General features: G+C 47.3%; 5 protein-coding genes and 1 pseudogene across 8 annotated transcripts; 3 read left to right on the top strand and 3 right to left on the bottom strand.

The window, feature by feature from the left end:
• Window positions 1-10,391: 10,391 nt before the first annotated feature.
• On the top strand, window positions 10,392-18,788 carry LOC127292492 (probable methionine--tRNA ligase; annotated as a pseudogene).
• Window positions 17,452-23,463, bottom strand: LOC127292491 (pentatricopeptide repeat-containing protein At2g22410, mitochondrial). 4 transcript variants are annotated; one of them, XM_051321906.1, is made up of 4 exons: window positions 21,109-23,463; window positions 20,283-20,404; window positions 18,110-18,585; window positions 17,452-18,012 (listed from the first exon to the last, which is right to left on the bottom strand). In XM_051321906.1, exon 1 carries the CDS (start codon window positions 23,431-23,433, stop codon window positions 21,463-21,465), a length of 1,971 nt encoding a protein of 656 aa, XP_051177866.1. In that variant the 5' UTR covers window positions 23,434-23,463; the 3' UTR covers window positions 17,452-18,012; window positions 18,110-18,585; window positions 20,283-20,404; window positions 21,109-21,462. The 4 variants fall into 4 exon arrangements, with proteins under 4 accessions (XP_051177866.1, XP_051177865.1, XP_051177864.1 ...); XM_051321905.1 differs by lacking the exon at window positions 20,283-20,404 and adding an exon at window positions 18,845-19,005; XM_051321904.1 differs by lacking the exon at window positions 20,283-20,404 and having other exon boundaries at window positions 17,452-17,669; window positions 17,928-18,012.
• A 12,209-nt stretch (window positions 23,464-35,672) lies between these two features.
• Window positions 35,673-39,132, bottom strand: LOC127292490 (subtilisin-like protease SBT3.9). The gene is made up of 10 exons (XM_051321901.2): window positions 39,015-39,132; window positions 38,816-38,907; window positions 38,631-38,728; window positions 38,376-38,540; window positions 37,662-38,275; window positions 37,330-37,397; window positions 36,965-37,231; window positions 36,761-36,878; window positions 36,454-36,625; window positions 35,673-36,364 (listed from the first exon to the last, which is right to left on the bottom strand). Exons 1-10 carry the CDS (start codon window positions 39,090-39,092, stop codon window positions 35,826-35,828), a joined length of 2,211 nt encoding a protein of 736 aa, XP_051177861.2. The 5' UTR covers window positions 39,093-39,132; the 3' UTR covers window positions 35,673-35,825.
• A 361-nt stretch (window positions 39,133-39,493) lies between these two features.
• On the top strand, window positions 39,494-40,135 carry LOC139838938 (uncharacterized). Its single transcript, XM_071828954.1, has one exon. The coding sequence runs from the start codon at window positions 39,494-39,496 to the stop codon at window positions 40,133-40,135; it is 642 nt and encodes a 213-aa protein (XP_071685055.1).
• A 557-nt stretch (window positions 40,136-40,692) lies between these two features.
• Window positions 40,693-48,520, bottom strand: LOC127292489 (uncharacterized). Its single transcript, XM_051321900.2, has 4 exons — window positions 48,337-48,520; window positions 48,117-48,218; window positions 41,182-41,339; window positions 40,693-41,012 (listed from the first exon to the last, which is right to left on the bottom strand). Exons 1-4 carry the CDS (start codon window positions 48,509-48,511, stop codon window positions 40,905-40,907), a joined length of 543 nt encoding a protein of 180 aa, XP_051177860.1. The 5' UTR covers window positions 48,512-48,520; the 3' UTR covers window positions 40,693-40,904.
• On the top strand, window positions 41,619-44,248 carry LOC127292488 (uncharacterized). Its single transcript, XM_051321899.2, has one exon. The coding sequence runs from the start codon at window positions 42,071-42,073 to the stop codon at window positions 44,246-44,248; it is 2,178 nt and encodes a 725-aa protein (XP_051177859.1). The 5' UTR covers window positions 41,619-42,070.
• Window positions 48,521-71,236: the final 22,716 nt, after the last annotated feature.

Here is a 71,236-nt window from a genome sequence, read left to right as displayed (position 1 = left end):
TATGGATGTCTAAGTTGAGAATAATCAATAGCGAGAAATCCAATGCGAGCTTTCTCCTTAGACCTTTGTACAAAGCGGCATAGAGGTACCCCATTGTGACACTTGGTTAAAACATGTGCATTGCGATGATCCGGTAGTCCAAGCTAATTAGGACAAGGTGCGGGCACTATTAGTACACTATGCATGAGGCTTGCAACTTATAAGATATAATTTACATGATACATATGCTTTATTACTACCGTTGACAAAATTGTTTCATGTTTTCAAAATCAAAGCTCTAGCACAAATATAGCAATCGATGCTTTTCCTCTATGGAGGACCATTCTTTTACTTTCAATGTTGAGTCAGTTCACCTATTTCTCTCCACCTCAAGAAGCAAACACTTGTGTGAACTGTGCATTGATTCCTACATATTTGCTTATTGCACTTATTATATTACTCCATGTTGACAATATCCATGAGATATACATGTTACAAGTTGAAAGCAACCGCTGAAACTTAATCTTCCTTTGTGTTGCTTCAATGCTTTTACTATGAATTATTGCTTTATGAGTTAACTCTTATGCAAGACTTATTGATGCTTGTCTTGAAGTGCTATTCATGAAAAGTCTTTGCTTTATGATTCACTTGTTTACTCATGTCATATACATTGTTTTGATCGCTGCATTCACTACATATGCTTTACAAATAGTATGATCAAGGTTATGATGGCATGTCACTCCAGAAATTATCTGTGTTATCGTTTTACCTGCTCGGGACGAGCAGAACTAAGCTTGGGGATGCTGATACGTCTCAGACGTATCGATAATTTCTTATGTTCCATGCCACATTATTGATGTTATCTACATGTTTTATGCACACTTTATGTCATATTCGTGCATTTTCTGGAACTAACCTATTAACAAGATGCCGAAGTGCCGATTCTTTGTTTTCTGCTGTTTTGGTTTCAGAAATCCTAGTAACGAAATATTCTCGGAATTGGACGAAATCAACGCCCGGGGTCCTATTTTGCCACGAAGCTTCCGAAGTCCGAAGAGGAGACGAAGAGGGGCCACGGGGGGCCCACACCCTGGGGCGGCGCGGCCCCCCGGGCCGCGCGGCCCTGTGGTGTGGGGCCCTCGTGCCGCCTCTGACCTGCCCTTCCGCCTACTTAAAGCCTCCGTCGCGAAACCCCCGGTCACGAGAGTCACGATACGGAAAACCTTCCAGAGACGCCGCCGCCGCCGATCCCATCTCGGGGGATCCAGGAGATCGCCTCCGGCACCCTGCCGGAGAGGGGAATCATCTCCCGGAGGACTCTACGCCGCCATGGTCGCCTCCGGAGTGATGTGTGAGTAGTCTACCCCTGGACTATGGGTCCATAGCAGTAGCTAGATGGTTGTCTTCTCCCCATTGTGCTATCATTGTCGGATCTTGTGAGCTGCCTAACATGATCAAGATCATCTATCTGTAATTCTATATGTTGCGTTTGTTGGGATCCGATGAATAGAGAATACTTGTTATGTTGATTATCAAAGTTATATCTATGTGTTGTTTATGATCTTGCATGCTCTCCATTACTAGTAGATGCTCTGGCCAAGTAGATGCTTGTAACTCCAAGAGGGAGTACTTATGCTCGATAGTGGGTTCATGCCTGCATTGACACACAGGACGATGTGAGAAAGTTCTAAGGTTGTGTTGTCTTGTTGCCACTAGGGATAAAACATTGATGCTATGTCTAAGGATGTAGTTGTTGATTACATTACGCACCATACTTAATGCAATTGTCTGTTGCTTTGCAACTTAATACTGGAGGGGGTTCGGATGATAACCTGAAGGTGGACTTTTTAGGCATAGATGCAGTTGGACGGCGGTCTATGTACTTTGTCGTAATGCCCAATTAAATCTCACTATACTCATCATGATATGTATGTGCATGGTCATGCCCTCTTTATTTGTCAATTGCCCAACTGTAATTTGTTCACCCAACATGCTGTTTATCTTATGGGAGAGACACCTCTAGTGAACTGTGGACCCCGATCCAATTCTCTATACTGAAATACAATCTACTGCAATATCGTTCTACTGTTTTCTGCAAACAATCATCTTCCACACAATACGGTTAATCCTTTGTTACAGCAAGCCGGTGAGATTGACAACCTCACTGTTTTGTTGGGGCAAAGTACTTTGGTTGTGTTGTGCAGGTTCCACGTTGGCGCCGGAATCCCTGGTGTTGCGCCGCACTACATCCCGCCGCCATCAACCTTCAACGTGCTTCTTGGCTCCTCCTGGTTCGATAAACCTTGGTTTCTTTCTGAGGGAAAACTTGCAGCTGTGCGCATCATACCTTCCTCTTGGGGTTCCCAACGAACGTGTGAGTTACACGCCATCAGGGGGCGCGCCCCCTAGTGTGTCGTCGCCTCGTCGACCCCCCGACTCCGCCTCTTCGCCTATATAAAGGTCCCTGACCTAAAAACCTCGACACGTTCGACGAAACCAGAGAAAACCTTCCAGAGCCGCCGCCATCGCGAAGCCAAGATCTGGGGGACAGGAGTCTCTGTTCCGGCACGCCGCCGGGACGGGGAAGTGCCCCCGGAAGGCTTCTCCATCGACACCACCACCATCTTCATCGACGCTGCTGTCTCCCATGAGGAGGGAGTAGTTCTCCATCGAGGCTCGGGGCTGTACCGGTAGCTATGTGGTTCATCTCTCTCCTATGTGCTTCAATACAATAATCTCATGAGCTGCCTTACATGATTGAGATTCATATGATGATGCTTGTAATCTAGATGTCATTATGCTAGTCAAGTGGGTTTTACTTATGTGATCTCCGGAGACTCCTTGTCCCACGTGTGTAAAGGTGACAGTGTGTGCACCGTGTGGGTCTCTTAGGCTATATTTCACAGAATACTTATTCACTGTTATGAATGGCATAGTGAAGTGCTTATTTATATCTCTTTATGATTGCAATGTGTTTTGTATCACAATATATCTGCGTGCTACTCTAGTGATGTTATTAAAGTAGTTTATTACTCCTGCACGGTGTAATGGTGACAGTGTGTGCATCGTGTAGTACTTGGCGTAGGCTATGATTGTGATCTCTTGTAGATTACGAAGTTAACTATTGCTATGATAGTATTGATGTGATCTATTCCTCCTTTCGTAGTGTGAAGGTGACAGTGTGCATGCTATGTTAGTACTTGGTTTGGTTATGTTGATATGTCATGCACTCTAAGGTTATTTAAATATGAACATCGAATATTGTGGAGCTTGTTAACTCCGGCATTGAGGGTTCGTGTAATCCTACACAGTTAGTGGTGTTCATCATCCAACAAGAGGGTGTAGAGTCTAGCATCTATTTATTTATTCTGTTATGTGATCAATGTTGAGAGTGTCCACTAGTGAAAGTATGATCCCTAGGCCTTGTTCCTAAATACTGCTATCGCTGCTTGTTTCTTTGTTTCTTGCATCTTTACTTCCTGCAATATTACTACCATCAACTGCACGCCAGCAAGCACTTTTCTAGCGCCGTTACTACTGCTCATATTCATTCATACCACTTGTATTTCACTATCTCTTCGCCGAACTAGTGCACCTATTAGGTGTGTTGGGGACACAAGAGACTTCTTGCTTTGTGGTTGCAGGGTTGCATGAGAGGGATATCTTTGATCTCTTCCTCCCTGAGTTCGATAAACCTTGGGTGATCCACTTAAGGGAAACTTGCTGCTGTTCTACAAACCTCTGCTCTTGGAGGCCCAACACTGTCTACAAGAATAGAAGCACCCGTAGACATCAGCCGCCGCCGCCAATCCCATCTCGGGGGATTCTGGAGATCGCCTCCGGCACCCTGCCGGAGAGGGGAATCATCTCCCGGAGGACTCTTCACCGCCATGGTCGCCTCCGGAGTGATGAGTGAGTAGTTCACCCCTGGACTATGGGTCCATAGCAGTAGCTAGATGGTCGTCTTCTCCTTATGTGCTTCATTGTCGGATCTTGTGAGCTGCCTAACATGATCAAGATCATCTATCTGTAATGCTATATGTTGTGTTTGTCGGGATCCGATGAATAGAGAATACTATGTTATGTTGATTATCAATCTATTACCTATGTGTTGTTTATGATCTTGCATGCTCTCCGTTATTAGTAGAGGCTCTGGCCAAGTTTTTACTCTTAACTCCAAGAGGGAGTATTTATGCTCGATAGTGGGTTCATGCCTCTATTAAATGCAGGACGGTGTGAGAAAGTTCTAAGGTTGTGGATGTGCTGTTGCCACTAGGGATAAAACATTGATGCTATGTCCGAGGATGTAGTTATTGATTACATTACGCACCATACTTAATGCAATTGTCTGTTGCTTGCAACTTAATACCGGAAGGGGTTCGGATGATAACCTGAAAGTGGACTTTTTAGGCATAGATGCATGCTGGATAGCGGTCTATGTACTTTATCGTAATGCCCAATTAAATCTCACAATACTCATCGTATCATGTATGTGCATTGTCATGCCCTCTCTATTTGTCAATTGCCCGACTGTAATTTGTTCACCCAACATGCTATTTATCTTATGGGAGAGACACCTCTAGTGAACTGTGGACCCCGGTCCATTCTTTTACATTAAATACAATCTACTGCAATACTTGTTCTACTGTTTTCTGCAAACAATCATCATCCACACTATACATCTAATCCTTTGTTACAGCAAGCCGGTGAGATTGACAACCTCACTGTTTCGTTGGGGCAAAGTACTTTGGTTGTGTTGTGCAGGTTCCACGTTGGCGCCGGAATCTCTGGTGTTGCGCCGCACTACATCTCGCCGCCATCAACCTTCAACGTGCTTCTTGGCTCCTCCTGGTTCGATAAACCTTGGTTTCTTTCTGAGGGAAAACTTGCTACTGTGTGCAACATACCTTCCTCTTGGGGTTCCCAACGAACGTGTGTGTTACACGCCATCATTGTGCAGCCCAAGTATGCTCAAGCCCGGTACAAGGACATGGCCGGTTCCAAGAACAAGGAATTTCAATTTCATCATTGCTTTTCCATTCTTCAACATCTTCCTAAGTGGAAGTTGAGGGACAACGAACCAAAGTGCAAGAAGGAGGCACTGCTCACCATGGATGATGAAGCGGAGGAAATGAGTGCGAGAAACGCCGGCAAGCCCGAGGGCAACAAGAAAGCCAAGGAGAGGGTCAAGGTAGAAGGCGAAGCAGCTGGCTTCCGGGAGAAGTTGGATCAACTCATGAAGTCCACGGAGGCATTGATGATGAAGACATTGGAGACCAAGCTCCTCATCACCGAGAAGAAGAAGGAGGTGAAGCTTGCCAAGGTGGAAGCAAGGCGGGAAGATGCCAAGTTGAAGGCCGAGCTTGACATGCGGATGATCGCACTCAAAGAAACCAAGGCCATGAAGAAGCTCTTGGCTGAGGAGAGGGATATCATGATGATGCGCACCGACGACATGGACGAGGATCAGCTGGCGTGGTGGAAGGAGACCAAGGCGGACATCATGGCGAGGAAGAAGGCTGCGCGTGAAGCTCGTGTTGCAAGTGCTCGAGGTGAGTCTCTACGGGGTGGGGATTGATACGTCCCAAACGTATCTATAATTTCTTATGTTCCATGCTACTTTTATGATGATACTCACATGTTTTATACACATTATATGTCATATTTATGCATTTTCCGGCACTAACCTATTGACGAGATGCCGAAGAGCCAGTTGCTGTTTTCTGCTGTTTTTGGTTTCAGAAATCCTAGTAAGGAAATATTCTCGGAATTGGACGAAATCAACGCACAGGGGCCTATTTTTCCACGAAGCTTCCGGAAGTCCGAAGAGGAAACGAAGTGGGGCCACGAGGTGGCGCCACACTAGGGCGGCGCGGCCCAAGCCTTGGCCGCGCCGGCCTGTTGTGTGGGGCCCTCGTGTGGCCCCCTGACCTGCCCTTCCGCCTACTTAAAGTCTTCGTCGCGAAACCCCCAGTACCGAGAGCCACGATACGGAAAACCTTCCAGAGGCGCCGCCGCCGCCAATCCCATCTCGGGGGATTCAGGAGATCGCCTCCGGCACCCTGCCGGAGAGGGGAATCATCTCCCGAAGGTCTCTTCATCGCCATGATCGCCTCCGGATCGATGTGTGAGTAGTTCACCCCTGGACCATGGGTCCATAGCAGTAGCTAGATGGTCGTCTTCTCCTCATTGTGCTATCATGTTAGATCTTGTGAGCTGCCTATCATGATCAAGATCATCTATTTGTAATCCTACATGTTGTGTTTGTTGGGATCCGATGAATATTGAATACTATGTCAAGTTGATTATCAATCTATCATATATGTTATTTATGTTCTTGCATGCTCTCCGTTGCTAGTAGAGGCTCTGGCCAAGTTGATACTTGTGACTCCAAGAGGGAGTATTTATGCTCGATAGTGGGTTCATGCCTCCATTAAATGCAGGACAAGTGAGAAAGTTCTAAGGTTGTGGATGTGCTGTTGCCACTAGGGATAAAACATCGATGCTTTGTCTAAGGATATTTGTGTTGATTACATTACGCACCATACTTAATGCAATTGTCTGTTGTTTACAACTTAATACTGGAGGGGGTTCGGATGATAACCTGAAGGTGGACTTTTTAGGCATAGATGCATGCTGGATAGCGGTCTATGTACTTTGTCGTAATGCCCTGATTAAATCTCATAGTACTCATCATGATATATGTATGTGCATTGTTATGCCTTCTTTATTTGTCAATTGCCTAACAGTAATTTGTTCACCCAACATCTGCTATCTTATGGGAGAGACACCACTAGTGAACTGTGGACCCCGGTCCTATTCTTTACATCTGAAATACAATCTACTGCAATTGTTCTTTACTGTTCTTCGCAAACAAACATCATCATCCACACTATACATCTAATCCTTTGTTTACAGCAAGCCGGTGAGATTGACAACCTCGCTGTTACGTTGGGGCAAAGTTCTGTGATTGTGTTGTGCAGGTTCCACGTTGGCGCCGGAATCCCTGGTGTTGCGCCGCACTACACTCCTCCGCCATCAACCTTCAACGTGCTTCTTGACTCCTACTGGTTCGATTAAACCTTAGTTTCTTACTGAGGGAAACTTGCTACTGTGCGCATCACACCTTCCTCTTGGGGTTCCCAACGGACGTGTCAACTACACGCATCAGGGATATGGGTCTGCTAGCTCGGACGAGTTTTCGACCCCTCAAAACAGGGTTTTAGACAACAATTTGCACAACAATTTCAGATCAAACATAGCACATCCAAAATATGTGATGCATAATTCATAGTTTTTAACATCACAACGCGATCATGGCCAATGTTCAAGCCATAGAAGTTCCCAAATGTGATCAACCATCAACGCTAGCTCGGACGAGTTTTCGGCCGACGAAAAGTGAATATAGGACCCTCAACTCGCGTTTTAAGGGGCGAAAAAATACGGGGCGTGTTAGACAATGCTCTTACGAGCGGGAGATATACCCTTCTCTGCCACTTCTTCACATGTAAATCAATCAGTTTATATGAGATTTTTTTAAAATATAACAACTGAACGCCTTGTTGTTTTTCTCTGCCTCCAACATAATATGCCAACCTGATCTCTTCCTCCTGTCCAATGAATAAGAAGAATTTGTTGAAGATTTGGCCTGGAGGCATTCATTTAGGCCATTTGTTCCCAATATGACCAAACACCAGCAACCGACAATGATGTTAAATATCATTCGGATGAATTACACCCAACAAGAGGATTGAAAAACATACTCTCTCCATTCCTTTATATAAGGCGTATAGTTTCTTGATCCATGAGATCTAATCCAACTAGGTGTGTGTATGCGCGCGTGCCGGCGTGCGTGTGCAAGTGCGTGTGTGTGTGAGTGTGTATATGTGTATGTCTTCTCTTCTGCGCCCTAGGTGCGTGCCTCTAACATGACCTAGCTCCAATCATTTTTAGTCTTAATTATTTTAATACTTCAATCCCAAACAAGTTTTTGGTATGAAACTTATCGGTCCTCGTCTAATGGCCGGGTTGCCATTGCAACATCGGACCGGTGTGAGCTTCACGGTCCACGTAATCCCCAATTAAAGTCCTGATTTTGTTAATATATTTGCCATTTTAGAGTTTCTTACAAGGTCCGGATTCTGCCGGCTCGGCACTAACCGACGATGGGTTGTTCCTAGCTCCTGCTCATGAATGTTTCAAAAGTGCAACACACAACGTACATTAGATGTAAAATTATACTACTGCCTTCAATCCATAATTACTGCCGGGTCAACACACGACATACATGAGATGCAGAATTATACTACTCCCTCCAATTCATAATAAGTGTCACAATCTTTTTAAATTCCAATATTTAAACTAACACTTGTTATGGATCTGAGGGAGTAGTATCTTGCCAATAGTTTCACATTTGCTAATAGTAAAAAACCCAAAGTTGTATGGAAAAAGAATCGATTGTATTCTACATTCGTCATCCGTCTAGACCACCAGCCTCAACCACACATTTTTTTAGATCAACCGGACCCAACGAATTAAAAGTAAGAAAGGTCTCACTACACCAAGGAAAAAAAAAACAAAGTTTAAAAAGGCCCAATTTGCACGCTAGCATGACCCGCCGTCGTCGGCGAACCCTATATGGCGACCAGGTTGGCCGTTATCGCGCCAAGCACCCTGCGCGGGGCTGGTCGGCCCAGTTTACGTTTCCTCTTATTCTTTATTCTTTATTCTTTTTTGTTTTCTTCTTCTTGATTTTTCTCAGATTCGAAAATATCAAGATTTAAAAATTGTTTAAATTTGAAAATGTTCAAATTCAAAAAAAAACACACTTGGAAAATGTTCAAAGTTAATAAGTATTCAATTTTGAAAATATAAATTAAAAAACACTCCTAAAATTTTCTCAAAACTTTAAAATTTTCAATTTTGAAAAACGTTCAGATTTTGAGGATGTTCATATTAAATATGTAGTAGTAGTTTTTTAAAAATTAATGTTCAAAATTTGAAACTGCTCGGTTTTGAAAAACATTCAAATTTTGAAATTTGTCAAATTTAAATAATGTTGATATTGTGAAAAAATCTTCGAAAATGGTTTTTCTGAAAAAAAAAATATTAATTTTTGAAAAAGAAAAATATTAACAAAAAAGAAATAGAAAAAGGAAGAAAAAGGTAAAAGGAATATACCTGACCTCATGGGTCGCGGCCTAGTCGACCCGACCTGGTGATGCATCTAAAGTGCATACATGAACTTTATAGTTTATTGCTACATATTCCTTAATATTTGCATCTCATATAAGGTTATATCAATGTTTTATATTATTTTTGGGAATTTTCTAATGATCATTTTTCATTTTGGTTATAACTCTGCAGAACAAGAATCTCTTGTTTTGTGTATTTTTACTTTTAGGGACATATACAGAGTCAAATGGTCCTAGGCTTTTTCGAGGATCAATATTTTATGAATACTGATGATATGAAGCTTTGAAATCAAATGGAGCCTGGAAAGCAGAAAGCCTATGGGTGGCACGACCCACACCCCAGGTCGTGCCACCAAGGCATTCCGCCTCCTCGAGCATCTTCAGCCGTCCATCAAGAGCCCCAGATGATGGTTTTAACCTAAAAATCCCTATATAAAGTACCTTCGCCGTGTATCGAAAAGAGGGAAGAGCATATAGAGTCTGCACCAGCGAAGATTGGTGGGGGGAACCTCTGCCGGAGCCTCCATCGGAGAGATCTCCTACCCCTCGAAGATCTACATCAATACCACCATGATGAGAAGGGAATAATCAACCTCTGGACTATGGGTTTGTGGCAGTAGCTTGGTTTATCTCTCTTGTTCTAGCACCATATAAGCTGCCCAACATGATTATAATCATCTATGTAACCTCTTTTTGGTGGATCTCTTTTCTATGAGTTGATATTGAGAATGGAATCCTCTTTTACGTGAGATATACAAGTAGATTCATATTATGTACCCCTTCTTAAGCACTTATTTTGATCCAATTTGTACGAGAAAAGATTTATGGGAAACGTGTGTATTAGATGGGGTAACAAAAGGGTAGTGATTGAATAGTTACATAAAATTCCAGATCTACTTAGTTTTTACCTTTCTTTTTACACATGAGTGCTCCACTAGTTTCTTTTTTTTCACATAGAAAACTAAACCGCCCGAAACTATCCGTCAGAAAACCGCCCAAACTAGATGGGAATTGGCCCCCCTTGATCCCGCGGCCGCCCCTAGGGCCGGCCCTGCAAGTGTGGGCCCGATAAAAGCGCAAGAGGGGGGTTGATGTGCTAAAAAAAAAGTAGAAAGAAATGTAAAGCTTCCTTGCCTGCCAAGAAGCCGTCGCCGTCGGACCGGAGGAAGAGAACGCGTCAGCTCGCGTCCACCAGACAATATATATGCGCAGCCGCGACCAATCCGGCTCACCGATGCAAGCTTAGAAAGAAACACGCACACAGAGACACCACCTCTGTCTGTGTTCGATCGGCCGGCGTGGTGATGTCGACGGCGCCGGGGAAGAAGGGTGCGGCGGCGGTGCTGCCGGTGGAGGGGCGGCGGAACGTGCTGGTGACGAGCGCGCTGCCGTACGTCAACAACGTGCCGCACCTCGGCAACATCATCGGCTGCGTGCTCAGCGCCGACGTCTTCGCGCGCTACTGCCGCCTGCGGGGCCACAACGTGCTCTACGTCTGCGGCACCGACGAGTACGGCACCGCCACCGAGACCAAGGCCCTCGAGGAGGGATGCTCCCCAAGGGAGATTTGCGACAAGTGAGCTAGCGCCCCAATCCACTCCACTCCACTCGGTTATTATTCTTTTTATTTTAAAACGAATATATTGTGACTTTCCTTTTAGGGAAATATCTATATTGTGACTTGATTAGCCTGTACTTAATTTTAGTACTAGTACTTGGGCGAAAGTTGTTCAAATTGGAGTCTGGAGTACACCCGCACATAACCAAAATGTTGTTAGAAATATCCTCACGGATATCATCTGGAGTACACCCGCACCACACTGAACAAACAGAAAACTCACTAAGTTTAGCTAGTTTATGAGCTGGAACATTCTCTGTGTTGCACATCTTCTGAAAAATCCACCCCCGTGCTGTTGTAGGTATCATGCAATCCACAAGGAGGTGTATGAGTGGTTCGGCATCAGCTTCGATCACTTTGGCCGCACGTCTTCCCCTCAGCAGACAGAAATCTGCCAAGAGATTTTCCAAAAACTGTTTGACAACAATTGGCTCTCCGAGAACACAATGCAGCAGGTCGGTTTAAACCGGTGCAAGCGCCAGTTTCTCTTTCTTTCTATTGTTACAAGTTCACCTCCTGTATTTGTTTTTTTTCTGCACATAAGACATGGTGCAATTATCTGTTCCTCACCAAAAAGAAAAACACTATGTTTACTTGTTGCAGCTCTACTGCGAATCATGCCAAAGATTCTTGGCAGATAGGTTCGTGGTGGGTTCTTGCCCCGTAGAGGGATGCGACAACGAATCTGCAAGGGGTGATCAGTGCGACAAATGTGGGAGATTGCTCAACTCAACCGACTTGATTGATCCCAAGTGCAAGGCATGCAAGAGCTTCTCTAGTTCTCTTCAGCTGTTCTTTCGTACCACGTACCGATATTTCATCTCTTTTGTGTGATCGATTTGGACCATTTTTCAGGTTTGTGATGGTACACCGTGTGTCCGTGATACGAATCACTTGTTCTTGGAACTTCCCTTGTTGAGGGAGAAGCTAGAGAAGTACATCGATGAGACCTCTGGGGCTGGATCATGGAGCCAGAACGCGATTCGTATCACAGATGCTTGGTTGAAGGAAGGGTTGAAACCTCGCTGCATAACCAGGGATTTGAAATGGGGCGTCCCTGTCCCACATGACAAGTACAAGGATAAGGTTTGCAACTTGATAACCAAGTGATTCACTGGGAAAACCTGTAGTGTTCAAGATTTTGAGTTAATGTTGGTTCTCTGGTGAATGTGCCTAGGTGTTCTATGTCTGGTTTGATGCACCGATAGGGTATATTTCCATCACGGCATGCTACACACCTGAGTGGGAGAAGTGGTGGAAGAACCCAGAGAATGTCGAGTTATACCAGTTCATGGGCAAAGATAACGTCCCATTCCATACGGTGAGATTATTTTGCCAACTCGGAGTAGTGGTGTCAATATTCCGCCTGCAATGAGGGTTGAACATATTCTGTGTGCAAGTGCATACAGATTCACACCTGCGATTCTTGCCTTATATTTTCAAATAAATTGTGCTGCATGTAAAAAATTTGCAGGTCATGTTTCCCTCTGCGCTACTTGGAACTGGTGAAAATTGGACTCTGATGAAAACTATTAGTGTGACTGAGTATCTCAACTATGAAACAGGTACCGCTCGAGTTTTGTGTTTTCCCGTTTCAGGCCATTATTTCCTTTTCCAGACCTGGAGTGCCTGACTTGTTAGGATATGCATGGATGTTAGGGTTCAAATCTGAACTGAATCCTAAGGATTTGGATTTGAATGCCTTTCATTTTCCTATTAGCCATGTGGGACATCCTTTATATCAACCTTGTATTAATGAACAGGAAAGTTCTCCAAAACTAGGGGAATTGGAGTCTTCGGCAATGATGCAAAATCCACAAATATTCCTGCTGATGTGTGGCGATACTACTTGCTTAGTGACATGGGCATACCCTTCGGGTACCCATTATTAGTATACCTGGCTCGGCCCAATATGGAGAAGACCAAATATGGAGAAGGCCCAACAAGGCAACCCGAAGAAGTAGTCGACTAGGACTCTTGTAAAACCCTAGGCTGGTTGCATATATAAAGCTAGCTAGGGCACCCGAAATAGGAGGGACGACAAATAGACAGAATATAGACAACATAGCTCCGCTTACGGCGGCACCCTGTAAACATACAATGATCATATACTGGATTGCTAGCAGCACGTAGGGATCCTCCACCGAGGGGACCCGAAGCTGGGTACGTCGTGTGCCTAATCTCGTCCCCGGAATCTCCATCGTCGCTCTCTCCCGAAACCCAAGTCTACAATACGTAGGCATTGCCGAGGTGATCCCTCGTCAATTGGCGCCGTCTGTGGGGAAAAGCGACGACTGGATTTCGTCATCCGGGCGGGATCCTTCATCATCAACAATCGGCTAGATTACATCTGCACGACAATGCGTCCAACTTCATCGGCAGTGGCGGCTATTCAATCGTCGGCAGCGGCCCGTTCAAAAATTTCGCGATGGATCCAATCGATCGACTACATCGTCCGATGTATCGTTTGTTCGGCCTGGTTAGTTTCGTCAAGAATTAAACAGCCCGTGCGGCGCGGCCACGGAATCTTGCAAGATCAGATCTACAAAGCAAAAAGACCAAACATCAGAGTGCCATGATTCGCTGGCGGCGTGGCAGACCTACTCGCGATTTATTGGTGCCTAGGAAATCCACCCGATGCATCGAGCCGTTAGTAGCAGCGTGGCTTGCAAGAGAAAAAGAAAGCAACTTGAAGACTCCTAACAGCACAAGATTCACGATTCAGGGCTGGATGTGCTAGGGAAGCATTAATTTATGATGGCCACAATCATGCACCTACGTATAGCTGCGTCAATCTATGTGTGCGCTAGGAGAAGACAAGGGCTAGATCAACTCTCAGCAGGAGCAAAAACAAAGTTCTGCATAAGATCCCAAGCCAATTCAAAAAGAAAAAAGACGAAAGGTCGATCAAGCTGCTAGCTAGAGCTAGCTTCTATGTACATCACAATGTATACTACACGAAGCACTGGGCTGTGCGGATAGCTCAGACTTTGCCGCTGCCGCCAACGATTTCAATTATGTACACCTTCATCGCCAACAAGTCCGGAGGACCTTACGTCGTCACCAACATGAAGAAGCCGCCTCGACAATTAGCGTCGTCATCGACTTGAAGGAGCCAACATCACCATCAAAAACGAACATTAACATATCGACACCATCCGCGTCGATGCAGTACCGGACTTTTCTGTTCGCCGACAATCAGGTGCTACATTTTCAGTTAATTACTATTCGCAAAATTTATTTGGTCAATATTTTTTCGGCTCGTACTATTTGCGTGCAGTTTCTTGCGTCGTGATATTACTGCAGATCGGAAATAATCTTCGACTACTTTACTTTGTCGACCCCGCTCGCCATCACGCGCCCAACATTGCGCACTCGACATCATGCACCTGCCATGCTCGGGGGCTCGCCCGTCACGAACCCGACATTACGGACTCAACACACTCGGGCGCCGCGCGACTACATCGACAATGTCCACCGCATGACCTCTTTTCACGTCGGCTTTGCCACAGCCGATAAAAAAGCTAAGTGTCCCTTTTTTCAAGATTTACTTTCGCCACACCAGAATACCCGGGGGTTGTGCCATTACAATATGACAGCAAGTACACCCGATACTCGGGGCTGCATCATTACATCATTACAGCAATGGATATATCTTCCCGGCTCAGTGGATTTATTCTCTTCGGTTCTGTGGATTTATTTTCTACGGATTACTGGATTGGTTTTCTTTGGCTCATTATTGGTTCTCTTATAAAATATTACCTGATGCGTTTCTGCGATAATGGATTCATCTTCTATGGTTATTACTGGAACTATTTTCTTCGGATCAATGGATTCATCCTCTATGATAGCGGATTCATCTTCTATGATTATTACTGGATTCTTCGGGCCAATGGATTCATCCTCTATGATATCGACGGATTTATCTTCAATATATGCTCTATATTTAATGGCGTAATCTTCAATATGGATTCATCTCAAATATTTCATCTGGGATTCATCTTCGTATATTATTGTCTATGGCTTCATCCTAAATGGCTTCACCAAATATGACGCCGCGACTCCATCAACTTATTTCGACGTCACGCCTAAACGCTCGGGGGCTCGACAACGATTTCGCCTCGGGTCACGACCGCGACACAACAATCATGACATCACCTCAGCAACGCTCGGGGGCTCGGCTATTTCTTCATCAACAATTTCGCGGCATCCAGTTTTGCTATTTGGTGGTTTCTACTTTGGCTAAATTTCTTATCTACACTCGAAGACTTCATCATGCATTGACTTCGTCATGTCCAAAAAGCTAAGTGTTCTTTTATTTTGCACAAAGTTGATTATCATTTACTTTCGTCGCACCCGACACTCGGGGGCTGCGCGGCATATATTCACTTTACATATAATTGAATCTGAGCATCTGACACCGCATGCGCAAAAAAAAGAGTCAAGGGAAAGATAGAAAAAGTTTGTTTATTTTTGCAGGAGAAAGCAAAATTCAAAGTATATAAGAGAGAACCCGACGAAATTGTCTACAGGGAGAACTCGACGAAATTGTCTTCAAGAAAAAACAGGACCCGAAGAATTGTCTTCCAGGAGGTCCCAAAGAATTATCCTCAATGAGGTCCCGATGAATTGTCCTTAATGAAGTCCCGAAGAATTGTCCTCAAATAGGACCCGAAGAAATTTTCCTGAAGGAGGAACCCGAAGAATTGTCCTCAAATAGGACCCGAAGAAATTTTCCTGAAGGAGGAACCCGAAGAATTGTCCTCAAGGAGGACCCGACGAAAATTTTTTCTAAGGGAGGAACTCGACGAAATTATCATCAAGGAGAAACCAAAAAAAAAAAAAAAAAAAAAAGAGAGAGAAGTAGAAAAAAAAGGGAGGAAAAAAAAAAGAGGATGGACAAATCTTCGGGTCCATTGACTCATCATTTATTCTGAGCAAGAGCATCGGCGATGTGCCTGACGACAATATAGAAGAACCAATATATTCGGCTGTCTCATCAAGCCCGAGAGAAAAATATAGAAGAACCCGCAAAATGGGTCATTGCATCAGCCGAACAAGGCACTCGACAATATATTCTCAGAACGCCAAAGTTGCGATCAATTTCTGAATGCCGCAAATTTGCGAAGGTAAGACCCCAGATCCGTTCTGCTGGGCGTGGCATCGCCGAAGACTGCGCTCACTACTTTTATCCGTATCAACAGATACGAAGAAAAATCCTAACGGACGCGTTAGGTACCCGATAAATTTCTTTGGGACTCGACAGAATGGTAAGACCTTAAGCGGCACTGTCGAAGTTCGCACGATATCCCGAGATCATGTCCAGGGACGTGATCTTGAAGTAGGTTTTTGCGGATTGCCACTAGAGCAGTTAACTAGTACCTGATCCGTCAGATGAACTAGCCCCAATTACCATTATCCCTGTACAATATAGATATGGATGTCAAATAAAAATAGCAACGGCCTGGAGTCGATAAAAAGAGGGGCTGCGCCAAGTTGTTTATCGAGTAGTACAACTTGAGTCTATGCCTAGGTGCAAGCACCTGCTCATAGGCTCGGGGGCTACTCTTATCGAGAGTATTGTTCACCCTCCCGATAAGAAAGAGGAAAAATTGTGGAGTCAATTACAAGCAAGTTGAGCCTACACCCAAGTGCAAACACTTGGCTGTAGCCTCGGGGGCTACTCCCATCGGGAGCGCTGGTCGCGCACCCGATAGAAAAATAACTTCGACAGCATCTATGACAATCAAGGTTTGTAGACTCAACTCGATTCTACGATTCGAGTGGAGCCTACTCCCATCGGGAGCACATGGATTTCATCAAATCCTACAGAAATATAGTTAAGTTCTTCATCGAGTAGTACAACTTGAGTCTATGCCCAAGTGCAAGCACTTGCCCATAGACTCGGGGGCTACTCCCATCGGGAGCGCTGCCGCGCACCCGATAATTCGAAGATCGTCGACATCATCTACGCTACACATGATCTATGACATGGACCTCGCCTTGTACTTCGGAGATGGTTATGCTTGGAGTTTCTACGCAAGTCTTCGACTTCCCTAAAAACTCGGGGGCTACTGACATGGGCATACCCTTCGGGTACCCATTATTAGTATACCTGGCTCGGCCCAATATGGAGAAGACCAAATATGGAGAAGGCCCAACAAGGCAACCCGAAGAAGTAGTCGACTAGGACTCTTGTAAAACCCTAGGCTGGTTGCATATATAAAGCTAGCTAGGGCACCCGAAATAGGAGGGACGACAAATAGACAGAATATAGACAACATAGCTCCGCTTACGGCGGCACCCTGTAAACATACAATGATCATATACTGGATTGCTAGCAGCACGTAGGGATCCTCCACCGAGGGGACCCGAAGCTGGGTACGTCGTGTGCCTAATCTCGTCCCCGGAATCTCCATCGTCGCTCTCTCCCGAAACCCAAGTCTACAATACGTAGGCATTGCCGAGGTGATCCCTCGTCACTTAGTAACCGTCCTGAGGTTGGTTTTCAGATAAATCGAATTGTCCAAATTATTAAATCTCTATGCCTGTAAGATTGTTGGTTTTGATTTATTTCTTAAACTTTCAGGCATCAGATGCATTGTTCACATGGCTAGGTTTGCAGACTAAGTATAATAATGAGCTGATAAACAATTTGGGTAACTTCATCAATAGAGTCCTAAGCTTTATTGCAAAACCAGAGGGTTAGTTGACGAGGACTCTCCTTACTACCTTCAGCACGATATCTTTATTACTTTCAGAATTCTTTTGTGACGTGCATGTGCATCAGATAGTCCATTTTTTGTCAATGGTCATTGTGATAAAGATGTCAACTGTTCCTGCAGGGACTGGATATGGTTCCATAGTACCTGAAGCACCTAATGCGGATAAGCATTCATTGAGTCAGTCATTAGCAGAAACCATTGGTAAATTGGTTGAGCAGTATATTGATGCAATGGACAAGGTACTGCATTGATTTGAAATATATCAACTCTTAATTGTACTAGTAAATATATCTGAATATGAACTGCTATAGATCTGAAGCATTTATGTGGTATCAACGCTGCCATTAACAGGTAAAACTAAAACAAGGGCTGAAGATTGCAATGGCCATCTCCAGTGAGGGAAATGCGTACCTACAAGTAAGCTCTGGTTCCTTCTTTTAGTGATTTTATTCTTATTCTGCATCATTTTCCTTACACGGGAATTGTCTCTGGTTTTCTGCATGGATACACAGGAAAGTCAGTTTTGGAAGCTTTACAAACAAGATCCAGCTAGTTGCGCGATTGTGATGAAAACTTCCATTGGACTTGTCTACCTTCTTGCTTGTTTGCTAGAGCCTTTCATGCCGTCCTTCTCAAAAGATGTTTGTTATCAACCTTTGAATTACTTGCATTCAAGCATGTTTCATTGTATCTAAAAAATGGATTGTTCTCTGACTCAGGTCTTGCGACAGCTGAATCTCTGTCCGGAAGAGCATATTTCATTCTCTGATGAACGAGGGGATAGTAACAAGGCAAAAACGCCTTGGGATCTCATACCATCAAACCACAGGATAGGGAAACCTGTGCCTTTGTTCAAAGCATTGGTATGCACTTGCGCGCATTTTATGTTCTTCCTTTGTTTACACTTCCATCCCTTGTATGTCCGCTGCCTTCATTTCCTTGACGTTCTACATCATATGCAGGATGACGATGCAGTTGATAGCTTCAGGGAAACATTTTCAGGCAGTCAAGCCGAAAGGAGGTCAAGGGCTACTTAAGGAAATCAATGAAGTCGCTGTCCAACTGGAACCTGCAAAAGTTTCTGGCTGACATTATATACACTTCCTATGTTGATCACAATAGTTAAGCAAATGCCATCTAGTTACAGTAAGATGAGTACGAAGGACAAATGGCAATGTAGAAGACAAATGTTTTACCGATTAGTAATGATGCATTCAGGAATGTACATAATATGACCTTGGAGATGCCTAATAAAATTTAATGCTGAATTAATCAAGATGTGCTGATCACTTGACTAGCTACATTTCAGTCTTAAGGATGATGCTTACAGACAAAAATAAAGGAAACTCTTGCTGTCGCCAACCAAATGAAAAAAATCGTCCATTTACCACGCCACCAAGCTCAAAGAACTTGTGGTGAACACGCTTGGGCCAACTGGAATGGTACTGGCATAACCATAGGCGATGGGCCTGGTGCTTCACATCTTGACCTGAGAAATTATTGATTTGCAGATTTCAATCTGGTGTAGGTTGTTTTTGCATGTACCATAAGTGTATTATTAAGCAGGGGCCATCGAAGGTGAAAAAATCGCATGAGAAATGAGAGAAAGATGGTCACTGTGATGTTTAAGTAGCTCTAGCACTTGGAGCTAATATCAGATATTTTATTCAAGACTGAAAAACTGTGGAGCGCCCAGGATTGAGCTTCAGTGACTTTGTCAGCCCACAAAGTCACTGACTTTGTGTCACTTACAAGTGGGGTCAAGTGGAACCCTTCATTATGTGGATCTTTGGCCCATCCCTTTGCAGTTGTCTATGACTTGTTACATTGGGCAAGGATTTATTGCAGATGAAGCAACAATTTTGTTGCATGAGTTCTTTGCATTTTAACATATACTGAAACCATTTTGCATAACTACAAAGAAAAATATTGTATCACAAATTATTTATTTTGTTCTAGAAATGATTGAACGCCTCAGACCCACCCCACTTGAGTGGGATAGGGTGATGGTGGTGGTGGCCGACCAGGCAGCTCTGCCTGCCGCCTAATGTGTATAGTATTGCTCAAATCTAAATACACTTTCATGTGCAACGGCTGAAAATAAACAGTAAATGGTGCCCTTAATGATTTAAATATTACTTGCAAAATAGAGAAATTCAAAGAACCGTTATGAAACCCAGTACTTCTATTGGTGCATATTCTATCGCACATTTTCAGATAATTATACATTCATTTGAAGCTATCATGTGAAGTTAGGGCCAGTTATAAAAAAAAGTGAAGTCCTGTAAGAGATAGTGGAAACCTGGAACTCACGGATAACACAGTTATGGCATGTACTTAACAGCTAACACCACATACATGTCTTATGCCAGACTTGCTATTTAACAGATTAAAAAAAGAGCACCTTCTTGCCTGGCAAAACCGATCAGTGGTACTTATGAATTACTAATGTTTAATGTTAACTTTTCATGAATTCGGCTTACTTGTGAATATATGAGAATGTAAGAAGATGTTACCCCAAAAAGGATGTGCAGTCTATAATAGCTCGGATGACAAGTAATGACAACACTGCAATTTACTGGGGTAACTACACAGTTTTCTGAAGGGCTTACAAATACCAGAAACTTATTTGGGATGACAGCTCCCTCTAAGTCAGGTAGACTACCGGGGAAAAGTAAGAGTGTTGATTCTATCATTACGCACAAGAACTAATGTTGAAGACTAGAGCTGAAGAGGAACTAAGAAAATAGTGGCCAATACATTCACCTTGATGGAAGTATTGGATGGCCCAATTGATAACTTGACACCCTCAGTGGAATTGGAGATAAGATGTCTATTGTGTGTTTCTGCTACTTATCAACTAGTGAAGTCTCTGCAGATTCGAACGTCTGATAGTACATGGAAGAAAAAATCAGATGCAAAAACTTTAGCCGCTTCACTAGATCAGGATCATAATATTGGCATATGGCATCAGAGACAAAGAAACGTGATGCCAATTGGCATTACATGATTTTGCTGATTCTTTCAACATATGATCGAATAATTCCAATGGAATCCTATATTATAGACATATCTTTGTAGTATTACGAGATTGTTTTGTGTAACCACAAAGTAAGCTTTCCTAGAGGCTCTTGGGAGATTAAAATTCTGCTTAACGGCAGGAGGTTCAGAACAATTGATGCTATTTTTCAGACTCAAATTTGCAGGGAAAATTCCATGACATATTATTTTCTGTTTTACCCCTTTTGATGAATTTATAAACTGTAATCAGATATTCAAATATCAGTTAGCCCCCTTATGATATGTTCTTGTTTATACTCTTGACATGTACATAAATGATTTTCTTTTGTCAATACCACTAATTTCACCAAAGAAGTTGTATATAGCTGCAAATGACTAAACTCTTGCATGTTTACTAGATAGTCATCTTTGAAAGTTCCACTTTTAGGGAGTCCATTTGGTAAAGTATTTGACATTGTCATTTATAAAAAAAATCACAAACTGAAATTGTGAGCCTATCATATGAAAATTTTAATCAGTATGAGATACAACTCTGTGAGTAGGAAAAAACAAGATTGTAAGGTTAACTTACACAGTTGAAGAATGAAGACTTTACAGACGGGTCTTCTTGCTCGTCTCTTTAGCAGCCTTCTAGAATATACAGGACTGGTACGGAAATAAGAACGAAGGTAACTTGAGCACCAATTCAAAAACTGACAAGTTTTCTTCTTTTTTTCTGCTTGTAAGGCACAGTACTTCTGATTTCAGATACTCCCATGACCATCTGGAATGCAGTGTTGTTATTTTCATCGACTTAAGGGACCAAAATGTTGTGGTAATGGCCTGATGTTTGACAACATCAGCAAATCTTTCTTAGGGCATTGCCCGGCATAACACCACATGATTGAGCTACACAAAATAATCAAACACATCACATCTGCAGGGCTCAGCCAGTTGCATAAATGTCAATCATGGTTGCAGTATGCCTTATTTGTAGTGTGATTTCATGCAAGCAGTCATAGATAGCATTAGTATCTGTATGTGACTTGTCCTTCACCATAAATTCATGAACCACACCATTTAGCTCGATGCAACTACAGCCAGGAACTTTTTCCACTCCCAAGTGCCGCATCATCGCCCTCACTTTATCAGCCTTCTTCCTCATGTTTGCCTCTGCGTACATGTTAGCCAGTAGCACATATATTCCACTGTCGCTCGGGTCAAGCTCAACCAATTTCATAGCTGCCCTTTCACCCAGACTAATATTGCCGTGCATCCTGCAAGCAAAGAAGATAGCACCCCAAACTACTGCGTCAGGCTCCATCGGCATGGTATTTACTAGATGTTCTGCTTCGTCCAAATAACCTGCTCTACCTAGCAAGTCTATCATACATGAATAATGTTTCATTTTCCTCTCGAGGTGATACTTTGAGACTAGCAGGGAAAAGAAATGCCGGCCTTCTTTAACCAGACCAGCATGACAACATGCAGACAGAACCCCTATAAATGTGATCTCATCAGGCTGCAACCCAAGCTCTATCATTCTACGGAAGTACTCTATGGCCTCATGAGCATGCCCGTGATTTGCGAGACCACATATCATTGCTGTCCATGTGAGCGCGTTTTTCTGCGGTATTTCTTTGAAGACGTGGACCGCCTTCTCGATGTTCCCGCACTTGGCATACATGTCAACTAGACTTGTGCCTAGTGCAACACTAAGCGAGAGCCGGTTCCGGTCGATGAAATGGTGAACCCACATACCCGTCTCCAATGCTCCAAGCTGCGAGCAAGCTGACAAGAGATTGACCATAGTGATCTCATCAGGATCCACCTTTGCTGCCTGCATCTCATGAAACAATCTGAGAGCGTCCTTGCCCTGCTTACACTGCACATAGCCGGCCATGAGGGCATTCCACGGGAAAGCGTCCCTTTCAGGCATCTCATCAAACACCCTCCGCGCATCTTCCATCATCCCAAACTTTGCGTAGCCAACAATCATTGTCGTCCACGAAACAACTGTTTTGCTGCCGATCCTCTCGAACACAGACTTGGCGCGCTCAAGGTCGCCGCACTTAACATACATATCCATTAGCACGTTCATCATCCTCACGGTGCGTCTGACCCCGTAACTGTCCACGTATCCATGGAGCCTTCTCCCGAGCTCCAGGTCCCGCAGCTGCCCGCACCCTGACACAACCCCGATCATCGTTACCTCATCAGGGCTCACTTCCCCGTCCTCTGCCACCATCCTCCAGAACAGCTCCAGAGCCTCCGCAGGTACGCCCCTCCGCACATAGCCACCGATTAGCGTGTTCCATGACACCAGATCCCTCACGTGACTCTGGTCGAACAGCCTGCGTGCTTCCGCCATGGAGGCGCAGACCGCCAGGAAGTGCATGGCTGCGTTCAGGACGAAGACGTCGGCGTGGAAGCCGAGCTTGAAGACATGCCCGAGGACGGCGGTGCCGCAGCTCCTGTCCTGCAGGCGCGCGCATGCCTTGAGCAGGAAGGGGAAAGTGAGGTGGTCCGGACGGGCGGCGGAGAGGAGGAGGGAGCGGTAGAGCGGGAGGCAGCGCGCGATGAGGCCGCGGTGCGTGCAGAGGGAAAGGGCGCGGAGTGCGGCGTTGTAGGGGGAGGCGGAGTCCGGCGGGGAGGGTAGGGAGGCGAGCAGGGCGAGAGCGTGGAGGAGGTGGCGCGGGTCGTCGGAGTGGGCGAACGCCGCGACGAGGCGGGCGGCGAAGGGGAATGGAGATGGGGAGGAGAGGAGACCGGCGGTGAGGAGGTGCGCGTGTAGCTGCAGGAGGCGGCACGGCGGCGGAGGGGGCCGGGAGGAGAGGATGGCCAGGAGGCGGGAAGCCGGAGGCATGCTTTGCGCCACAAGTGGAGCAACAGCAAATGGGTAGTCTACAAGAAACATACGGGGTGATCTTTTGCGACTACGACAAGATCTTCCTGCCTGGCGGAGCTATGATTAATGATTTTCATATTGGGTATTCGGAGCTAAAAAAAAAATTCACATTATCGTTGTTACCTTCAGTATCTTTGCAACTTTATCCCACATACATTTCAAATAATTAAATTTGTCCTGCATTTCTTCATTTTTCAGACCTACAAGTAATCTTATAAAAGAATATTAAGCAGGATCATAATTGTTGAGCCGGGAACAACCTTAGGGCTGCGGCTGGTCCTGGTCCCTCCGAGCGACGGCCCGCAAAGCTCCTGGTACACACGTCCCGATGCTGGTGCAAGGGCGTGCCACCTGATCTATACCTGATCAGGAAGTTGATGGATTTGCTTCGCTAAGTTTCCTGCATGGCATACACGTAAACATTAAATACGAGCCTCGATCGGCTCTCAGGTTGTCCCGTGAATCGGCTCAAGGAGCCGATCCACCCATGAGTCGTATAGGGTTTACGATTGCATGGTGGTCCTGCTCGATCAATATGTAGCTAAAACGACCTACGACGATTTAGGGTTTTCACCACATAATCGGAACATCCTACTCGTGATTGAGCCTGGCAGCTACGCACGGTGATAATAAACCGACCCTAGACAAGGCCTAAAAACCAACGTTACGTTGATCCCCGGAACATCTTGTCTAGGGTTAGCAAACTACACCCTACGTACCACTGGATCATTCAACCCGTTTGTAAGGCCTAACTATGTAGATATTAAACTAATCCTTGAAGAATCAAGGAGCAACCATAATGGATCGAATCTACTAAACAAAGATCAAGCAAGGTGCCGCCCTTACACCTAAGAAAGGCGTAAGGACGGCTAGACGTCTAAGGGTTGCATGGACGGAAGCATGTAGCACGGTAGAACAATGCTAACCCTAACACATCTATGATAACTACGTTGCTCGCCATCAAAAAGGCTTCAGTACGAGCAACGCATGAACAACGAATAAACGTATACCGCCTAGATCGCAAGATGCGATCTAGGCAGCATGATGCTTACCCGGAAGAAACCCTCGAAACAAGGGGTCGGCGATGCGCCAAGATTAGTTTGTGATGAACGTGATTGTTGTTTTTCTTGATAACCCTAGATACATATTTATAGTCCGTAGACTTTCTAACGTGGGAATAATCCCAACCGTGCATGAGCCAAACTCTAACTAACCGACACGTATCCTACTATATTTACAGATACAAGGGCAAACTAGCCCAAACTTCGTGTATAAGGCCGGTTCACGTACTCTTCCATGTATATTTCTTCAAGCCCAATCTTGATCGCGGCCCACCTCTGACTCGGTCAAATTCTGGTGATAACACATGCCCCCCTGGTTTTGGAATTGATAATTCCAAAATCACTCTGCTTTTTCTTCGTCGGGTCATGTCGTGGCAGAGCAAAACCGTCGCAGTATCCTTCATCATGATGCCCTGCCTTCTCAACTTCTCCGCGTGATTTGACCGTTGTTTTCTTTTCTTTTCGGGCACCACCTCCTCGGAAACTGCTGTGGCATTGAATCTCCACTATATCCCCTTTATTTAACCGCTCTGAACAGTTCGCCACTTCATCCCCTTCCTCTGTTCTAGCCATCGGCACCCAAAAAACCCCAATCCAGAGCAATGTCTTCCTCCTCTTCCTCCTCCGCCTCATCAGATCTCTCCTCCCAATCCTACTCCTCCTCTTCCTCCTCCAGCTCGTCGGTTTTCTTCGATTCTTCCTCATCTCGTGAGCCGACGCCGGAGTGGGACCCGGTGGCTGCTCAGATGAGGGCGCACAACAGGCGCGCCCCAGAAGAGTGGGACCAGGAGGACCACGCCTCCTCCGTTTGGTCCGAGGACGACAAGTCCTTGACCAGCGGAGACGAAGAGCTCCAGTTCCTCGCCGATGGGGAACTGGAACCGGGGGGCGAGGATGACTCGTTCTCCTGGGACGGGTACACCTTCTCCGAGGAAGAGGAGGAGGAAGACGACGACACCGACTCCCTCGAGGATCACCCGCCGGCGAAGCGGTTCCGCGCCGGGTCAGACGACGACGACGACGACGACGTCGACGATGAGGATGATGAGGCCCCCCTGGGGGCCGCTGGAGCAGTGACGAGGAGCCCGCCGGCAGCAGCGCCGACGAGAGCTCCGACGACGACGAGGGCAGCAACGGCCCGTAGACTAGGACCTAGTAGCATAGGCCTAGCAGTAGTAGTAAATCGGCCAATAGGCCTTTCTTTTGTTCTTCCTTCCTTGAGCAATCGGCTCTTTCTTTGTAAGAAATCCTTTATTAATGAAGAAATATTCCCCAAATAATTTTGCTTCTTTGTCGATTATGCCGATTGTCAAACGAAGTCGATGCACAAAGAACCGATGGCAGGGCATCGGCTTATGCCATAAACATGCTTTAAGGCCATAACAGTTGCTTATTCACACGGTCAACAGATCCAATTGTTGTCCACACCGTCTCCCGATCTCAAACGCGCAGATTCAGCAAATCCAATCGAGAAAATCATCTCAAATGTCATGGGCTCTGGCTTGAACTTGACCTGTTAACCTGCTCAATTGAGCTTGTTCTGTCTAGAGTCGATGGTAATGCATCAGCTTTTTCATTATTCTAAAGTCGATGTCCATGCATCGGTTGTACTGATATCTATATTTCCCAAGTCGATGCCTGCGCATCGGCTATGATTTGCATATAAATTTTTTTTTATTGGCCGATTTCATGAATCGGCCCCCACATTTCCTTTACTGGTCATCCCACATGCTTGGGAAATATTTTTTTTTACTGGCCGATTTTATGAATCGGCCCCCATATTTCCTTTACTGGTCATCCCACATGCTTGGGAAATATTTCTTGAGATGTTGACCATTGACAGCTACTGGGAACTTAGCGCCGTCCAGCTGCTCCAGCATGTATGCATTACCCTTCAAAACCTGGACGACTTTGTATGGACCGTGCCAATTAGGAGACCATTTGCCATATGCTTTATCCTTGGTTCCTAATGGCAACACTGCTTCCCATACTAGATCACCAACTTGGAACTCCTTTGGTCTCACCTTCTTATTGTATGCACGAGCTACTCTGGCTTTATTCTCTTTAATCTTTTCCAACGACCAAAGTCTAAGTTCCGTTGCATCCTCAATAGTGTCACTCATCAGAGCTGCATATTCTTCAGCTGTTAGATCATTCTGAAACGTGACACGTCTTGATCCAGCCGTAATTTCCCGAGGCAATACGGCTTCCTGCCCATAGACGAGCTGGTAAGGCGAAGTCTTTATGGCTCCATGGCATGACATGCGGTAGGCCCACAAAGCTTCTGACAGTGTCTCATGCCAAACCCTAGGGTTCTCGTCAATCTTCCTCTTGATCAGCTTGATCAGGCTCTGATTAGACGCTTCAGCTTGCCCGTTGGCTTGAGCATAGTATGGAGATGATCGGATCAGCTTAATCCCCATGTCATCGCAGAATTTTCTGAATTCTTTAGAAATAAAGACCGAACCTCCATCGGTCGTGATTGTTTGGGGAATCCCGAACCTATGAATGACGTGTTCTTTGACAAATTTGATAACATCTTCCGATTTTACCTTCTTCATAGGGACGACCTCCACCCATTTGGTGAAGTAATCTGTAATGGCCAGGATCCACTCGTGGCCTTTGCTTGACGCGGGATGGATTTTACCGATCATATCCATGCCCCAACCTCGGAATGGCCAAGGCTTGATGATGAGATTCATTGCCGATGCAGGTACCATCTGAATTTTCCCGAACATCTGACACGCTTGGCATCCCTTGTAATACTTGAAGCAATCTTCAAGCATAGTGGGCCAATAAAACCCTGATCTTCTAATCAGCCACTTCATCTTATGAGCCGATTGGTGAGTTCCACAGGCGCCTTCGTGCACCTCATGTAAGAGCCGATTAGACTCAGTTGGTCCCAGGCACTTGAGTAGTAACCCTTCCAACGTCCTGTAGAACATGTCATCTCCTATAAGGACATATTTCATGGCCTTGTATCTTATCCGTTTAGGTGCCCCCCGAGCCGAATCCTTCAAGTAATTGAAGATATCGGCTCTCCAGTCATCCTGTTCCAGGAACTGCACCTGAACTTCTGACCCATCTGGTATGTCCTTGTACCCTGACGCCATTTGCGCGAGATCATTGGCGTCGGTATTCTGAGATCTTGGGACCCAATTGAAATTGATGTACCGAAAAAGTGTCATCAGCTCACGACATTCCATCCAATATGGGAAGAGCGACTCACTCTCGCACTTGTATTCGTCCGTGAGCTGGGAAATCACCAACTTCGAGTCTCCAAAAAGCTCCACCGCTTCTGCCCCGGCTTCCAGCAGCAACTCCAGTCCCTTGCGTACTGCCTCATACTCAGCGACATTGTTTGTGCAAGGGGTAGATAATCTGATGGAGAAGGAGTATGTCGCCCCCCGAGGCGACACGAGCAGAATGCCGATGCCACAACCATCGTCACAAGCCGATCCATCAAAGAACATAGCCCATGCACGTATAGATAGTGCCGCTATATTAGTATTGATCCGTCCAGCTATGAGATCGGCCAACGCTTGTCCCTTGACTGCTTTCGCGGGCTGATACCGGAGATCAAACTCCGATAACGCAAACATCCACTTACCAAGTCGGCCTTTCAAAACAGGAGCCGACAGCATGTGCTTGACAACGTCTGACTTGCATATGACGATGATTTCTGCCGTCAAAAGGATGTGATGGAGCTTGGTGCAGGTGAAGAACAGGCAGAGGCATAACTTCTCGACCTCAGGATACCTTGTCTCTGCATCCAACATCCTCCTGCTGAGGTAGAACACAACCTTTTCAACGCCCTCGTAGAGTTGCACCACCACTGAAGCAATGGACGTGTCAGCTACTGATAGGTAGATGTAGAACGGCTTTGTCTGCTGAGGCGGAACTAGCACAGGCGGTGTTGTTAGATACCGCTTAATCTCATCAAACGCCTGCTGCTGTTCTGCCCCCCAGTGAAACTCGTCATCAGATTTAATCTTGACCAACGCCATGAACGGCTCAATTCGTCCTGAGAGATTAGAGATGAATCGCCGGACGAAATTGATCTTGCCGATCAGACGTTGGAGCTCCTTCTTCGTGGTAGGCGGCTGCATGGTACGTACTGCCTCCTGACTTTTCAGGCCGATCTCAATCCCTCGTTCATGTACAAGAAAACCTAGGAACTGACCGGCCGTCACACCAAAAGCACACTTCTTTGGATTCATTCTGAGTCCGAACTTCCGAGTTCGGTCTAGGATGCGTCGCAAATCATCCAAGTGTCCTTCCATGGAGACAGACTTGACCACCACGTCGTCGATGTAGATTTCCACCAACTTACCGATCAGATCATGAAAAATATAATTCATGGCTCGTTGGTACGTTGCACCGGCATTCTTCAAACCAAAAGTCATGACCACATATTCGAACAAGCCTACTGATCCCGGTACTCGGAATGCAGTCTTGTGTATATCTTCTGGGGCCATGAAAATCTGGTTGTAACCGGCATTGCCATCCATGAAACTCAACACCTTGTGGCCAGCAGCTGCGTTGATCAATGTTTCTGCCACAGGCATTGGATATTCATCCTTTGGAGTGGCTCTGTTGAGATCTCGGAAATCTATAGCCACACGCCATCGGCCGTCCTTTTTCTCCACAGGTACAATACTGGAGATACATTCAGCATACCTGCATGGCCTGATGAACCCGGCGGCTAACATTTTCTCGATTTCTTTCTTGACTTCTTCGAGAATTTCGGCCTTCATCTGACGTGCTCGTTGTTGGAATGGCCGAAATCCTTTCTTGAGAGGGAGCCGATGCTCAATAATGCTCCTGTCTAACCCAGGCATCTCTGTGTAATCCCATGCAAAGCAATCTGGGTACTCTTTTAACAGAGCTATCATCTGGCTCCTGAGATGTGGATCTAACTTCTTGCTGATGAAGGTTGGTCGTGGCTTATCCCCAGGACCAATGTCGACTTCTTCTAGCTCATCAGCCGATGTAAACCCATACCCTAGCTTTCCGTCACCTGTTAGATCGACACTGAACACAGGGAAAACGTGTGGCAAGGATAATATGGGCCGATTGCTGGAATCGGCCCCCATCTTGATTGCATTGCTCAAAAGAGGTTTACATCTTGTTCGTGCCTCACTATGACTACGTGACATGGTTGAGACCAGATCATTACTTTTTATTTTTTGGGGCCGATCACAAGGATCGGCCTTCCCATGTACGTTCATAGACTTTGCTCCTGTTACACGGTCAGGCCAGTGGATAAGACCAGCCTCACCCCATTTTTTGACACGTCGATGTACTCGCAGTCGTCCAAAGTGATGCCTGAGAGTGGCTCTTGGCCTTCCGTCGCCCAAACGTTCATGCCAGCCGTTGAAACCTCGGCTGTATCGTCTGCATGGACGACATCTACTTCATCTCCATCCCACTGGATTAGGCATTGGTGCATCGTAGATGGAATGCAACAGTTGGCGTGGATCCAATCTCTCCCTAGCAGGACAGCGTAAGTGCTCTTGCTGTCGACAATGAAAAACGTCGTAGGGATGGTTTTCCTCCCTCTTTGTTAGATCCACGTTCGTAACATCTTGTGCATCGGATGCTTGGCCGTTGAAATCGCTCGATTAACGTTGGTATTGATCAGATCCGAGCTAGTGCGTCCCAACCGACGTAGCTTGGAGTATGGCATGATGTTGATCGCCGCTCCGGTGTCCACCAGCATCCTATCGACAGGCTGCCCATTGATATAACCTCGTAAGTACAGGGCCTTCAGGTGTCTGTAGCTTCTTTCACGTGGCTTCTCAAAGATAACCGGCCGTGGGCCGCAGTCAAGTTGTGCCACAGGTGCTTCGTCTAATCCTGGAGCACAAAACTCCGCTGGAAGGATGAACACCATGTTTGTACTAGCCGATGTCTCATCATCGGCTTTCCTTTGCTTGGGGCGCCACTCCATCTTTTGTGGTCGTCCCTCTTCGTCTAGGGTTCGTTGAATTTTCGCGGCCAGATCGGGCCGCGCCTTCCTTAACGTGTGTAGGTACAACCTTTCGGCTTCCTCCAAGCCACGCAGTCGCTGAACCCTACGCTTTTGGGAACGGCTGAGTCCATCAGGGCACCACCTTGGCCGGTGGTACTTGTCCTCTTCTTCTTCATAGTCATCTTCCAACTCCTCGAGGTCTTCTTCCCGAGAGGACTCAGTTTGCTTGTTCCTAGATGGGAGAGGCCCAAGACGTTTGAACACTGACACGTCTGTTGCACCCTTCTTCTTATGTCTACATTCTGGGTAGTTGCCGATTGTAGGCAATCGGCTCATTCCTGAATCCCAGCAGTGTTTGAAGAAAGGACAGTCCCAGTGCTTATCCACGTCGTCTTGTTCTCTTGACCTTTCCTTGGCACGGCGCTCGTATCTCTCCTCATCGCGATCATGCCGACGATGTCTCCTGGCATCCCTGCTAGCTAGACGATCCCTTTCATCGTCGCTGTTGTACCGCCGGCGTTGGTCGTACTGACTTACATATTTGTTGAGGAGATGATCAGAGAGAGGTCGTTGATATCGCACATTCCTCACTTCTCCCTCTGTGATGTAGCGTTTGCCATCGTGCCGGAGCCGATCGCGTGGAGCGGCTTCCTCTTTGTCCTTGCTACGAGAGCGGCTGCTCTCGCCTTCGTCCTTACCAGAGTAGTGCCCAGGCTCGACCATGTTAATGCTTAACGAGAAACCTGGCTGGCACCCTTCGGGGTAAGCGTATTCCACCGTGTTAACGGCGGGGAAGGGGTGTGTGTCGACTTTCATGGCGTACTGGTTGAAAATTAGACGTCTTTGTTCTATCGCCATTTGGATCTGCTGACGCCACACCCTGCAGTCGTTGGTGGTATGGGAGAACATGTTATGCCATTTGCAGTATGGCTTTCCGTTCAGCTCCTGTACCGTGGGGATTTTGAGGCCTTCGGGTAACTTCAGCTGCTTCTCCTTAAGTAAGAGGTCAAAAATTTGCTCAGCTTTCGTTACGTCAAAATCAAACCCTCTGGGCGGTCCTTGTGGCTTAACCCATTTGCAGGACACGGGGGTTGCCCCCCGAGTCCACTCAGCCACTGCTACCTCTTGATCTCCCGCAGACCCTTCATCTTCCTCTGTTTCAACCAGGACTACTGCACGCTTGAATTTGTCCTGGTACAGCTCTGGGTGGCGCTGTTCATATAATGACAGCTTCTGAACCATGTGCGCCAGTGAAGGGTAGTCTGTTTGGGAAGCCATATCCTTGATGGGTGATGCGAGACCCACCACTGCCAATTCGACTGCTTCCTTTTCAGTCAAACGAGCCGAATAACATCGGTTCCTTACGGTCCTGAAGCGCTGGATGTACTCTGACACTGTTTCCCCGCGCTTCTGTCGTACTTGGGCTAGATCAGCAATGCCAGCCTCGGAAGCTTCTGAGTGATACTGCATGTGGAATTGTTCCTCCAACTGCTTCCAAGTCCGGATCGAGTCTGGTGGCAGTGATGTGTATCACCCAAAAGCCGATCCTGTGAGGGACTGTGCAAAGAACCTCACGCGTAGTGCATCTGCAGCTGAGATCGTGCCCAGCTGCGCCAAATATCGGCTTACATGCTCGATAGAGCTGGAGCCATCTGACCCACTAAACTTGGAGAATTCAGGGAGCCGATATTTGGGTGGTAGTGGGATCAAATCGTAGTCGTTGGGGTATGGCTTGGAATAGCCGATTGCCCTCCTTTTCAGCACCATGCCGAACTGGTCTCTCAAGATCGTGCTGATCTGATCCGCAGTGCTAGCTGCAGGAGTGGAGCTCTGAAGATTCGCTGGCGTGGCATACTTAGCTAGCCACGCTTGCTTCTCAAGATCTGAGCTAGCTGCAGGAGTTGAGCTCTGGACGTGCGTCGGAGTGGCATACTTAGTTAGCCACGTCTGCTTCTCAAGATCTGATCCAGAGGCTCCTCCTGCTGTTCCGGAAGTCCCTGCTGTTGCAGCCTGGTTCGTGAGTGCCCGATTCTGTCGCTGCACGTATGTGCACGTGTATCCGTGAGGGATCTCCTTAGGCGCCTCATACAAGAACTGGTAGTCGCTAGGATCGCCACCGATCTTGTAGACGACGAATGCCGGTGTACTCGGCACCTCTGGTGCTGCCAGCGCGAACGGCAGCGGTGGTCGGCTCTGGAGTGGCAGCTCTCCTTGGTGAGTCCCTAGAGCAGGTCCTGACGGAGAGTACTGATGCCTCAAGATTTCATGGAGCACCCGAAGGGCGACACGCTCCAAAGTGTTCACCAGGCTCTCAGAATGGCGGTGTAGCGAATGAGCCACCATGAAATTGATCTCCTGACGCAAGGACCTGGTGCGTTCTTCCGAAGGGGTGGATAGGTCCACTCCATCGAGCGCGCCTTCAGGTGTGAACCCTCTCCACCTGATGTCGTGCGAGCGGGTCCTGTGGAAAGAGCCGATGAGGTCGGCTTCGAGGATAGCTTTGACATCGTCGTACTTCTTCTTGAGCTCCTCGGGCAGATCCTCGTACGTGACTGGAGTACCTTCCGCCATCTCAGATGTAGATGGCGATGCAGTTGATGTCGAAGACTGTCCCACTGCACGTGCCAGAATGTGTTGGCATCCGAAACCCACCGGCGAGCTACAGCTGGCAACACGAAGAGCCGGGAACAACCTTAGGGCTGCGGCTGGCCCTGGTCCCTCCGAGCGACGGCCCGCAAAGCTCCTGGTACACACGTCCCGATGCTGGTGCAGCAGGCGTGCCACAATCTATACCGATCGGGAAGGTGATGGATTTGCTTCGCTAAGTTTCCTGCATGGCATACACGTAAACATTAAATACGAGCCTCGATCGGCTCTCAGGTTGTCCCGTGAATCGGCTCAAGGAGCCGATCCACCCATGACTCGTATAGGGTTTACGATTGCATGGTGGTCCTGCTCGATCAATATGTAGCTAAAACGACCTACGACGATTTAGGGTTTTCACCACATAATCGGAACATCCTACTCGTGATTGAGCCTGGCAGCTACGCACGGTGATAATAAACCGACCCTAGACAAGGCCTAAAAACCAACGTTACGTTGATCCCCGGAACATCTTGTCTAGGGTTAGCAAACTACACCCTACGTACCACTGGATCATTCAATCCGTTTGTAAGGCCTAACTATGCAGATATTAAACTAATCCTTGAAAAATCAAGGAGCAACCATAACGGATCGAATCTACTAAACAAAGATCAAGCAAGGTGCCGCCCTTACACCTAAGAAAGGCGTAAGGACGGCTAGACGTCTAAGGGTTGCATGGACGGAAGCATGTAGCACGGTAGAACAATGCTAACCCTAACACATCTATGATAACTACGTTGCTCGCCATCAAAAAGGCTTCAGTACGAGCAACGCATGAACAACGAATAAACGTATACCGCCTAGATCGCAAGATGCGATCTAGGCAGCATGATGCTTACCCGGAAGAAACCCTCGAAACAAGGGGTCGGTGATGCGCCAAGATTAGTTTGTGATGAACGTGATTGTTGTTTTTCTTGATAACCCTAGATACATATTTATAGTCCGTAGACTTTCTAACGTGGGAATAATCCCAACCGTGCACGAGCCAAACTCTAACTAACCGACACGTATCCTACTATATTTACAGATACAAGGGCAAACTAGCCCAAACTTCGTGTATAAGGCCGGTTCACGTACTCTTCCATGTATATTTCTTCAAGCCCAATCTTGATCGTGGCCCACCTCTGACTCGGTCAAATTCTGGTGATAACAGACGCGCAAGATCCTCCCTTGCAGGAGGAAGAAGAAACCTCGGAGCTAGAGCTCCAGAGGCGCGGAGCGGCCCCCTCGGCCAAAAGTAGCGGCAGCACAGCTCGCCGACGCTTGGAAGCTTCCGCTGCAGAAACCTCACATCTCCCCGCTGCCAACAAAAATCAGCAACTGGCGCAGCACCTCCACGCCCTCTCCCCTCGCCACCACGGCCAGCCGGAGAAGAGGGAGACGGTGCACAGATCTGAAGCTTGGCACAGTCCTGGGCTTTATTGACTCTTGTGGAGGGAGGGGCTGCACCACTGCTCACCAGGAACTCCATCCTCTGGAGCTTGACGAACTGTGGTAGAACCTCCTCCGGCCGCCATGAGCTGCCCACAAGCCATGGCCACCTAGTCTCCACCGGCATCATGCCAAACCGGGACAAAGCCCATACACAACAACTACTACACCTCGATCTACTATGTACAGACTGGCCTCCTCCCTCCCGCCGCCTCCAGCCGGCGGAGCCGCCGGAGAAGAGGGAGGGAGGAGCCGGGAGGCGGCGGGGGACTCTCAAGGTGGGCGGGCGGAGAGAGAGGGGAGAGGGGAAAAGAAAGCGACATTCAACAATGTGCCTGTGTGTTATTTGACATGAGCTCCAAACAAAAAATATGTATTTTCCATGAGCACAAAATAACTGTTTTTTCTCATCTCTTCAATATATTCATACTCATATCGTAGTTTTAAATCTATAGTTGTAAATACCGGAAATAATATTTTCTCAGTTACCATCTTTCTAAAATTTGGGATTCAATATTCATGCTAGATTAGTTTAACATCTTTGTTATGGACTTATGGTGCTTGATTTATCTGAAATTTAATTGGATGGCATGCCCCGAATTTGGCAGAGATGCAATTTACGCTATGATGCAGTGGTAGATCATACTTTAATGATGCTATTTCTGCGTTGAATTTGGCAAAGAGATGCAAGTGCATGCCATCAGAATGACCGTCAAATCATCATGTAGCTCTAGGGAACAATGAGTCCATGATTTTATTCCTAGGTGATTTCTCTATATATTATATAGTTTTATATTACTCTTTAGTCCATAATATAATTATATACTTTTATAATTCATGTCTAACAAACATCTATGTTTCATCATTAGTGAATAATTACCAAGATGAATAACACCAAAATTGATAATACTAGAGTGATCGTGAAATATATTTTCATCATAATTTTTTTTTTTAAATCTCATGCCTTCTGAAAGTTCCCGTCACCTTCGTGAGAAACTCATGAGATTTCAAGGAGCATGTGGAGCTCCGTCGTATTTCCAAGGAGATTGTGGAGAAGCTTGTGGAAATAGAGGCAGCAGCGGAACTAGGAGTTGAACATAGGGGGGCGATCGAGAAGACAAAACGATAGGATATACATGTAAAAAAACACTCTCTTGAGAAAAATATATACTCGTGAACTGTATTATCTAGAACATTTCCTAATAACAATACTAACAAATAAATACAATTTCAGTTGTTTGCCAAGTCTTATCTTAGACAAATATGCAAATGAGGGAAGAGAACCGATGAATTTAAGATGTATCTGCGACGAAGTCTTGTACCACAGTTCGTACAGCAATAGGAACTCTCACCGAGTACCCGCTTTGGTCAGCCCACGTCAGACTCCCAAATGTGTACCCACCTTGCACTCTTTGCTTAGCCGTAAACGTTAGGCTAAATGTCACGCTTCTACTACCACCTGCGCTGAAACTGATCACGGATGGCTCCACGGACACGTCTACCCCCGCCGGAGCTTCAACAACTGCTCGGTAAGTTGCTTCCACTGGACCGACATTTGTGACAGTGCGCCACACGGTGACCTGGTTCTTGAGGTCCGGCACGGCGATTGATGGCATGTTAAGGTTGAGTTGGTGGGACTCGCAACCATCTAACAACCCAATGGTACAATTGAAGAATTTGTTGTACTCCTTCACATCCACGTCGTAAACCAAGCCAGGGTCGACAGCCTTGTCCGGGTTCATGTGGCCACCCCCAAAGTCGAAGGGGTCAGCTAGTTTCCTCGGAACACTATCTGCTTGGATCGGCATACCAAAACGATCGGTCACTGAGGCTGCAAAGGTATCCCAAGAAATGATGTGAGTTAGTCATAAATTACGGTGAGTCATTTGGTAAAACTTTTGGTATGCTCTTAGTGCTAACCTGTGGTGACAATGGCGGACTTGATCATGGCAGGCGACCAATCAGGATGAACCGACTTGAGCAGCGCGGTGATCGCTGAGACATGTGGGCACGCCATGGATGTGCCGGATTTGAACACATAGGAGCCACGCTCGGCTGCCAAGATGCTGACTCCAGGTGCAGTCACATCAGGCTGTGCAAACATACAGATATACGATTAAGTCTTAGAGGCTAGATAACGATTTCGCAAGCAAACTGTTTGCAGATATCACATTTTGAATATTATGTATATAATCCCAAGTAAGCATGTTATGATGTTGATATATACCTTGAGTATGCCCGGGAACAGGGGGCTTGGCCCTCTCGACGAGAATGAGGCAACCCTCGGCGACAGCACCCCGTTTCCAACAACGGTTATGGTGGGCGAGACTTTCACCACCGGATTCCTATGACACAGGATATACATGAATACTTGGAGAAAGAAGAGAAAACGTTCATCCTGCATAAGAACACGTGATAGCTAAGCTCTCACCCTGTGATGTCCCAATACGACCAAAGTCTTTGTGCGATCTCAAAATCCACCAGAACGCATGGCATAATGCCTTCGCATCTAGCCAGGATATCGAGGAGGTTGGAAGTGTACTGTGCAAAGATGAGGCCCTTTGCACCGGCAGTGACGGTAAGATTGATGGCATTCGGAAGTGCTACCCGGGGCGGCGTGGATTTCGCATTCGCTGGTGCATAGCACAGGACGATTTTGCCGGTGACGTTGCTCGATGCCACTGACTCCGCGTCGCAGCTGCACAAAATTTTCAAATTGAATATACTAGTTCAGGATGTCGAAGTGGTGATTAACTACAAAATGAGCGTGGCCAAGTGACTGCCTTGTCTCATTACCTCCCCGCATAAACAAGGTCCTTAAAGTCGCTGCTGATCGCAGATGCATTATACTGAAGAGATTGCCCCTGTGTTTGAAAAGCAAGCACACGTTAAGGAGCCAATAAAAGATTAAGGGAAGCTTCAAGGGCGAGCTAAAGATATTTGTCCTTCTTTAAGATAAATATATTTGTTGCTAGTTTCAACGACCTTAGTTAAGTTGTCAAAACTATATGATGAATTAGTTGTACACGCTAGAGTGCATCATAGCCATGCCACTTGATCGTCCCTGGGACTATCAGTCGCAGACATTAAGTAATAATAATAGAAAAAATATTGTTTGTTGTACTTACCACCAACTTTTCTTTGTTCCCGAGTGATATCAGAGTGGGGAAAGCCCGGTCAATCGTGCTAGCAGCCACCGTGGTGACCCACGGCACAGCATTCGTCACCGTCTGCGGCACAGGGCCATCGTTACCACCGGCGAACACGACCGAGATCCCTCTCTGCACAGCATGTAACGTCCCGGGTATCTCATGACTGGCCGCTCCCACCGAGAGCGACAAGATGTCCACGCCGTCGTGTATAGCATCGTCGATGGCCGCGAGGATCGCTGCGTCAGGGCAACTCCCGCCCACCCAACACACCTTGTAGATACCCAGTCGCGCACGCGGCGCCCCACCACGTGCCACGCCGGTGCCTAGGCCCCCGTAGCTCACGCCTCCCACCTCCACGCCGGCGATAGTCGAGGCGACATGCGTGCCGTGGCCGCTGAGGTCCCTCGGCGAGTTATAGTTCTTCTTGAGCACCTCAGCATCGATGCCACGGCCGTACCACCGCGCGCCGATGATCTTTCTGTTGCAACTCGTGGCGTTGAACGCCTGGCCGGTCTGGCACTTCCCTTTCCACCGTGCCGGCACAGGACCATACCCATTATCGTCAAAGCTTCGTGATTCAGGCCATATGCCTGTTTTAACAGAATCATGCATACACATGGGTTCAGTTGCTGCACAATCGTTGGGTTTTCTCATGTTATATGGATTTTAGCTTGAGATAGGAATGCAAACCTGAATCGATGACACCGACGATTACATCTTCACCGTACTTTGATTTTTGGAGGAGTCCCGATTGCTGAGGTGATTGGTAGTTGTCAACGCCAAGGAAATCCCAGCTCCGAGTTGTGTGCTCTTCATGAAAAGTGTTTGGCTTCACGGTGACGACTTCAGGGAATTCTACATTCGGAATGTGCTGAATTAGTTTACGTCGATCATCCAAGCAAGGAAGTCCCATCTCAGGATTGACAAATGACAACTGCTACTTACTTGCTAGTGTCTCGGCTTGAGATTCAGTCAGCATTGCAGCGAACCCAGAAAACCCGTGCTTGTAACTGTAAACTATCGACTTCACGGCTTCATCCTTGCTGTTGCAGACAAAAGCAATATGTTAGCAGTTGCTTATGTTGCGTGGTAACAATTCGTAATTAACATGAACTAGTACAGGCTGGTACCTCCCAAGAACAGAGGTCAGTACGTCATGGTGTGACGCGGTGACCACAGATGGATCGTCATGTTTCTTATCCCCCATATACACTATGTAGAGCTGAGATTATGGTGCAATAAGTCGCCAAGAAACGGTATCAGAACAAGCCCACTTAATGCAGAAACAATACAAAGTTAAGTCTTCTGAACAAAGAGGGAGCATCTTACTTTGCTCGACGCATTAGCTGAAAGAGGCAGCAGCGTCACCAGTAGCAGAGCACAGCATAATCCTGTTCTCAAACCCATGTCTGATTTCGTGAAGACTGTTATGTTCTTGTGTTCTGTTGTTTGCATGCACGGTTTGTATGTATATATAGTAGCAGCTCTAGTAGCAAGCGTGTTGTTAGGTGAAAGACGCAGTGAGAACGAAGGACTAGATCAACGTCCATAGAAAGCACCAGGCGTTTTGTGTCAAGGAAGAAGCAACTTGGTCTGATCTGGTCCGCAATGAGTAAACAACTAATGGTACCAAGTCGGATAGAATTAGTATTAAGTTTTCTGATGTAATCAGCTGATCAACTTCGAAACAAAGGTTCTGCTTGCTCCATCAGGCAGAAAATACGCGTCGGTAGGTAATACGTAGCAAAGTTGACATCCGAAACAGATGGATTTCGGATGTAGCTGTAACCTCCTTCACCGTCGAGCACATGACACAGTTCATCACCCTTTGGTGCATGCTGCAGAATGTTGCCCTCCTTCCTGGGACACCGGACGCGATCTCCTGGACCCTCACTGCAGATGGTATATATTCTGCTGGGTCGGCTTACAAAGCTCAGTTCCAGGGGGCCACGTCCTGCTCCTTCAAGCAGATTGTCTGGAAGGCGTGGGTGCCGCCAAAATGTCGCTTCTTCGCTTGGCTTGCGGTTCAAAACCGGCTGTGGACCTCGGACCGCCTCGCCATCCGAGGTTGGCCGCATCAGCCAAACTGTCAGCTTTGCAGATGCCAACCGGAGACCGCCAGGCACATCCTCTTCGAATGCCGCTACTCCAAAAGAATCTGGCAGCAGACCGCTTCCTGGCTACATTGCCCCTCGCTGCTAAACGACCTGGGCAGTGGTAGGGACACTGTCCTCCAGTACTGGCATGCAATCGCCGCTTCTCCGTCGACTTCTCGCAAAGGACTCCAGACCGCAGTCATCCTGGTCGGGTGGGAGATCTGGAAGGAGCGAAACGCTAGGGTTTTCAACAACAAGGCTTCCACGCCAATGGCGCTAATGCAGAAAATAAAGGACGAGGCCGCAAACTGGATCGCGGCTGGCGCAAAACATCTAGCGGTAGTATCCTCTTAGGGTTTTGGCGGTGCCTTTTTCTTTTTGTTTCTGTTTCGGCCTAGGCCATGTCATGTTTGCTCCTTCTATATCAATATAAAAGGCAAAGCTTTTGCCTCTTGCTTCAAAAAAAAAAAAAAGTTGACATCCGAAAATATAGTCGGCAGACTTTGGAGTTTGAACTCATTGAAACATTCCACGGCTAAAGACCAGTTTGGCTGCTCAGACTCTTCAAATGCCTTTTCCGTTTGTGACGACGTCAAACACTTTATTAATTCATAGCATCATTGAAAAGTGTTTGAGGATACTCTCAGGAGCAACACCACACGGGGCGAATCCCTCGGCACACGAGTAATATGGTAGTAACAACTGAAAAAGAAGACTACCGTGATATCAACGATCACCATGCCCATGGAACTAAGGGAAGACATGTCCATTTGAGTCCGCCGCAGCCTGTGGACGACAGACAAACAATCGGATGCCTACCATAATATCTGCTAAGTTCTCAGCTCGGGTAAGGATGATGGCCGCTTTAGCTTCTGCATGCCCTGGCTCGACAATCCCGCGGACATGGCCGATGCAGTATAGCATGATCACATCTCTAAACCATTGTCAAAGTCAAGTGAATGGGATCTGGAGACCCCAGGACAAGCCTGCCTCCTGGGTGACCGCAGGCGATTCAGGAGTGCTAAGGGGGATTCAGAGTTTGTTCTGCAGATACATACATAGTTATACACATATACCCGTGTACCATGTGCGCTTTTTTTTTTTTTGCAACTAAGGCTCCGTTTCAGATAATGGCCACAGGGGCAATGAACCCGATGCTGAACCCGAACGAGATGCAGGTCAGTTCCTCGTTATTCTCTCCCAGCAGCTTCATTTGGAGACTGTAAGAACCCTGAAGCAGCAAATTGCAACACAAAACGTCAGGATGTGATCTTAAAGCAGCAAGTCTCGAGGATCAACGAGACCACCTATCGAGCGTCTCGTCTACCAAACACTTCAAGGAAAAAAATATCTGGACAAACTCAGCACCAAAAGTGAATGTGAACTGCAGGTATGCTTACTGGTGGGGTGAAAGATGGTAGAGTCTGTTCGCTGGCTAGCACGAATTCACCGGATGCGGGACAAGGAGTCCCGGAGCAGAAGTCGTGAGTCTCTGAATGGACGTGGAAGATGAAGTATGTGACATCTACCACCAGCTTCCCTTTCATGATGCTTTTATCTGCCATGTATCAACAATAGTCATAAAGTACCATGAGGACTCGAGGAAAGAATCAGCTAGAAAAAACATTGTGGTTCATAGAAACTAATGCTCAATCTAAGTGAAAAATGTCACATTAATTGTGTGTAGAATGTAGATACTGGTAGCAGATCCAGAAATCTACACCCAACAGACAAACATAATCTACAATTCATTTGAAAATATAACATAAACAACGCCTAGAAAAATAAATAGTAACATCAACTCTCCTGCCAGATCCTAAAAGTCTCAAAATGCGAACCCTCTTTTTTCTCGAACACTGTCAGAGACCTACCGGGCATGGATGCGGACACAGGCGTCGCCAGGCAACGCCAGAGGCCCAAGAGGCTCGTACAGCCAAACAGGAGACACACCGGCCCAGACTGGGTGCAGTGAGAACAACGCTTCCATCTACTTATACCAAAGCACCACAAGGAAGCGGTCATCCTCGGGATCAAGGCTGAAGAACGGCGGCTGCGGGAGTTTGTCTCCTCGCTAGACTAGGAACCCTTTTCTATCCCCAATTCAGTTGTAATCAGATATTGCCACTGTTTATCGTTGCTATAATCCAGAGACAGTAGTGGGTACCTAACATCTGGTATCAGATTAGTCAGTTCCGATCCAAATCCACCGCAAAGTCTATCGGTGTTCGTCACCACGCAAGCCTGGAAACACGAAAGCGCACCGAGGATCGTCGGCGCCTCCTCGAAGCGATGGATCCCTCTCTCCGCGAGTACCTGGATCGGATGGAGCTCAACGCCAACACCCGCGCGGACTCGATCGTCGCGACCCAGCACGGGATATCGCAGCAACTCGCGGCGCAATCCACCCAACTCCGAGATCTGGTGGATTGGCGCCCTGGTCTGGAGGCGCGCCTCGCCCATCTTCAAGGCGCTGTGTCGGAGCTCCAACGCGCTCGGTCGGCGTCCTCGAGCGATGATGGAACGGCGGCGCCCCATCTCGCCGCCAATTCCCCTCCACACCCGGAAGGGGAGTTCCACGGGCCCGCTGGCCACCGCGTCGTCACTTCTCCCGGGGGTTCTCCGGTGATGAACGGCGTTTCATCGCCGGAACTCCCGGTCACGGGTATGCCTTCGCTCGAGTTCCCACAAACTGCTAATTCTAGCGATCCCAGTTTGGTCACAAATCAATTGATGACTGCCATGGGGCCATCTGCACCTGCTATGATGTTTCCTCAATTCACGGGTGAAAACCCTAATCTCTGGAAAACACTAGCGGAGCAATATTTTCACATGTTTGCCACACATGAATCCTACTGGGTGCCGATGTCAACCTTGCACTTCAAGGGGGCAGCAGGCATCTGGCTCCAGGCAGTTCATAAACGGTTGCATGGCTTAGATTGGACTTCATTTACATCTCTGATATGTACTCGTTTTGGTAGAGATAGGCATCAACTCCTCATCCGTCAATTTTATGCCATTAAGCAAATAACAACAGTAGCAGATTACATTGAGAGATTTGATGTTCTTATGAATCACTTGATGTCATATGCCGAAGATACTCATCCATTTTACTTTCTTACTCGCTTCATCGAGGGTCTGAGGCCAGACATCAGGTCGGTTGTCATGATTCAGAGACCAGCAGATTTGGACACTGCTTGTTCCCTAGCACTACTTCAAGAAGAGGTGTCTGAAGGCGAGCCAGTTTCTCCTAATCGGTATTCTGATCAGCGGTACCTCAAATTGCCTATGAAGGCCCTGCCAACACAACAATACTCTGGTATGTCACGGCCACCTTCTCGGTCAGATGACCAGCGTGGCATTGAGGCTGCTCGAGCCACAACTGATGAGCGCATCACAGCTTTGAGGGCATTTCGTCGAGCGAAAGGGCTCTGTTATAAGTGTGGCGAGAAATGGAACAAAGAACATGTCTGTCCAGCCACAGTCCAGCTCCATGTGGTCGAAGAATTATTTGCTTTGTTTTCTCCAGATGAACTCACTGGCTATGAAACTGCAGAAGCAAAAACTGAAACTTCTGAAACTGTGTGTTCAATTTCAATTCATGCTCTCACCGGCCCATCAGCAAATACTCCAGGAGTAATTCAATTGCAAGCATTTGTAGAGGACAAGGAGATTCTGATCTTAGTTGACTCTGGTAGTTCAGCTTCATTTATTAATCAATCTCTGGCCGATACCATGCAAGGAGTACAACCACTCCTTCAACCCTGCAGAGTAAACGTGGCTGATGGCACACAACACCACTGTGCTGCATACATTCCACAGTGCCCATGGACTGCAAACAATCATCAGTTCAACACGGACCTGAAGATTCTGCCATTGGGATCCTTCGACGCAATCCTAGGTATGGATTGGCTGGAGCAGCACAATCCTGATATAGATTGGATACTGAAGACGTTGACGATTCAGACTACTAGTGGTGCCATTCATCTACAAGGCCATCATCACAACAGCGTCCAGTGCTCTGCGATATCAGTGACTGAATTGAGCAACATTTGCCGTCAGGGCTCTGTGGCCCATCTCATACACATATGCGCTCTTGATGGTGAGGTTCAAATTGAAGAAATTACACCACCAGACATTCAAGCAATCATTGACCAGTTCCTGGATGTTTTTGCTGAACCAACTGATCTGCCTCCTAGGCGGGCTTGTGACCACCGCATTCCTCTGATGCCGGGTGCACAACCAGTAAACATACGCGCTTATCGCCACAAACCTGAACTGAAGACGGAGATCGAACGTCAAGTGAAAGAGCTGTTCGAATCTGGGATTATACAACACAGCACTAGTCAGTTCTCGTCGCCGGCAATACTTGTCAAGAAGAAAGACGGCACGTGGCGTTTGTGTGTCGATTACCGCGCACTGAATTCGATGACAAGTCGTGAGCAAGTACCCAGTGCCAATTATAGATGAACTCATCGATGAACTCACGGGTGCACAATGGTTCTCCAAGATGGATCTCCGTGCCGGATACCACCAAATCAGACTCGCAGAGGGAGAGGAGTTTAAAACAGCTTTCCAAACCCACTCGGGCCACTGGGAGTACAAGGTGATGCCCTTTGGCCTTGCTGGTGCCCCGGCAACTTTCCTCGGAGCTATGAATGCGACTCTACGACCATTACTGCGCCGATGTGTCGTTGTCTTCTTCGACGACATCCTCGTCTATAGCAAGACATTGTCTGAACATCGGGAACATTTGGGTGCAGTACTTCAGTTACTCCGCAGAGATAATTGGCAGGTCAAGCTGATAAAGTGCTCATTTGGACAGCAGCAGATCAGCTATCTGGGTCATGTCATCAATTCCAAGGGCGTTTCCTCTGATCCTGAGAAAATCAACAAGGTGAAAAACTGGCCTGTCCCGCAAAACAGTAAAGATGTTCGCAGTTTTCTGGGTCTCGCCGGTTATTACCGTAAATTTGTGCAACATTTTGGTATTATAGCTCGTCCCTTGTTCAACCTACTGAAGAAGAATGCTCCATTTGTGTGGACAAATGACACAGCAATAGCATTTCAGGTCCTCAAAGCAAAGCTAGTCGAAGCGCCAGTACTTAAGCTTCCGGACTTCTCAAAAACCTTCACCATTGACACAGATGCATGTGATACCGGAGTAGGAGCAGTTCTTCAACAAGATGGCCACCCAATTGCTTACATGAGTAAACCTTTAGGACCTAAGAATCGGGGACTCTCAACTTATGAGAAAGAATGCTTGGCGGTACTCATGGCAATTGAACAATGGAGACCCTACCTGCAGAACAAAGAGTTTATCATAAGAACTGATCAAAAAAGCTTGGTACACCTTGAGGATCAGCGACTCACGACTAAGTGGCAGCACAAGGCTTTCACAAAATTATTGGGTCTGCAATACAAGTTGTGCTATCGCAAGGGAGTGGAGAACCGTGCCGCTGATGCCTTGTCAAGACGCACTCATGATTCTTCACTTGCTGTGACAGCAATTACTGAATGTCAGCCAGCATGGTTGGACGATGTGCGCGGCAGTTATGCCACCAATGCCCATGCTACTCAACTAATTTCCAAACTTCAAGATGGTCCTGACAGTAAACAACGATTCTCAGTTCAGCAAGGCATTCTATACTTCAGAAATCGCATCTGGTTGGGTGGATCTGTACCTCTACAGCAAAAAATCCTTCAAGCATTTCACTCCAGTGCCATCGGAGGCCACTCAGGGTTCCCGGTCACATACAAGCGCATCCGTAGTCTCTTTGCTTGGCCAAAGATGAAACAACACATCAAAGAATTTGTTCAAACCTGCTTAGTGTGCCAACAATCCAAACCCGAGCGTATCAACTATCCAGGGTTGTTGCAACCATTGCCCACCCCAGATGGTGCATGGCAGATGGTCACGATGGACTTCATCGAGGGCCTCCCTACTTCGGGTTCAGCTAACTGCATTATGGTGGTGGTGGATAAATTTACACGATATGCCCACTTTATTCCATTGCATCATCCCTTCTCCGCAGCAAAGGTTGCCATGGCCTACGTCGACAATGTCTTCAAGCTGCACAGCCTTCCAAAGGTGATGATCTCCGATCGCGATCCCATTTTCACCAGCAAGTTTTGGAAGGCTTTGTTCTCCACACTCGGCAGCGAGCTGCGCATGAGTTCTGCCTATCACCCAGAAACAGACGGACAATCTGAGCGTGTTAACCAGTGCCTTGAAAGCTATCTAAGATGCTTTGCTCATGCTTGCCCAAGACGTTGGAGTCAGTTCCTCTCTCTCGCAGAGTTCTGGTATAACACTAGTCCACATTCAGCACTCCAAACATCACCGTTTGTTGCTCTTTATGGTCATGAGCCACGGCACTGGGGCATAGATGCCATCTCTACTTGTCCAGTACCATCTGTGAAGGAATGGCTCGAGGAACGTCAGTTGATGCAGCAATTGTTGAAGCACAATTTGAATTATGCCAGGCAGCAGATGAAGAAACAGGCAGATAAAAAGCGCACTGACCGCCAGTTTGTAGCAGGTGATGCTGTCTTCATCAAGCTACAGCCCTACGTCCAATCATCGGTTGCTCCTCGGGCGCACCACAAGCTCGCATTCAAATATTTTGGCCCTTACACTATCAGCCGGGTCATCAATCCTACTGCTTATGAAATACAATTGCCAGCTGATTCCAGGATTCATCCTGTGTTTCATGTCTCCCAATTGAGAAAGGCATTACTCCCAGGTACAACACCTGCAACTACTCTTCCTATCCCTACTGATGTCCTTGCAATTCCTGTGAAGATCCTTGCACAACGATGGAAGAAAGCATCATCAGGCCGGCGTGAACAAGTGCAAGTTCAGTGGTCTCACTCTGACACCGACGATATAACATGGGAGGACAAGCTGGAGTTGCAGCAGCGATTTCCGGCAGCACCGGCTTGGGGACAAGCCGGTACTCAAGGAGGAGGGGATGTCAGAGACCTACCGGGCATGGATGCGGACACAGGCGTCGCCAGGCAACGCCAGAGGCCCAAGAGGCTCGTACAGCCAAACATGAGACACACCGGCCCAGACTGGGTGCAGTGAGAACAACGCTTCCATCTACTTATACCAAAGCACCACAAGGAAGCGGTCATCCTCGGGATCAAGGCTGAAGAACGGCGGCTGCGGGAGTTTGTCTCCTCGCTAGACTAGGAACCCTTTTCTATCCCCAATTCAGTTGTAATCAGATATTGCCACTGTTTATCGTTGCTATAATCCAGAGACAGTAGTGGGTACCTAACAAACACGCACCAAATCGTGTGACATTTGTATTAGGAGAAGGCACCGACATGGCGCAAGTACAGCTCACAACGACGGTTAAAGGGGATAGAAAAAAGCAAACTAAACGAATATGAAAACAGGACTGAAGAAAAGGGCAAAACTGAGCTAAACTAGGCTATATGCACAGGAGGTGCACTTCAGGCGTCAAGAGGCCTGGCATCAAGAGGTAACCTGCGCAGTGCTCTCGCTCCTGCGATCATCCACATATTAGCTTCAATATGTGAGCTCTCGTGACCATGGTAGTATGAAGTGGAATTTATGAAGTGGAAGCACATGCTAGTACTCCATTTGCTATTAAATGGAAATAATTAACCACTTTGCGATTTCTTGAGATAGAGGGTTGGAGAAATAATTCTACATAGACATGGGAAAACAACTGTTGAATCTTACTGCATAAATTCATTCACTGCTTTGCTGTCAGAACAAATTATATGGAGGCATATGATGATATTAACCATTTCGGTAGACAATTAAGGAGCTTATGGCCCTCTGTAAACTCAAATACAAGCATCAATAAACAAAGGGAATTCATGGAGGCAAGGCATGTGCACTCGTTATTGCAACTTTCAACGGACAAATATAAGGTGTTCCAGATTCAAAACTTCCCAGTGCAAATAGAATGGCAGTACCAGTTGAGTTTTCCAAAGTAGTCTGACAGAAATATGTAGTAAAGTAACACCTCATAGTATGGCCTTCGCAAGACTCGAATTCATGGCCCAAATGCTACAGCACGCAGGAGTAAGTCATAGATAAGTTACACGAACAGGCTTCGAAACCTTCAGCAGGACAATAATTTATAATTCGATCCCATGGGCAAAATGCATCGGTACCATTTTGATCACAACGCACTCCAACGCGCGCGCACACGCACCCGGAGGCACTTCTCAAACCGGCCGCCCAAACAGATGCTAGTTGCTCGGCATCCCAATTTGTTGGCACACCGCACAAAGGGTCATAATTCACAAGCCCAATCGCACCGAATTCACGGCAGATAAGTCGATCAATTCTCACCCGTGGAGGCGGAGATCTTGAAGGTAGCGGGCTGGCCGCGAACGACGGGGTCGGGGACGATCTCCACCCCGCTCACCTTCACCGGGTAGCGGCGCCCCTTATCTACAGCAAAAACCAAACCAACAGAAAAAAGTAAGGTCGCATCGGGCGCACGGAGACGATTCGCTGAACCTCGACACGGGGACGGTTTAACGGCGAGATGATGTCTCAGAGCACTCACTGCAGTAATGGAAATCGGCGGCGGAGGAGGTGGAGGCGGTGAGCACGAGCGCCGCGGCGAGGAGGAGCAGGCCGCGGAGGCGGCGGTTGGTCGCCATCGCTGTAGAGCGAAGCTCTGCGCTCTGCGGTGTCGCGACTACACTGACCGGCAGGTGGACACGAGTCGTGTGGTTCATTCAGGTGGTGGGCCCGGTCAAATCACAGAAGGAAACGTTGTTGGCTGTGTATGTGCCTATGTGGGCGTCATTGGGCCGTGCGTTGTAATTGAGTGCACGACCTGACCTTAGTTTTTTTTATCTGGCTGGGCTTACTTTTGGCCGGGTTGGAGTTGGAGGTCTTCAGTTTTAGGAGTTTTTTTTACTCCCTATGTCCTATAAATTAATTATCTCGATTTTGTCTAGATACTTTCATGTATGTAGACAAAATCGAGGAAAAATGGACAGACATAGATGTTTTTAGAGTTTTCTTATGGAGACTAGCCCAACTCTTATTGTCGAAAGCATATGTGTTGGAACATCGCAACATGAGCACGACGAGCAATTGCTCTCTATGTGGAAACATCGAATCTTAAAAAGATGAAACCAACACTAGGAGGAACAACCGTTGTATTTTATAAAGGAGGTGGTGAGTCTCAAACTCTGGTTGTTTAGTACAAATTTACATGTACTAACCAGTAAGCCCCATAGTTTTTTCTCGAAATGTTGAATCTTGGAGACACTTAATCATGGAGTGCAACATGGCTCGTTGTGTGTGGGCTTTGTCAGATGAATTTATGGTGCAGTACATGGTTTCAAATGGAGAGACGAATGAAAGACTATGGTTGTTCGAGATGATAGAGACATTGCCACATAATCAATTTACAAGAGTTTCAGTTCACTTTGTCAACAATTTGGATTGTATGGAGGTAAGCCATCCATGAATACATATTCCCGAGTTCGTTGTCCACCCATGCCTTCATAAACTCCTACCTAAAGGAACTAAAATATGTGACCAAACCCCCAACCCCGAAGGTCCAACAGAAATTTTGTGGTAGAGAACGTGTAACATGGTTGCTAGCTCCGGTAGGTATGGCAAAGATCAATCAACAATATTGATATTTGGGATTTTAGATCCAGCTATGTTGGAGATGATTGCATGTAAAGAAGCCTTGGCTCTCACTGAAGATCTCAATCTTTCAGATATCCATGTTGCATGAGACTGCAAGATGATAATTGCTGATATTCTGAAAGGTACTATGTGGATTTATTGAAGGAGTCATTCCCTAAAGGCAATAATAAAGTATTCATTATTATGACTCCAAGTTTTGTGATTAATTTTATTCTAATATGTTAACGTTATAACCGCTTTGTATCTTGAATATGATATTCGAAGGAAAACTCATGAGCACATGTGTAAGAATAAACAAACAAGTGTTCCTAGTTCCGCCTCTAGGACTAGCTCATATGTTGTTTCATGATCATGTTTTCGTGATCATGAGTATGGGAAATACTAACAGCACTGGGAGTAGATTGTTAAGAAGAACAATGGTACTGAACCAATGTAGTTTTATCGGATATACTATGAGACGCTATTCCTTATTAATAGTACTATCAATGTGTAATCTTATAAAATGAATCCTTATACCATGAGATCATCAAGAGATCTCATTCCGAAAGGCATGTATTGGTTACCATCACAAGTCTATATGTTGAAAAGAATGTCTGGCGACTTGGTGACTCAAGAGTGAGAATTGCTCCTCCGGTATAAGGAGAGATATACTCAGCGCCCATCTCAGTATTACGATGTCACCCAATTGTTTGGCCAAACACTTTGTAATGTGAATTACAAGGACATAAAAGTACGGCATGAGAAAGAGAATAACACAGAATCGAGCTTAATGATATAGTGATCAAGAGTTGAACCAGCAGGATACCAAAGTATCACCTCGGGTATTCATGATATCACAAAGCAATGGGATTGATACTATAATATATCACAAAAGGTTACTCAACCATGAACAAGAGCTATTATGGACCTTTGCCCGCTATTAATTATTGATCTGAAAGAGTTTCAGAATCATGTTTGTGAGTGATTGGGCATGTCAGGGTCACACGACGAAGTGTTCTTTGTTCTTTATAGTACTTGATGCATTTTTATAAACATAGTATGGGGTTAAGACAATGTCTGGAATAGTTCCAGCGTCATCGAAATAGTTTGGGTGAAGTATTAGAGTCATTTTCTGTGTTTTCCGAATATTTCTAGAGGTACACTGAATTCTTCTAGAACTAAATATGAGAGAGAAACATTATTGGAAGTGTTATGGTAGCTTCAAAATGTTTCGATGTCATTATATTAGAAGAGTTTCGGGAAATTATGTGAGAGAAAATTTGGGGTTTTGACCTTCGTATGAAGTGTCTTACTGCTGGGAGGATGGGTGAACACCCAGCCTCCTAGGCTGGCCGCTTGGGCCTATTTTGGAGCCTATGTAGGTTTTCTCCCACATTCTTAAGGCCCCAGGATGGCAGCCCTAAAGGGTTGGCCTCTCCATGGCCCATGTAGGGGCTGCTAAGGCCCCAAGGGGAACTGACCTAGTGCCACCTTAGGCCAGTGGGAAGGGCAGGTGGGCGGCCTAGGATTTCCCATCGGGCCGATGACCAAGGGTGGAGGCGACGAATGCCCCGCTCCACAAGTTGGTGCTCCCTTTCTTCCTCCACCCTAGATGTTGTCCACCTTTGTGGCTTGTTCGCCTTCCTTATTTTCCGTTCCTCGTGTAGTGTCGTTGCCTAATCGACGGTACCTCGGAGGAGGGATCCTCACGAGGGGGAGAAGAAGTAGGGGCCATAGGGCGGAGTGCACACGGGACGGTGGTACGCGAGTTACCCAGCTTCGGAACACATGCACGATGACAGGGCCTACTGCTGCTTGTCTGGAATTATCTTGGCGCTTTCGCGTTGTTACAATGAATTGTGGTTGTGCCTCTAGGGCTCCCGGGATCCGGCTTATAAAGGCGCACGGATCTAGGGTTTACACGGAGAGTCCTAGCCGGAATACAAGTTGCCTAACTACGGTACACAGTCTTGCCGTGTACGTCAAGGATCCACCTTCCTCCAAGTACGTGCTGGATCCGGATACTTCATGGGCCTCAACGGATCCGGCTTCCTTCGCAGGTTGGTTAGGATCCGGCTTCCTGTTCCTGGACTGGACCTCATCCTTCATGATCTACAGCAACTGGGCCGCCCGATGGGCCACATGCCTCACCACCAACTATGGGCCACCCGGGCTTGCCGGATCTAGGCCACGCCGTTGATATACCCATAAAGTATACCCACAACAGTAGCCCCCGAAGTTCTCCGAGATTCATCATTCCTCCGACTTCATACAAATTTCTGAACGAAGAGAATCTTGAAGAGCTTCAAAACTTCTTACTTGATTCCGGGTTCACTTCTCCGGAAATCCTCCATCTTCAGATCATGCACAACAACGGAAAGTCCACTTTTCCCGTGCACAACTTCCTCATTTCCCGCGCTAAATTTTCGCAGATGCAAATCTTTAGCCGGAATTTTCGGGAGTGCGTGGTTAAGTTACCTCCACGTCATTTTACCGCACTTGACCTAAAACACGTGTCATCCATCCAACGGTGCGACCGTTCCGTTTCCACCATCGGATCCGGATCCCGAATCTCCGCGTGCGGTCTATAAATACCCCGTGGCTCGGTAAAATTTCATTCTTTCACCTCTTCTCACTACCTCGTCTTCCTCCTCGCGCCGCGCCGCCCGCCAGATCTCGACTCCGGCGAGCTTTGCCACGGTGAGCTCCGCGCGCCGCCAAACCAAGGCTCCCCTCGCGCCAAGATTCCCGCGTTTGAATGAGAATTTCGCTCCGCCGCCGATTCGTGGTCACGCGGGACGATTTCCTTCAAGTTCGGCGACCTCATCTTCGCCGGAGCTCCGTCGAGCCACCGCGCCATTAGCGGTAAGTGCGCCGGCCTCGTAGAAGATAACCTAGTGTAGAAGATAGACTTAGTGATCCGGGTACTCAAATTCTTTGTATGGGCGCAGCCGGAAGCATGCCACTCGAATCGTCGCATTGTACTGGTAGCTCTCCGAGTAGCCCGGATCCCAACCAAATAGAACCCATATGCCCGGATCCCATATCATTCCTGCCACCATATGTTTCCGACATTAGACTAGCTCAACCTTTTTCCGCATCTTCCAGCACCGCTCCAGGCCGGATCCCTTCCCTCCAAGAGCTCCAAGAAGAACTCGAGGGACAAGCTCGGATGGCGGCAAAGGTGCAGGAGGCGGAAAACAAGAGGGCGTCCAAGGCCCGGATCCGCGAAGGAGAACGGGGTCAATGGTGGCCTTGCGCAACTACCGACGTGGAGCTTAGAGAGCTCCAGAACGAGGGCATGATCTCCACACATTGGAGTTTCACTCGTGATTCCGACGTCCCCAAGCCAGAAGCCGGAGAAATTGTTATGACCAAGGCTTGGGTGGAACGCGGACTTTCACTTCCCTGTTCGGAGTTTTTTCTCTCCGTCCTCAACACCTACGGGCTCCAGCCCCACAACATCTGCCCAAATTCATATCTTCTCCTGTCCAACTTCGTGACTCTCTGCGAAGGACATCTTGGGATCCGGCCAGATGTCAAGTTATGGCAATTCTTTTTCTGGGTGAAGAAAGAAACCAAGGACAAAGCAATGGTGAACTGCGGAAGCATGACGTTTATGCTCCGCCCTAGCCGCATGTACCCTCCCCACGACTCGCACGAATCCGTCCGGTACTGGAACGCCGTATGGTTCTATGAGAAGAATGCTTCAGTTCCGGATGTTCATGAAGGTCTGCCCCAGTTCGTCAACGAACCTCCGGAAGAGCTTGCAAGCTGGAGCTTCGTCCCTTCGCTCGCCTGCACTCCCGATCCTCGGAGAAGGCTGCGCGGGAGAATCTCCCGGCTAGTTCACGACGGACTGACCGGAGCCCAGCTCACACTTAGCTGGTTCTCCCGGAGAATCCAGCCTCTACGCTACAACGCGCGCCTGATGTGCGCTTATACCGGGGCGGACGATCTTCTCCGGGTTACCCGCCACGATCTTCCGGCCGACTCTCTGAAGAGAAGGTTCAAGACGCTGGTGAAGATTCCGAGGGGCCAACAGGTCCCGGAACTGATCAAGGACATTTACACGAACGACAAGTTTTTGGATGTTAACTAACTTTTATTCATTTTCCTTCCAGCTCAACACTTTGGCGGAGGAAAGCTTCCGCACCATTCTTCGCGTCCCCGTCACCGGCGACACGGCGGAGGAGGCTCCGGAAGACGACGAGGAGGAAGAGGAACAGGCACCCCGCAAGGCGGCCCCTCGACCTACATAGCGTCCCCGCGCCAAGGCTTCCGGCTCTGAAGCCGGAGCTAGCGGCGAGGCCTCCGCCAAGAAGCCGAAGACGACAAAACCACCTCCGCTAGACTCAAGGAAAGCGGAGCGTGCGCGTCTAATGATGCTCTCAACGGCTGGCCAGCGCACGCGCCCCATCATCCCCGGCGCCCCGTAAGTTTCCGAACATGATGCAACTTTATCTTGGCGAAATTATCTCTTGTCTGAACCCTTTCACTTGTTTGCAGGAATCTGAATGTCACTGCCACGCGGACCACCAGCCAGGAGCCCATCACGAAATATATGAAAAAATCTCCGGCTGTTGGTCCTTCTACTCCAGTTCCACCAAGTGCCTCCCACCCAACTCCTCAACCGTCTCCCCCTCAGGCTGATCCATCTCCCCCTCCTGCCGCAAATACTCCACCGGAAGTAATTCCGGTTAGCAGCGAGCATGCGGGCGGAGAAGATCCTAAGGCCAAGGGCCCTGCCCAAGAATACGCGGAAATACAAGGCCAAGGAGAGGCTGAAGTCACTTCTTCCGAGAAGGCTGGAGAGGGCGCTGGCGACATGGTCGTTTTTCCGAAGAACTTTGGAGATCCGGCTGACACCACTTCCACCCCCAAGGCGTATGCTACCAAGTTTTTCAACAAGCTGTCCGAGGCGGAGAAGTGGGAACTTGAACAAGACCTGCTCAACGCCATGCTGAACAACGCCTGGGGGAAGCCCGACTCCAGGACATCGGAAATCCAAGACTTCAAGAAGAACGTCGGCCAGTTCTTTGACCAGCTCATCTGCAAGCAAAAGGTACTCCCCAGTAGCCCCCAAGCATGTAGGCGGAAACTCAAAAAATAGTTAGCGCTTAGATGCTTAGAGAAAGATTACTTCCGGGAAGGCTGTTAAATTGGATCAGTAGCCCCCAAGCATTATGGCGGAAAAGTTCCGGCAATAATGCTTTGGAGAAAACCACTTTGTACAGGCGGAATTTTTACTCCTGCTCTATCTATGTTTTACAGGAACAGCAGGCACTGCACTATGAGCTGCACAAGAACATTGCGCTTCAGCGCCGCGTTACTCGAATCAAAGTGGAAAATATCCGGACTCTGAAGGATGAGAATGCGGAACTGACCAAGCAACTGGCGGACGCCCAAGGTTGGTTTCCGTCTTCCTCGTCAGTTGTCAGATTCCGACTTGAAACTTGCTGTTAACTTATGTTATTATAGGTGCATCCTCTTCCCTTGCTACAGCCTCATCTGAACTTGAGAACCTGCGCTCCTCGTACCAAGATTTGGAAATGAAATTAAAGGAGGCGGAACTAAAGAGGGAGCAGGCCGAGAAGTACCAAGGAGAAAAACTCCGAACATATCAGTGAAAAGGGCGAGCTGTTGCTGAAGAAAATGTCGACAAATAAACCATCAAGAGGCAGCAGAAAGAACTCAATGGTCTCCGGAAATATATGGAGACCGCGGAGCATCACTGGACTTGCTCAACGAGAACATCTTGGGTACGATCTGAAACCTTGCCCGGATGTTTTCTCCGACTTTACTTTGCGCTCAAACTGCATGCTTATACCCTGATTATCTTTATGCAGAGCCGCTTGGGTATCCGGAGCAGCGCCGGAATTTGTTCCCACGGGATGACCTTCTTCAACTCGCAGGCGATGACTGCAAAGATCTCATCTCCGCCTCCCGCAAGATATGCTATAACTTATCCATCAAGAGGAGCCGCACTTGCAACGTCCGGAAGCTTGTTGGAAAGATGGACATTCTTCCGGAGCTGGTGACGGATCTACAAGCATCATCAGCCCGAGGCGCAGCTGCAATGGCCTTGACCATGTGCATAGCACATAATCCGGATCTTGATCTTGATCAAGTGACCACGGGCGTTCCTCCGGATGCAGATGTCAACGCGCTGCTGGATGCAGTAAGCGGCTACGACACCCGTATCGCGCGCAGGATCCGGCATGAGGAATTCTACGACAAGGTGGTTCTTCCCGCAGACGAGCCCTTGGAAGAGGAACTTCAGAAGGAGCTCGCCGCGAAGGCGCGACCTGCGGAATCCGGAACCCAATACACCTGGACCAGCTCCAAGGACGCTCCCCAAGAAGAACCCAAGACCAGCACTGCAGCTTCTGATGAAGAAAAAGAGAGCGACGAAGACGTGTCATCTCCGGCCGAAGGCGCCAAGGAAAAGGATCCAGAGGGCAAGACTTCTCCGGCTAAGGGGGAGTGAAAACTTTTATTCCTGCGGGAAAGACAATGCATCATTTTGGCCCCAGCGAGGGTTTGTAATAAGACTTTAAATTCTTAAGTAGCTAGGAACGAAACGATTATGCATGGGGCGGAAACACTTATCCTGCTATCCGTTAATATTATGTGCATGTTTCGTTTTATGTCGGAAAGCAAGTGCTGACTTCATTGTTTTCCGGTTTACCCGCTTGACCTTCCGCGAGCCGGAAAACCTTAGCCGGAGATGCTCGCGAGCGGCGACGAAACCCAATGGCAATCCGTCCATAACCGCGGAAACAAGCCCCCAAGCATAGGTGCCGGAAATCGCTACTAGGAATCCACGAGTTCGCAACAGATAACAACTTAATCAGAAAACTTAAGCTTACGTCCTAAAGGACGGTTTTGGAAATCACAACTTTCATACACGCCTAGGCGGAAATGTCCAGCTCTGCGGTTTTAGTCGGAAAAAAACATACACGATCTAAAATGAACAAGTAAAGGAGGTAAAAGACTCAAAGAGTGAACCATAAGCTTTATTTCATTGATCATGTATAACTATTACAGAGTTTATAACTCGGAAAATATATGCTAAGTGTAGAAAGGACGTAGCTGTGCGATGTTCCAAGGGCGATCTGTTTCATCGTAGATGTCATCCGGATCCTCACGCTTGCGTTTCCGGTGCCAGTTAGCAGGTCTATCCCTCAGCTCGCGGAAATCAACAAGGTAGTACGACCCGTTATGGAGCACTTTGCTAACGATGAAGGGTCCTTCCCATGGAGATTGCAGCTTATGGTCTTTCACCTGTCGAAGGCGGAGGACCAGGTCTCCTGCCATGAAGGAGCGATTCCGAACGCGACGACTGTGATAGCGTCGGAGCTTCTGCTGGTAGATGGCGGAGCGCTGATCAGCTAGGTTCCGAGCTCCCTCGATCAGGTCCACAGATAGCTGTCTGGCCTCGTCAGCTGTTTCTTCATTGTAGGCGGAAACTCGCGGTGAATCGAGGATGATGTCGGAGGGAAGCACGGCTTCGGATCCGTATACTAGGAAAAATGGGGTGAACCCTGTTGATCTGTTAGGGGTAGTTCGTAAACTCCACAAAACAGCTTCCAACTCATCAGCCCAAGCTCCAGCTGCTCGTCGCAGTGGTTCTTCAAGGCGCGGCTTAATTCCTGATAATATTAGACCGTTAGCCCTTTCAACCTGACCGTTAGATTGTGGATGAGCCACAGATGCAAGGTCCAGTCGAATCCCCATTGTGTCACAATAATCCCTCAATTCTCCTTGAGCGAAGTTTGTGCCATTATCTGTGATTATGCTGTGTGGGATGCCGAATCTCATCACGAGGCTGCAGACGAATTTTAGTGCCGTAGCACCATCGGCTTTTCTCACTGGCTTTGCCTCGATCCACTTGCTGAATTTGTCAACAGCGACCAGAAGGTATTCAAAACCGCCAGGAGATGATCTTTTTAACTTACCAACCATATCAAGCCCCAGACGCAAATGGCCAGGTGATAGGTATGGTCTTCAGCTCTTGGGCTGGAGCGTTTGGTTGAGTAGCGTAGTACCGAAAACCTCGGCAGGTTTTACCAGCTTGTCAAGATCTTCTTTAGCCGTGAGCCGGTAGAATCCTAGCCGGAAAGCTTTGGCAACGAGGATCTGGGAGCGGCGTGATGCCCGCAATCCCCGCATGGATCTCTCTCGAGGATTTCAATGCCATCTTGATTGGAGACGCATTTGAGAAACACCCCGCCGCACTTCGTTTGTAGAGCTGTCCATCAACAATTGTGTAGGTTCTCGCTCGTCCGACGATCCGTCGTGCGAGGACCTCGTCCTCGGCAACTTCGATCGATGAGGTAGTCCAGGAAAGGCTGTGTCCAAGCCGGAATGATAGCCATCACCTCCCTAGCCGGAGACACCGCCACCTCTGGATTTTCCGGTTAGCGCCCTTAATCGAGGGTATCCGGAGATGCTCCAGAAAATGCCGTGCGGAATTTGCTTCCTGCCGGATCCGAGCTTGGATAGCATGTCTCGCGCCGTGTTATCGTCTCTCCCGACGTACTTGACTTCGTATCCGAGGAAGCACTTGGCGATCTCATCAACTTCGTCTCTCGTAGGCCGCCATGACGGAGTTTCTCGGCGTTCCAGGTTCCGGCTACTTGTTGTGCCACCAGGTCGGAATCTCCACAAAGATATGATGTGCTTGATCCCAATTTCCTTAGCGATGCGCAGACCGTGTAGTAGAGCCTCGTATTCCGCCATGTTATTTGTAGCTTCAGTGGATCTGCGAACGCATCGCAGCTTCTTCTCCTAGGGGACTTCGTGGTGACTCCGGCTCCCGAGCCTTGATGCTGCTTGGATCCATCGAAGTGCATGACCCATGTTTCTCGGTTCCGGCTCCGTACTTGCATCCGGAGCCTCTGTCCAATCTGCGACGAAATCTGCCAAGACTTGGGATTTAACCGCAGTCCCGGGCTTGTAAGCGATGTCGAAGGCGGATAGTTCAATGCCCCATTTAGCCGTACGCCCCGTTGCGTCGCCGTTGTTGAGAATTGTTGACAGCGGAGCCTTGCTCACGATCACACGGATGCTCTTGGAAGTAATGTCTCAGCCTTCCGGCTGCCTAGGAACACACCATAAGCTAGCTTCTCGGAAGTGAGGGTATCTCTGCTTTGATTCCGTCGCACCTCGCTAATGTAGTAGACAGGTCTTTGGACGTCGTATTCATGACCTTCTTCCTTTCGTTCCACCACAATGACGAGGCCGATGACTTTGTTGGTAGCTGCCGATAAAGGAGCATTGGCTCGACTCTGCTGGGCTGCCAAGATAGGCGGAGGTGAGTATTTCCTTCAACCCTCGAAGAGCTGCGTCACCGCGTCGTCCCGCATAAATTTGTCTGCTTTCTTCAGCAGCTTGTACAGAGGTAGCGCCTTCTCGCCAAGACGGCTAACAAACCTATCGATTGCCGCGACGCAACCGATTAGTCGTTGCACATCTTTGAGACAAGTTGGCCGTTTGATGCACAGATTGCCTTGATCTTTTCCGGTTAACCTCAATGCCTCTGTGAGAGACTATGAAGCCAAGGAGTTTTCCGGCTGGCACGCCAAAAACGCACTTCAGCGGATTCAACATCATCTTGTACCTGCGGAGGTTGTCGAAGGTTTCTGTGAGGTCGCTGATCAAGTCGGATCCTTTCCGGGTCATGACCGCGATGTCGTCGACGTAAGCGTGCACGTTCCGGCCAATTTGGTCCTTCAGGCACCGCTGTATCGTACGTTGGTAAGTAGCACCTGCATTTTTCAAACCAAAAGGCATAGTAACGTAGCAGTAAGTACCAAACGGGGTAATGAATGAAGTCGCCTTTTGGTTAGATTCCTTCATCCGGATCTGATGATACCCGGAATACGCATCAAGAAAACACAGAAGTTCCGCCCCCGCCGTCGAATCAATGACTTGGTCAATGCGCGGCAAGGGGAACGGATCCTTCGGGCAATGCTTGTTCAAGCCAGAGTAATCGATACACATTCTTAGTATTTCAGTGTTCTTTTTGGGTACAAGGACGGGATTTGCGACCCAATCGGTGTGGATAACTTCTATTACAAAACCTGCTTCTAGTAACTTTGCTAGTTCCATTCCTATGGCGCGGCGCTTCTTATCTCCAAAGCGTCGCATAGCTTGCTTCACTGGTTTAGCCCCCGGATTTATGTTGAGGTAGTGCTCGGCGAGTTCCCTAGGTACTCCGGACATGTCAGAAGGTTGCCATGCGAAGATATCCATGTTAGCGCGGAGGAACTCGACGAGCGCGTCTTCCTATTTGGGGTCCATGTTGGCTCCGACTGAAACCTGCTTGGAAGAGTCGCCTTTGATGAGGTCGTGCTTCTTGGTTTCTATCGCGGCCTTGAAGGAGGTTTTCTGCTCGGAGATCTGCTTCTTGGTGGTCTGCATCTCAGTCGGATCCACCGCAGCTCTGTAGCCTTTCAGCTCTTCTCCAGATATCACAGACTCTGCGAAGGCGGCTTCGCCTAACTCACACTCATGAGCCTTTTTGTAGTCTCCGGATACGGTAATCATACCTTTAGGACCCGGAATCTTGAGCTTGTTGTAGATGTAGCACGCTCTTGCGTGGAACTTGTGGTAGGTGGGCCTGCCGAAGATGACGTGGTAGGAGCTTTTGAAGGGCACAACTTCAAACGTGATCTTCTCTTCGCGGAAATTATGAACATCGCCAAAAGCCACGGGAAGTGTGATGCTGCCAAGGGAATTCGCCTTCTTGCCCGGAACCACGCCATGAAACTCAGTGGTGCTGTGTTTCAGCTGCTCCTTGGTGAGGTTCATCCGCTCTAGGGTCTCCAGGTACATTATGTTCAGGCTGGCTCCACCATCCATGAGGCACTTGGAGAAGTCATACCCATCTATGCGGGGACTTACAACCAAAGCGTAGCATTCTTTTGGCACAATTGCGGGGTGATCCTTCCTATCAAATGTGCACGGGATTTCCGACCACCTGACGTACTGCGGCACACGGACTATGGCGTTCGTGATCCGGTAGCTGACTTGGAGGCGCGTACTGTTGGTGTCCCGAGGAAAGTGTGGTAAGCCCCCACGCTCTTTTTATCGAATGGGTTGGATTTTCCTGCGGATCCTGCCTTGGGATCCGGCGAGTTATCATCCTCATCCATCGCCTCGGAACTATCCTCCTCTTTGTCCTTGTTCTTGCCCTTGCCACCTTTGCCGCGTGGGCGGTGTTTCCGGGCGCGCTTGTATCCTGCCTCCGGGTCGTTCTTTAGATCATTGACCCACTTGCAGTTGCGGTTGGTGTGAGTGGACTTCCCTGTAACCGGATCCAGATGGGCCAGGCAGGGCATGTCTCTGTACTCCTCGTAGGTTTGCGGAGCGCGGGATCCGCCAGCAGTGACCTCCGAGGTATGCTGCTGACCCCTGCCGGCTCCGCCTCCACGTCCGCGTCCTCTTCCGCCTCCTGGACCTCCGCGTTGAAACGCCATGGCGACCATCTCGGATCCGCCACTTTTCTGGTCATCGTGGTTCTTGCGCTTATGGCTGCCGCCGCTACCGTTGTCACGGTTCTTCTTTTGTTGATGCAGTGGGGATTGTCAGAGTCGCGAGATCACCGCTGCGTCGTCATCGGCGGCAGTGTGATCGCTGGCGATGGTGATCATGTCGTCCAACGTCAGTTTATTTGCATTGACCAAGCAAGTTAGCTTGTGTCGCAGCAATCCTCCTCGCTGCAAGCCCCCAATGAAGGCGTGCATTGCTGTGCGGTTGTCGACGTTCTCGCACTCATTTCTGCATGCCAACCATCGGGTGAGGAAATTCCTCGATGTTTCGCCCTTCTTCTGGATGCATGCCTGCAGGTCGCTTGTTGTGGTAGGTCTCTTGTAGGTGCCCCTGAAGTGCTTCTCGAAAGCGTTCTTCAGGTCGAACCAAAGAAAGATGGAATTCTTCTCGAGGTCGCCGAGCCGGATCCGGGCTGGACCTACAAGGTACAATCGAAGCATGCGGCAGCGATGTTAGGGGTTCCTCCGGCGAAGGTTACAAAGATTGTAGTAATCCTCAATCCAGGTATCCGGCCTTTCGGTGCCATCATAATGCTTCGCATTTCCGGGTAGCTTGAGGTTCATCCTTGGCTTTGGTTCCTCTCGAATCATCCTGCCAAAGCACTTCGGACCAATGTAGTCGGTTCAGATTGCGTTAAGGCGATCCCGCGCGTCGCGCGAGCCGTGGCGAGGGGACTTTGAGCGAGAGCGAGATCTCCGACCATTGCCTCCGCCTCCGCCTCCACCTCCGCCGCCACCGCTAGGTGGTGGTGAGGGAGACCTGCGAGGTGGGTGGTCCGACTTCTTGCTTACGCCATCTGAATCTCCTCGGCCTTCCTGGTGCTGGCTCCGGCTCCGTGGCTGCCTTCGCCCGGCGCCGGCTGCCCGGTCGTTCCGGCGTGGCTCCGGTCACGGCTCCGACGAGGCTCGGGTCCCGGCTCGGCGAGGCTCGGGTCATGGCTCCGACGAGGTTCGGATCGCGGTTCCGGCGAGGTTCTGGACCGCGGTCCTCATTCCGACTCCTCCCGGGCTCGGGCTCATGAACATTGTTCTCGTTCCAGCCGAGGTTCCGGCGAGCGCTCCTCGTTTCGTTTCTTGGCAAAGCACGTTGTCGCGGATAACAATTCCACCATGCCCGGGGGCCTGGTGTTTCCGGCTGGACTACGGCGGCGAGGGGGTCGTGGGTAACCGTTGGGCGGAGGAGAGGGGTTGCGGTATTTGTCTCGTCCGTAGTACATCGCATCCTTTCCTTTCGTGGATCGACGAAGGCGTCTTTGACGGAACAGAATCGGATTTGGGTGTTCCCTGGTCCTTCTTCTCGCGCTCCGAGGATCCGTGTGTGATTCATCGTCGGATGCCGATCAGCGCGGGCGTCCTTCGCGCGGTAGATACACAGCTATCCGGATTGGATTCCAAAGCCTGCGCGAAGTATCCGCCTTGCTTTGCCGTCGCATTGCCTGAAGCGACAAGTGTGCGGAGATAGTTGATATCAACCTCTTCGTCCTTCTTCTTCAAAGAATTCCGCAGCCTTTTGCATGTTGTCCTTTGGGGTTTCCAGTGGCCGGTGCTCATGGGCGTGTTGAAGGGTATCCTGCGAGGCGGAATTGCTTCTCTAACAATTCGATCGGCCTCCGCCTGCGCATAGATCATCTTTACTTCCCACTCAGCCCTCATGCTCTTGACCTGCTCGAGTGTGGCAGTAATCTCGCGGTCCTGTCTGTTGAAGTTTTCCGCCAATCCTGCAGCTTCTGCCCTCTCTTCCCTTAACGCGGCTTCGGTATCGGCGAGCTTCTTGGCTGTGGCCAGCATTTTCTTTCTAGTGGCCTCTAGGGCCTCCAGATCTGCGGCGTCGCCCGGGGTTATAGGTGTGTTAAGAACTGCTCGCGCGGCCATCTCCTCTGCTGACAGGATTTCCTCCGAGGAAGAATCCCTGTGGGGTCGCACCCGAGACATTGGAGATCCTTGTTGGGATGGTTGGGGGTCGGATTGGCTGGCTGGCTCTTCAGATCCGGTTTGTCCCAGCGCTGCTACCGTTGCGAGAACCTGCTTAGGCTGGGCGGAGTCGACTTCAGGCTGATCGCCGAAGCCGTACTCCCCTAGTTTGCGGACGAAGTCATCAGATTCCATGGAGGGGGTTGAAGGAGATATGCCCTAGAGGCAATAATAAAGTGGTTATTATTTATATCTTAATGTTTATGATAAATGTTTATATATCATGCTAGAATTGTATTAACCGAAACTTTAGTACATGTGTGATATGTAGACAAACAAGAAGTCCCTAGTATGCCTCTTAAACTAGCTTGTTGATTAATGGATGATTAGTTTCATAATCATGAACATTGGATGTTATTAATAACAAGGTTATGTCATTGTGTGAATGATGTAATGGACACACCCAATTAAGCATAGCATAAGATCTCGTCATTAAGTTATTTGCTATAAGCTTTTGATACATAGTTACCTAGTCCTTATGACCATGAGATCATGTAAATCACTTATACCGGAAAGGTACTTTGATTACACCAAACACCACTGCGTAAATGGGTGGCTATAAAGGTGGGATTAAGTATCCGGAAAGTATGAGTTGAGGCATATGGATCAACAAAGGATTTGTCCATCCCGATGACGGATAGATATACTCTGGGCCCTCTCGGTGGAATGTCGTCTAATGTCTTGCAAGCATATGAATGAGTTCATAAGAGACCACATACCACGGTACGAGTAAAGAGTACTTGTCAGGAGACGAGGTTGAACAAGGTATAGAGTGATACCGAAGATCAAACCTCGGACAAGTAAAATATCGCGAGACAAAGGGAATTGGTAATATATGTGAATGGTTCATTCGATCACTAAAGTCATCGTTGAATATGTGGGAGCCATTATGGATCTCCAGATCCCGCTATTGGTTATTGGTCGGAGTGAGTACTCAACCATGTCCGCATAGTTCACGAACCGTAGGGTGACACACTTAAAGTTGGATGTTGAAATGGTAGTACTTGAATATGGAATGGAGTTCGAATATTTGTTCGGATTACCTGATTAGATCGCGGACATCACGAGGAGTTCCGAATGGTCCGGAGAATAAGATTCATATATAGGATGTCATTTTATGTGAAATAAAATGTCGCGGAAGGTTCTATGGAAGGTTCTAGAAGGTTCTAGAAAAGTCCGGAAGAAACCACCAAGGAAGGTGGAGTCCACATGGGACTCCACCTCCATGGCCGGCCAGCCCTAGATGGGGTGGAGTCCCAAGTGGACTCCACCATAAGGGGCCGGCCACCCCCCACATGGGAGGTGGAAATCCCACCTTTGGGTGGGAGTCCTAGTTGGGCTAGGTTTCCCCCTCTTATGGAAGGTTTTGGTTTCGGGTCTTATTCGAAGACTTGGACACCAACACTTGGGATCCACCTATATAATGAGGGGCCAAGGGAGGGGGCCGGCCACCCCCAAGACCACAAGCTGGCCGCCCCCCATAGAGTGGCCGCCACCCTCCCAAACCCTAGCCGCCCCCTCTCCTCCATATTGCCCGCGTAGCTTAGCGAAGCTCCGCCGGACTTCTTCACCGCCACCGACACCACGCCGTCGTGCTGTTGGATTCAAGAGGAGCTACTACTTCCGCTGCCCGCTGGAACGGGGAGGTGGACGTCGTCTTCATCAACAACCGAACGTGTGACCGAGTACGGAGGTGCCGCCTGCGTTCGTGGCGCCGTAACCGATCGTGATCAAGATCTTCTACGCGCTTTTGCAAGCGGCAAGTGATCGTCTACCGCAGCAACAAGAGCCTCAGGTTGTAGGCGTTGGCATCTCTTCACGGGTGAGACTCGAGCACCGCTCGTTGCTACCGGCTTCTAGATTGCATCTTGGCTTGGATTGCGTGTTCGCGGTAGGAAATTTTTGTTTTCTATGCAACGTTATCCTACAGTGGTATCAGAGCCGTGTCTATGCATAGATGGTTGCACGAGTAGAACACAATGGTTTGTGGGCGTTGATGCTCTTGTTATCTTTAGTTTGAGTACTTTGCATCTTTGTGGCATAGTGGGATGAAGCGGCTCGGACTAACTTTACATGACCGCGTTCATGAGACTTGTTCCTCGTTCGACATGCAACTTGTATTGCATAAGAGGCTTTGCGGGTGTCTGTCTCTCCTACTATAGTGAAGATTCAATTTACTCTTCTATTGAAAACATTAGTATCAACGTTGTGGTTCATGTTCGTAGGTAGATTAGATCTCTCTCAAAACCCTAAACCACGTAAAATATGCAAACCAAATTAGAGGCGTCTAACTTGTTTTTGCAGGGGTTTGGTGATGTGATATGGCCATAATGTGATGATGAATATGTATGAGATGATCATTATTGTATTGTGGCAACCGGCAGGAGCCTTATGGTTGTCTTTAAATTTCATGTTGAGTAGTATTTCAAAGTAGTTGTAATAGTTGCTACATGGAGGACAATCATGAAGATGGCGCCATTGACCTTGACGCTACGCCGACGATGATGGAGATCATGCCCGAAGATGATGGAGATCATGTCCGTGCTTTGGAGATGAAGATCAAAGGCGCAAGAACAAAAGGGCCATATCATATCACATATGAACCGCATGTGATGTTAATCCTTTTTATGCATCTTATTTTGCTTAGATCGCGACGGTAGCATTATAAGATGATCCCTCACTAAAATCTCAAGATAATAAAGTGTTCAACCTTAGTAGCACCGTTACCAAGTCTTGTCGTTTCGAAGCACCTCGTGATGATCGGGTGTGATAGATTCAATAAGTACATATGACGGGTGCAAGACAAACTTTGCACATGCGGATACTAAGGTGGCCTTGACGAGCCTAGCATGTACAGACATGGTCTCGGAACACGAGATACCGAAAGGTAGAGCATGAATCATATGGTTGATATGATGAACATTTTGAGTGTTCGCCATTGAAATCACACCTTTTCTCGTGATGATCGGGTTTAGGTGCGGTGGATTTGGTTCGTGTGATCACTAAGACAATGCGAGGGATATTGTTTTGAGTGGGAGTTCACTTAGGTTTTTAATTATGTTGAATTAAAATTTGAACTCAATTTGTCATAAACTTAGTCTAAACTATTGCAAATATATGTTGTAGAGATGGCGTCCCCAATCAATTTTAATCAGTTCCTAGAGAAAGAGAAACTTAAGAGCAACGGTAGCAACTTCACCGATCGGTTCCGTCATGTGAGGATCTTCCTCTCTGGCGGAAATCTGCAATATGTGCTTGATGCACCGCTAGGTGACCCTCCCGCAGAAACCGAAACCGATGAAGTAAAAGCTGTTTACGAGACTCGGAAAATTAGGTACTCTCAAGTTCGATGTGCCATCCTATGCGATGGAATCCGATCTTCAAAAACGTTTTGAGCACCACGATCCTCATGAGTTGATGAAAGAGCTGAAAGCTATTTTTGAGACTCATGCGGCCGTGGAATGCTATGAAGCATCGAAACAATTCTTCAGCTTGCATGATGGAAGAAGGCAACTCAGTTAGTGAGCACATGCTCGCCATGACCGGCATGCGAAGAAACTCGATGACTTGGGAATAGTGATTCCTAACAGATCGGGATTAATCGTGTCCTTCAATCATCGCCACCAAGTTACAAGAACTTTGTGATGAACTACAATATGCGTAACATGAACAAGGAGTTACTCGAACTCTTTGGCATGCTAAAAGTCTTGAGATTGAGATCAAGAAAGAGCACCAAGTGTTGATGGTCAACAAGACCACCAGTTTCAAGAAACAGGCAAGTCTAAGGGAAAATTCAAGAAGGGTGGCAAGAAAGCTGCCACGCCTCCTATGAAACCTAAGAACGGCCCTAAGCCCGATGCCGAGTGCTATTATCGCAAGGAGAAGGGACACTGGAAGCGTAATTGCTCCAAGTATCTCGGCTGATCTCAAGAGCGGCCTTGTCAAGAAGAAGAAAGAAGGTATATCTCGATATACATGTTATAGATGTTCATTTCACCGGTTCTCGTTCTAGTACCGGGTATTTGATATCGGTTCGGTTGCTCATATTTGTAACTCGAAACAGAACTAAAGAATAAATGACAATCGCTGAAAGATGCAGTGACGAGGCGCATCGGAAACGGATCCAAGGTCAATGTGATCGCAATCGGCACACTTCCTCTACATCTACCTTCGGATTAGTTTTAAGCCTAAATAATTGCTATTATGTACTGCGTTGAGCATGAACATTATATCTCGGATCTTGTTTAATGCAAGACGGTTATTCATTCAAGTCTGAGAATAATGGTTGTTCTATTTTTATGAATAATATCTTTTATGGTCGAGCACCACAAAAGAATGGCTTATTTCTCGTTAGATCTCGATAGTAGTGATACACATATTCATAACATTGATGCTAAGCGAATTAAATTTAATGATAATTCTACTTATATGTGGCACTGTCGTCTTGGTCATATTGGAGTGAAACGCATGAAGAAACTCCATACCGATGGATTACTTGAATCACTTGACTTTGAGTCACTTGATAGATGCGAAGCATGTCTAATGGGAAAAATGACAAAGACTCCATTTTCTCAGATAATGGAGCGAAGCTACTGACTTATTGGAAATCATACATACCGATGTATGTGGACCAATGAGCGTAGCATCGCGCGGTGGTTATCGTTATGTTCTAACCTTCACAGATGATCTCGAGTAGATATGGGTATATCTATTTCATGAAACATAAATCCGAAACTTTTGAGAAGTTTAAGGAATTTCAAAGTGAAGTAGAAAATCAACGTAACAAGAAGATTAAATTTCTACGATCTGATCGTGGAGGTGAATATCCGAGTTATGAGTTTGGCATGCATTTAAAGAAATGCGAATACTTTCACAATTGACACCGCCGGAACACCTCAACGTAACGGTGTGTCCGAACGTCGTAATCGAACTCTCTTAGATATGGTTCGTTCTATGATGTCTCTTCTTGATTTGCCGTTATCATTTTGGAGTTATGCATTAGAGACAGCGCATTCACTTTAAATAGAGCACCATCAAAATCCGTAGAAACGACACCGTATGAATTATGGTTTAATAAGAAACCTAAGTCATTGCTGTTCTGAAAGTTTGGGGTTGCGAAGCCTATGTAAAGAAGTTACAACCTGACAAGCTTAGAACCCAAAGCGGAGAAATGCGTCTTCATAGGATACCCTAAGGAAACTATAGGGTACACTTTCTATCACAGATCCGAAGGCAAAATCTTTGTTGCTAAGAATGGAACCTTTCTTGAGAAAGAATTTCTCACTAAAGAAGTGACTGGAAGAAAAGTAGAACTCGATGAGATTGATGAATCTATACTCGTTGATCGAGTAGCGCGATCGGAAGTTGTACTGTACCGCCTACACGGCAACAGAGGAAGCTAATGATAATGATCATGAAACTTCGAACGAGGAAACTACTGAACCTCGCAGATCGACAAGGGAACGTGCCACTCCCGATTGGTATGATCCTTGTCTAAATGTCATGATTGTGGATAACAATGATGAGGACCCCGCGACGTATGAAGAAGCGATGATGAGCCCAGATTCCAACAAATGGCAAGAAGCCATGAAATCCGAAATGGGATCCATGTATGATAACAAAGTATGGACTTTGGTAGACTTACCCGATAGCCGAAAGGTCGTCGAGAATAAATGGATCTTCAAGAGAAAAACAGATGTCGATGGTAATATTATCGTCTATAAAGCTCGACTTGTCGCAAAGGGTTTCCGACAAATTCAAGGAGTTGACTACGATGAGACTTTCTCACCCGTAGCGAAGCTAAAATCTGTGAGGATTTTGTTAGCAATAGCTGCATTTTTCGATTATGAGATTTGGCGTATGGATGTCAAAACGGCGTTCCTTAATGGAGACATTGAGGAAGAGTTGTATATGGTACAACCCAAAGGTTTTGTCGATCCTAAAAATGCCGACAAAGTATGCAAACTTCAGCGTTCAATCTATAGACCAAGCAAGCATCAAGAAGTTGGAACCGACGCTTTGATAAGGTGATCAAAGACTTCGGGTTTATACAAAGTGTCATGGAGAGGCCCTGTATTTACAAGAAAGTGAGTGGGAGCTCGTAGCATTCCTGATATTATATGTAGATGACATATTATTGATCGGGAATGATATAGAACTATTAAGCAAAGTTGTTAAGGGTTATTTGAATAATAGTTTTTCAATGAAAGACCTTGGTGAAGCATCATATATATTAGGCATCAAGATTTATAGAGATAGATCAAGACGCCTAATAGGGCTATCACAGAGTACATATCTGGACAAGATTCTAAAGAAGTTTAGAATGGACGAAAGTAAGAAAGGGTTCTTACCTATGTTACCAGCAAGGTATTGAGTAAGACTCAAGGACCGGCTACGGCAGAAGAAAGAGAAAGGATGAGTAACATCCCCTATGCCTCAGCAGAGGATCTATCATGTATGCCATGCTATGTACTAGACCGGATATAGCACATGCCGTTAGTTTGACTAGCAGATATCAAAGTGATCCAGAATGGAACACTGGACAGCGGTCAAGAATATCCTGAAGTACTTGAAAAGAACTAAGGATATGTTTCTTTGTTATGGAGGTGACCAAGAGCTCGTTGTAAACGGTTACACCGATGCAAGTTGGAACACCGATCCCGATGACTCTAAGTCACAATCTGGGTACGTGTTTATATTGAATGGTGCTTTAAGCATGGTGGGCTAGCTCGAAGCGGTGCACGGTGGCGAAGTCTTCAACAGAATCGTAGTACATAGCGGCTTCCGTAGGCTTCATCGAAGCGGTATGGATGAAGAGGTTCATTGTAGAGCTCGGTGTGGTTCCTAGTGCATTGGACCCATTAATCATTTACCGTGATAACATGGGTGCCATCGCCAATGCACAAGAGCCAAGGTCACACAAGAGGCTCAAGCATATCAAGCTGCGTTACCACTCGATTCGCGAGTACATCGAAGATGGAGAAGTAAAGATTTGCAAAGTACACACCGATCCGAATGTAGCAGATCCGTTGACTAAAGCTCTCCCTAGGGCAAAGCATGACCAACACCGAATGCCATGGGTGTTAGGTATATTACAATGTAATCTAGATTATTGACTCTAGTGCAAGTGGGAGATCGAAGGAGATATGCCCTAGAGGCAATAATAAAGTGGTTATTATTTATATCTTAATGTTTATGATAAATGTTTATATATCATGCTAGAATTGTATTAACCGAAACTTTAGTACATGTGTGATATGTAGACAAACAAGAAGTCCCTAGTATGCCTCTTAAACTAGCTTGTTGATTAATGGATGATTAGTTTCATAATCATGAACATTGGATGTTATTAATAACAAGGTTATGTCATTGTGTGAATGATGTAATGGACACACCCAATTAAGCATAGCATAAGATCTCGTCATTAAGTTATTTGCTATAAGCTTTTGATACATAGTTACCTAGTCCTTATGACCATGAGATCATGTAAATCACTTATACCGGAAAGGTACTTTGATTACACCAAACACCACCGCGTAAATGGGTGGCTATAAAGGTGGGATTAAGTATCCTAAAGTATGAGTTGAGGCATATGGATCAACAAAGTGGGATTTGTCCATCCCGATGACGGATAGATATACTCCTGGGGCCCTCTCGGTGGAATGTCGTCTAATGTCTTGCAAGCATATGAATGAGTTCATAAGAGACCACATACCACGGTATTTAGTAAAGAGTACTTGTCAGAGACGAGGTTGAACAAGGTATAGAGTGATACCGAAGATCAAACCCTCGGACAAGTAAAATATCGCGAGACAAAGGGAATTGGTAATATATGTGAATGGTTCATTCGATCACTAAAGTCATCGTTGAATATGTGGGAGCCATTATGGATCTCCGTATCCCGCTATTGGTTATTGGTCGGAGTGAGTACTCAACCATGTCCGCATAGTTCACGAAGCGTAGGGTGACACACTTTTAGTTGGATTTTGAAATGGTAGTACTTGAATATGGAATGGAGTTCGAATATTTGTTCGGAGTCCCGGATGAGATCCCGGACATCACGAGGAGTTCCGGAATGGTCCGGAGAATAAGATTCATATATAGGATGTCATTTTATGTGAAATAAAATGTCGCGGAAGGTTCTATGGAAGGTTCTAGAAGGTTCTAGAAAAGTCCGGAAGAAACCACCAAGGAAGGTGGAGTCCACATGGGACTCCACCTCCATGGCCGGCCAGCCCTAGATGGGGTGGAGTCCCAAGTGGACTCCACCATAAGGGGCCGGCCACC

This window comes from Lolium perenne, chromosome 4 (genome assembly GCF_019359855.2).
Source record: "Lolium perenne isolate Kyuss_39 chromosome 4, Kyuss_2.0, whole genome shotgun sequence".
In the NCBI taxonomy this organism is placed as follows: domain Eukaryota; kingdom Viridiplantae; phylum Streptophyta; class Magnoliopsida; order Poales; family Poaceae; genus Lolium; species Lolium perenne.
The sequence above is the reverse complement of the archived record's forward strand: the minus strand, read 5'-3'. Positions and strand labels throughout refer to the sequence as shown.

Excerpts from the sequence above, each read along its gene's own strand:
- LOC127292489 (XM_051321900.2), bottom strand. The coding sequence starts at position 48,511 with ATGAACCACACGACTCGTGTCCACCTGCCGGTCAGTGTAGTCGCGACA. Across the intron at positions 41,340-48,116 it reads CAAGATCTCCGCCTCCACGG|ATAAAAGCATCATGAAAGGG; the intron begins GTGAGAATTGAT and ends GATACATGGCAG. Across the intron at positions 41,013-41,181 it reads TACCATCTTTCACCCCACCA|GGTTCTTACAGTCTCCAAAT; the intron begins GTAAGCATACCT and ends TTGCTGCTTCAG.
- LOC127292488 (XM_051321899.2), top strand. The coding sequence starts at position 42,071 with ATGGATCCCTCTCTCCGCGAGTACCTGGATCGGATGGAGCTCAACGCC.
- LOC139838938 (XM_071828954.1), top strand. The coding sequence starts at position 39,494 with ATGACACAGTTCATCACCCTTTGGTGCATGCTGCAGAATGTTGCCCTC.
- LOC127292491 (XM_051321906.1), bottom strand. The coding sequence starts at position 23,433 with ATGTTTCTTGTAGACTACCCATTTGCTGTTGCTCCACTTGTGGCGCAA.
- LOC127292490 (XM_051321901.2), bottom strand. The coding sequence starts at position 39,092 with ATGGGTTTGAGAACAGGATTATGCTGTGCTCTGCTACTGGTGACGCTG. Across the intron at positions 38,908-39,014 it reads CAGCTAATGCGTCGAGCAAA|CTCTACATAGTGTATATGGG; the intron begins GTAAGATGCTCC and ends CCATAATCTCAG. Across the intron at positions 37,398-37,661 it reads GGAACAAAGAAAAGTTGGTG|GGGCAATCTCTTCAGTATAA; the intron begins GTAAGTACAACA and ends TTTCAAACACAG.